Source organism: Pterocles gutturalis, unplaced genomic scaffold (genome assembly GCF_000699245.1).
Source record: "Pterocles gutturalis isolate BGI_N339 unplaced genomic scaffold, ASM69924v1 scaffold35388, whole genome shotgun sequence".
Lineage (NCBI taxonomy): Eukaryota > Metazoa > Chordata > Aves > Pterocliformes > Pteroclidae > Pterocles > Pterocles gutturalis.
The window spans coordinates 1-57,475 of record NW_010119547.1 but is presented as its reverse complement, the minus strand read 5'-3'; the positions used below and the strand labels follow the sequence as shown (position 1 = coordinate 57,475).

Sequence of the window (57,475 nt, the reverse complement as noted above, 5' to 3'; positions counted from 1 at the left end):
AAAGGCCATTGTAAAAAGAAAATCAGGACGTTGGTCGTCTGTTTAAGGGGCTTTCTGCAATAGGCTGCTCTTCTAAAAAGTTAAAATGCATCGAAGTTTTAGATGACTTTCTTTTTTCTTTTTTTTTCCCCTGTATTTCCTTTAAAATACCGCGAAGCATTGAAGCCAAGTTAAAATGCTGTGTGCATGACTTGTTCTGTGCAAGCCCTCTTCTTCAGCCCAGCTAGGCAAAAAGTTCAGGGCGAAGTACTTGCTTGAAGCTTGCTTGCATCTGCCCTTGCTCTGATGGGAAGAGTATTGCCAAGATGCTTGAATGTGTGATCTTTTTAGAGAGCTAAAAGAGAAAGAGGCAGCATGGGTTCTACAATGTCAAGTGGGAAAGCTTATCTTGCAGTGGCAATGGATGATGCTTTAGTCTTGCACCTTTTGCCATTAAAAAAAAAAAAAAGTAGTATGGTCTTATCCTGCACTTCAGAGCCTTGAGTGTGAACTGGGGCTTCTCTGTGCAGGGTGCAAGCGTGGCATTTGCAAACATAAAACAGTGTCAGCGTTTCACAAGCGAAATAATAAGCTGTGTTAGAGATCTCAGAAGAATACTATGGACTTTGGAAAGTGGGATAAGGGATAGGAAGAGGAGAGTAAGTGACTTTTATTTGGAATCTTCTTTTACTGTTTTTGGAATTGACTTTTTCTTATCCTAAACCACACCCCAATAATACTTAAGAGCTGAGGTTAGAGAGTAGGGTAGTGTTAAGGGAAAATAAGTGGGTGGGGGTTGGCGAAAGACGAGGCAAGCGCTTCTAGAATAATTCAGAATATTTTATTACAGCCTGAGTAATGGCTTCAAGTATGTGATGTTTCACTTAGTTACAGCGTTAAAAAGACAAAGCTGTCCTGATTTTTGACCCAGGGTTCGTAGCACTTGGGATGCTGTCTGTCAGCTAGAGTGTCTAATAGCACCAAAGTGTTTATACTGTCTCAGGCAGGCACTAGTTAAGCTTTTTTTTTTTTTTTTTAATCTGAAATACCTTTATAGATAGATATATAAATATCTTTATTTTTAAACCAAATATTAACTCAGCAGGGTGCACAATTGACCTTTGAAGAAATTATTTAACTATAATACAGAAATGGGTGCTGTAACATGATTTTGGAAATTCACTCACAACTATGGTTATGACTTCAAGTTAATTAAATGATTCATGACCCTTTTTATAGAATAAGGGTATTTGCCTTAGTAGAAGCGTATCAAATTGCATTTGATTATTTTGTTACCTCAGCTGAGCATAATGTTTATCTCCTATATTACTGTAAGCAGTGACTGGAGATAGTAGGAGCTAATGTTTTGTTGGGGCTTATTTCGGTAAATCCCCTCAAATGAAAGATACAGCTTTTCATGTCAGCTTCAGCATGGGGAACTCCTGGCATCTTTTATGTTGAAAGAGATGCTGGACTTTATTTGAAACTTGGAATTAAACTCAGTGAAATTGCTGTTCTGTCTCTCCCTTAAAAATTAAAAGACTTGGGTATCTGCATCTGATAAAGTTGAATGGTTTCAGATTACTGTCTGTTAGTGGGCATTTGTGTAAGTTTCTTATTGTACCTGCCCATCAACTGTGCAGCAGACTAAGGCATTGCTTTTACAAAAGAAATATTATTTCCCTTTCTACGAGGTGGCCAGAGTTTTCAAAATGTAGTGCTATCTTTCTAACAGATTGGAGCCCCCACACCTACCTGCCTTGTTGAGATGGTTTCTTCCCATGGTGGAGCACCTCTTGTATCTGTCCTCAGAGCTGAGGGTGTTGAAATAAGCTTGACCAATTCCTTCTAGATTTATATGCTGAAAGTAACCAAACAAAGCACATTCCCTTTAAACTTACCCTTCCAAACACAGATTTAAGATGAAAGCTCTCCTTTTTTTTTTTTTTTTCCAGTAGTAAGGAAGGCTGGATTATAAAGATAGTATATGGGAAGGGAAGGAAGGAAAACATGCTCATGTTCTGTGCTTCCAGGAGAGTAGCACTTAGCCTCCTAATGTTGCTCTTCCAAGTTTTGTAAACAAGAAATGCAAACATCCTTAATACTGACCTTGGTTTTGGTCTTAAAGTTACTTAATGTTATGGCTCTATGTAAGTGGTCTTAACTTCTCAGTGTACTTTTCAAACAAATATAAAGAGAAGTATACCCTTAAAACTGGAAGTGATTTATACACACTAGGTAATAAGCAGAATAAGCAGAGAATGAGCAAAATATTTTTGTTTTCGTGATGTTCTAGAAGGTTAAAAAGCATAGAAATGTGTATGTAACTGTTGTTTGGAAAGTATGGCACTCAAAGTTCACTTATTTGAGTTGAAATTGAGTGATGTGGTAACCCTTAAATGATGAAGCAAAAGAAATTAATGTCAAATTAAAACAATGTCAGTTCTGCTTCTGGGGCAGAAGTGGGACCAGATAATGGAAGGAGAAGACAAGGCTCCTAGAATTATAACAGTAAAAATAAGCCTCCTCCAGCTCCTAAGTTCATTTTCAAAAGCAGTAATAAATGTTAATGGAGTTAGCAAAAAATGTATATATATTGAGTCTGGGGTTCTCTGAACAAGATGCTGAAAGGTGAAGCCCTTTGATCCGGCTCTGTGACACATCGTTTCTTTGTGGATACCCTTCTCTTTGTGGGTTTTTCTTCATCTTTTCATTTTCGGACTACGAAGACTAAAGAGCTCGGCCTTTTTTTTTGTTTTAAATTTGTCGGCAAGGAAGAAAGAAGATTAAAGGAGAAATGTCTTTTTGTTTTTCCACTTGTTTGCACTGTGTGCCGATTGAACAATAGTTGCACTAGCTGCTAATTTTAAATTTTCCTCTCTCCTACTTGAATTGTACAGCGCGAAGTGTGCTTCAAGTAAAAAGTATGGGTCATGAAGACAAGTTAGGGACAGCATTTTCAATAGCACCGTATTGTTAAGGATTGGCTGGTTAGTGTGAATAACTGATTTATCTATATTTAGAAATTGCTAATGGGTTTCTATGTATGTATTTATATAAAACTACAAGTCTGGTATAACTTTTTTTTTTTTTTTCCCCACTCCCCTGTTCCCAGAGTTGGTTCCTTCAATTATGAGTAACATGCTGAATCCGGATGCTATTTTTTCAAACAATGAAATGAGCCTGTCAGACATTGAAATTTATGGTTTTGATTACGACTACACATTGGTCTTTTATTCTAAACATCTGCACACACTGATCTTCAATGCTGCTCGAGATCTTCTTATTAATGAGCATCGGGTAAGTTAAATCAATGGAATAACAATAAACTTATGAATAAAGAGTATAATAAATGTTTTCTAGCTGAGAGGGGCATAACTCATCTTTTCATGCCTCGGTCCTAGCTTGGCTCCCTTGTAACATGTTTTGTACAACAGCTACATATGAACCACGGAAGTCCTGGTTTATTCTCAGCTGTAGTTTTGAGCAGAGCACAGTCTGGCAACTGTTAAGGAATAGAGCTAAAAAACTCAAAATAGTTTTATTTGTTTTATTTTTTTTTATTTGGTGGTGGCTGGGTGTTTTGTGTGGTTTTTTTTTTGTTTTTTTTTTTTTCCCCCTGATTGTCAATTATTTGAGTCACTCTGATAAAGCTGAGAAGTTATCGTTACTCTGTGGTATGCACTGCTGTGAGTGCAGTGGTTAATTTCCACATGGAATATTTTCAGCCTGACTTCTTAGGAGGTTTTTGATTGCACTGCGTGCTTGTGAGGCGCTTTGTCTGCACCAGTATTTCTGCTGAGTTAGCTGAAGGGGCAGCGCATGCAGTGACACTGTAATCAGAGGCTGGATGCAAGAGAGACCCAAGTAAGTGTTCAGCTCAGTAGTCCCTTGAGGGAGCGCTGCCCTGTTGCCTCACCAAGCAACGTGTTTGCCTTGGTGACCAGTCGACATTCAGGCAGCTTGGAGCTGGTTGTTGTGTAGTTTGAGGATGGGAGAAATTACTGTGTTTCAGAAAGCTGGGGGGAGATGGGTGACTTGGGAAACTGAAGGTATTGTGGCGAAAGAGATTGGAGAAAATGTGGACTGAAAGAGGCTAAGTTTGTTGAACTGTGGGACTTGCAGGAAAATAAGAGACAAAAAGTCCACAGAGTAACTTTATTAATAAAACTGCTTGTGTATTTTATGCAATCTAAAACTGAATGGGTGGTGTTATTCTACTTTCATATTTGAATCTAAAGGTTAGGAGCTATATATAAGCATCTATAAATATCCCTGGAAGAACAAACAAAACTTCATGGACGCTACAAGCATACACAATTTGATCCCTCTAAGATTTTGGCATGTATTAGTAGCAATTTCTGTAGAATGTGTAAACACACTGTAATAAAAACTACCTGGTTCTTGCAAAAATCAACATTACTATAGGAGTCAAGATTAATTCTTGTAGACAATAATTAAAATGGTTCGGTATTTACCATTTGAATTAATTCAGGCAGTAATAACTTTCCAGTTTGTCTTGATCAAAATATCTTAAGTTCTAGTAAATGAAGCTGTAATTACTTTTTGAGACAACTTACTGAAATATATCCTCTCCTGTTAGAATTTACAGGGGGACAATAGTTTTTATTAATGCTGTCTCTGTAGCTGCTTATACTGTTAATGTGTTTCTTGCCTTTACCGTTAGAAAAGGGCTCTAGATAGTATTGCCTGTTATCACTGTCATAATCCACCTAAAAGGTGGCCAATTTTGGTCATGACAGTGTAAAGTAATTCATCAGAAATTGCAAAATACAGTGTAGGAAGCCAGGACTTTTGAAGTATGTCCAAGAGAATAAACATCAATTTAATGCTAATCTTGGAGGTGGCAGCAGGTGTTGAATGTAAACTCTTGGTCTTGGGTTTATTTCTCTCCTAATGTGTGAGCCTTGCACCATCTTATCTGGACTGCTCTTTCAGTCCGGATACAGCTATCCCTACCAAGAGAGAGGTGAGCAAACAATGCAATTTTTATCATTATTTTGTTTGGCTTGTAAGGAAGCTTTGATTTGTGTGCCAAGATAGGCTCAATCTTTTTCTGATACTTATTGGCATACACTCAAAAAGACAGCCTTCTAGTTGAATAAATTAAAGTAGGAAAGTCAAGCATGCAGAAATTTGAAAAAGTCAGAAATAAATTTCTGTCTTCATGCTTGATGTGGCTGCTTTGAGGCATGTGCAGTATACTGTAGTTTTTAATTAATCACATTCTGTATCATCATCTGATTTTTTTCCTTGTCTCCTTTTCTGCTTCGTGTTCCCTGGCCAAATCTATGCATCTTCCCAATGCATCTGTAGGCTTTTGATGCTGTTCTTCATTCAGATCAGTAGCCTCCCCTGTGTTTTCTGGAAGTGGTGGTAGGGACGATAGTTCAGAAGTTAGGAGAAAGGACTATTTTCTTTGACTGTAGATGCCTGTGCTCAATACAAGCACAATCTACAGCAGTTGGAGAGCAAGTCCTCTTCAGCGTAGATAAAAAATTTGCAATTTATTTATTTTTTCTAAGAGTACCTAGAGCCTCTCTTGAAGTTGTATAATCTGCTTTTTTCCCCAAAGGCTTCTAAGTGAGCCATGTATGTATGGAGGCTGTTCCTGAGAAGGTGGAGAATGTGCCCGAGATGCATTTGTCAAGTTCTAAGACTGCTGTAACCTGTGGGAGGGAGATGAAAGATCACCTTTCAATTGGTTGATCAAAGAAATTATAGTTTTCTCAGGCCTTGTTAGAAATGACTGAAGCATTTTGCCTTTTAAAAAACAAATGAACATAAACCAAGGCATACGCCCAACGTGTTGTTTTTTTCTTTCCATGGCTAGCCTATACTTGAAACAGGACAAAATTACAATCAACTGAAAATGGGCTTGTACAGAAAAACATTAGAAAACTCTGTAATAGATGGTGTGGGCTATCCATGCTATCTATAAACAACCTGAGGAAATAACACAGACATGTGCATCTCTAAACAACAAGGTGTTACAAATGCTTTCTGGGGTAAATGGGGTTGCATAACTGAGGTGTCCCCCTGAAGTGACTCACCCTGCCGGTGTTTAATGCCCAACTTGCTTTTGGACAACACACTGTACCTTGGGGAAAGTCCCTGTTAGGGGAGCCTGGCTTCCCCAGGTAACATTAGCTGTTGTGAATTCTCTTCTTCCTTCCTTCCCATCAGTGTTTATTTTCAGTGGCTGTATCTTTAAAGAGCTCTGGGGTCTGCATTTCAAACACGATGATCTAGGATCAGGGGTATGATCCACACTTAGGGCATCAAAACAGATAGCTGTCTTCTATCTTGAAAAAAAAGTTTGTTTTTTTTTTCCCCTGTTAATCTTGATGATATTGTATTGATTTCTCTTTCAATAGATGTGAGCGGTAAAGTTCAGGTATCTCTGTAAATCAGGCCAAGTTCTTGGGTTTCTAGCTAGAAGGTTGAGTTGGAAACTGTATAGTCCGTTTCTTGGTGACACTTCACAATGCAAGGTAATTCAACTATTAAATTTTAGGAAGTTAATAAAATTTAGATTGTTTTCAAAGGTGCGTATGTTAAATAACTTTTTGAACAAGAGGCTAATGTTCAAAGGTGGTCACTACCGAGTACCTGGATGTCCAACTTTAGGTACTGTGCTTGATTTAGAATTAAAATACTGACCTTGGATTTTGGAAAAAATGTTTGACTTGTCTTACACTGTACATATGTTCCTGCAAATCTCACCAACCGATCAAAAAGCCTCTTTTAATGAGTAGTGAAGATGAGAAGCATAGAAAACATAGGCTTTTAAAATTCTGCAGAAAAAGTTTTTTATTGCTTCTTGTTATGGATTTAAAATCAAATCATTGCCATCTTTTCTTAGTATCCTGCAGAAATAAGAAAATATGATTATGATCCCAATTTTGCCATCAGAGGACTTCATTATGATGTGCACCGGGTATGTATAAATAACTTTGTGATGAGTTATGTAGTGCTGAGAATCTAGCCAAAGAAAATAAATAGGGCTTTTAAGTCTTCCAACTTTTCATTCTGCATTGGTGTGTAAGGATTTAGTTTCATATTTTTCTCTTTCATGGCAAGCTTAACCTTTTATTTATTTATTTATTTATATATATTTTTTTTAAATAACCTACGTATAAAGTGTTTTGTTCTCATGGTGGGTGGGGGGAGGGAGAGAGACAACTTAAAGTACAACAGAATGAACCGAAGCAGGCGTCTGCTAGTAAAAGATATTTCTTCATGACCGAGCTCAGGTAACTTGACAGTGTTTCCTTGGTGACTTGGCAAGCCCTAGGTAAAAGCCATTGAGAAAATATTTTGGAAGCTGTGAAGGAAGTTGAAGTGAAGGTGCTCAGGCATTCTTGAGATGGAAAGATTATAGATAAAGTTGCTTGGATTTTTATAACTTCATGTCAAATAGCTGACGTGACAAAAACTGGTGTGCTTTTTTTTCCTCTGCAAGGCACTATTAATGAAGATTGATGCTTTTCACTATATTCAGCTGGGAACAGTTTACAGGTAGGTAAATAATTTCCTATTTATAATAAAAATGTATACTCTTGTTTTTTGAAACTCTTAATTGCATTTGTTAGTGTACGTCTTAAGTTCCTATCAGGAGCAGTGCACTGAAAGCACAGGCATGAATGAATATAGCAGTCCTACTGGAGGGGGGTTTCCTTGCACTTCCGTGTGTATGCACAGACACGAGCACGTGTTTACTGACTGATACAGTACAGCTGATTCCCCCGTTCAGAGCTAGCGAAGCTGGCAAGCCGGTTGGTCACATAGTGCTGACTCACTTTGTTTCCGGCTGTTAAATTGTGCTGAAAGACATCTAAAAATATGCTGATGACTTCCCCACTGTTGCTTTCTACGTAAATAATTGTCACAGAGTGCCCGTTAGCATGACTTTAGTGTGGGTGCAGAGACACTTGAGAGGTCCTACTGTACTTGCACAGACCTTTTAAGTTTGGACGTATCATTCTGCAAGTATGATGTGCTTGGAGCACAACTGCTTTGTGTCCACACAGCCTGACACTTTTTCAGTTGACTGGATTGATGTAAAATTGGTGATCTCTATGCCGTGCTTTGTTACATGGTATAGACTTACTGTATGTGATCTTTGACAGGAGAATTTTTAGCATGGCTCAGTTTGCTGTAATTAAGCAGTACGCATTTGACTGACATGAGCACCACACTTGGTACCAGATTTTAAATTAAACTACAAGCCTGAGCACCTTTCTTAATGTCATTGTACAAAAAGTTTTCTTTTGGGGCCAATAGATTATGCAACCTTGAGGTGGTTTACTCTGTGGGGGCCATCATGGAACTGTGTGTTCTAGTATGAAATGATGGTAATGCTCTCATTACTTTTTTTTGTTTGCCAGTTGGGCAGATAGGTAGATGATTAAGCCTTAGGTCATTGATCTGTTCTTTTATGACTTAGTCTGAGATCCCCTTTGGGAGAGGAAGGGAAGAAAAGTGAAAGAGGAAACAAGATGGCAGGGGTCCAGCATTAGGCTCATGCTGTCAACATAGTGGCTGTCTAAATCTGCCAAAACAATGTGTGCTCTGTATGTATCATCAGAATCCAAGTGAAACATCATACCATTTATTTGTGTGTTTTGTACATGCTGATATAGAAGTAATTATCATATATTTCAACTGATAAAATCTGTTTCGGTGTTTTTTGAAGCAATAATTTGTGCAGAGTGAAGGTTGCTAGTTGTAAGATTAATTTAAAAAGGCTGTCGCATTTTTACATTTTTCACTGTGAAAAATGCTAGTTTGCTAAATTAAAGGCTAGGTGAAGTAGTCAAAGATACATTTATCTATGTAGGCATGTAGTAGAAGTATTAGGATTGATATGAATGAGGTATGAACGGAAATGTCTATGTGTGAGAACACCAGAAGAGATGTTGATAGAAGGGACAAAAGGATGGCACGTGTTGGTGGTACCTTGGATCAGCTAGTTATCAAGACGTCATCATATCTGCGTGTTTTTTCTCCAAACACCTGTATGCGGTGGGGAGAGCAAAAAAAGAGGCTGAAGGCTTTGAGAGAAGATGTCAAGAAGAGCAGTGTTATGACTGGAACTGTATAGTGACCTAGAGGAGAAGACGAATGGGTGGTGAGTCCATCAACAGCGTTGCCTTGTGACTCAGAATGGGATAGAATGAAGAGGCAGAAGATCACAGCTGCCATCAGCCTCTAGTACAAAAGGCACTTCTGAAGCCAGCACATGATGACCAATCAAGAAAACTTTAGAGAGGTGTTGAGATTTGTTGAAGAGCTGGTGTCCCTCGTCCTCCGTGTCACCCGAAGTAATTCTGGACAGACTGCTAGGCCACGTCTTAGTACTGGTGAGAGTGTGTGAGGGAGAGGGTCAAAGCTACCATTTCACTCTATACTTTATCTTAATTTTGTTTAAAATAAGATTACCTTTCTCTGCATACCAACACTGAGCTTTGTTGTCAGTTGCTGCATATCTGCATATCTGTCGTTCTTAGTTTTAACCTTCCATGTGCTCTGTGTGTAGTACAGAGCGTGTGTGGGACGATTATGCCACTGAAAGTAGCAGGACTTGCCCAAGTGTGCAGCCTCATTTGCACTGAGAGGTGTGAGCATTTCTGATGTCCCTCTGACAGTGCACATCTCCAAGAGCAGCAATGGGAGCACTGCTGTGGGTGAACTGTGATGCTTTTGGTGCTGTCTGTCCATGCTGTGGGTGGAATAAAATAAACTTTGTAGTTATGCGGCTGGACTGTGAACTGTGTCAAGACTACGGGGTCTTTTGGTAAAACTAATCTACAGCTTTGTCTACACAGTTGTCTCTCCTCTCTAGATTTCATGTATGTCTATTGTCCTCTCTTGATTTGTGCTTTAGTAGCTCCTGATCTACAAGCATTTTTTTTAGCAGTATTCAGATACCACTTGGCATAGCTGTCTGCAGACCAGTCAGTCCTTAATTCTGATTGTATTGCTTGCGTTTAACGTTTTAGTTGCATTTCTTTGCATTTCCTGCTGTGGAGTGGGTGATGCTGAACTCTGTATGTTACAAACTAAATTATTATTTGCCCTGTTGGTGCACAGTTCTGACATGAATGCTGGAGTCCTACCAGCAGTAGCACAGGGCTATTTACAAGTCGATGTAGCACTGAGAAGTGCATTAAAGGAACTAGTTAACCTGGGACTTTACCACAGCAGCCCTGAGGAAGTTAATGTATCATGCTAAACACATAGTACTAAGCTTATTAATTATTTTTTTAATCCCTGACAACACTTCTGGGTAAGACCAAGAAAGGGAGGCACTGAAATAACCGTCTGTTTTACAAGGCTGCAAAACACCGTAAGTAGGCTTGGGAAAAAGGGACCAGATGATTTGTGTTCTTTAATCTTAAGCAAAACCTCAACTCTTTTGTGTCCTCTTCTGAGGATGTTTGGATGCCTGCATGTTTTAGATGCTTTAGTGCAAGATGCTTGATACTGTAAACGTTCAAAACCAAACCACAGCCTTTAATCTCTTAATAGGTGATGTAGAAACTCTGTCGAGAGATGATGTCTCCTTCTTCCCCATTTGTTGTTTTATTTTTATATTTTAATTACTTGACAACAATCCTTCAAGTAATCTTAAATTTTGGGAAACTGGACTGTTGATACAGTTTAAAACAAATTCTTATTTAGTTAAAGATTGTGTATGTTTTTCTTTCCCTTGAATCTTCAAGGTCATGCTGCAGAATAACCTGGTTTAAACACTATCACATCATCAGTGCTGTGTGGAACAAAGGCAGAGTAAGGAATTACTTTGTGTTAAGAAACTAGAAGCTCTAACTACTTTTTACAAACCCTTGAGGCATAGTTTCAATGGAGACTAATTAGCTCTTTTCCCCTAAGAAAGTAAAAAGGACTTAAAATTGGAATGTTTTCTGTGTGCGTCAGCCTGTTAAAATGTTACTTGTTCTACAAGGAAAGATGCTGTATTAACTTACATACTAAAGTATTCCTATGATGTTTTTAGTATTTTAATAAGCTTCAGATCTAAGTGTTAATCTGTCAGACTTTCATTCGGTAATGACTTGAAAATTTTAATCTGACTTTTGAACTAAAGCTGATGTTGTTTTCCAGAGGCCTCACTGTTGTCCCAGATGAAGAAGTCATTGCAATGTATGATGGTTCCCATGTCCCTTTAGAACAAATGAGTGACTTTTATGGAAAGGTAAAACCACAAACTGTTCTTTAAAAAATGATTTTTTTTTTTTTTTGGGTAGGGGTAGTGGTATTTGCATTTTGTTCTTGTTCTTAGTAGCTGTTATATTTTCTCAATACGTGATTGACTTGCAGTGCTGGATGTGAAGTTTGCCCTCTGAAGTGACAAATTTTCTCTCTTCCTCTTGTAGTTTCTTCTTTCACTGTTCCTTTGCCCAGTCATATGGACAGAGAAGCAGAACATTGAAAAATCAAGTAACTTGCTCAGTGTTGCACAGCAAATCTGATAAAAGCTGGGAAGTGACCCATATCTAGTGCCTTACCCTGGCTACGTACTTACTTCTTCCCTGTGGTCTGATAGCTTGGCTGATGTAGCAGCAAGTAAATGTATCGAGGCATCTCTTGCATACAAGCTGGCAGAGTGACAGTAAAAGGATTTGACAAAAGATGAATGATAAAAGATAAAGCTTTTAAGTTTAGGATTTGACTGCATAGGGAAAGTTGTTCTTGCTGGTGGGTTCCTTCCTCTTTCACAAACAAAGAATAGTGCTGACTTTTTAGTAAAAAGCAGGTTTATTTTACCCCTTTTACTTATGGATGTTAGTTCTATGTTGGTGTGAAAGGCCCTTCTTTGTGTTGAGGAGCATTTTGTTGTTCTTATTTTAAGGAGCTGAACCTAGGATTCCAAATCTGGTCTCTGCAGCAGTTCTGAGTATCGCCCTGGCATTCCCTGTGGGGTGCCTTGGTCTCTGTGAGTCTGTGCTTTCTTTGATCTTGGAAAGGACAGTGACAGGACAAGAGGCCATGGGCACAAACTGAAACACAGGAAGTTTCCTCTGAACATCAGGAAATGCTTCCTTTTCTGTGAGGGTGACTGAGCACTGGCATGGGTTGGTTGCCCAGGAAGGAGTCTCCATCCTTGGAGATTCGTAAGCCATCTGGACAAGTTCCTAGTCAACTGGCTCTAGGTGGCCATGCTTGAGGGGGAGGGGGGGGTTGGACAAGGTGACCTCTAGAGGTCCCTTTGAACCTCAACCATTCTGTGTTTCTGTGATCTTGACCAGTGTGCTGTCTTGAGATGGTTGCTTTACCTCTCTTCTTCTTGAGAAGTATTTGGTTTGTATTTGCTCTTGTATAATGAGATTCTCTACTTTTGTGAAACTTTACTATGATTCTTTTTATAGTACTTTTCCTCTTGTTCCTTCACAAGTTATTGTAGATTCTTACAACCTTTAATTATCTCTTTTCAAGGAGGTAAATTGTTTTGCAGTGCTAATCAGTATTCCACTTTAAAAAAAAACCAAACAAAAACCAAACCCCAGACCTCCACCCCCCTATCACAATAACCAGTGTCTCTTATTTATAGAAGTGCAGACTTCCAGTGAAGGTGTCTTAAGTCCTTCTCTTGACTTTTGTCTGAACGCTGTCTTTTATGTGTTTATGAATTAAAATACTGCTCTTAAAATAGTAATGATTCATGATTAATTTTTAAAATAAAGCCAACACTTTTGTTGGAGTTATTTTATTGAAAGTCTATTAGTTCAAAAAGCATCTAAAGCAATGTTAACAGCGATGGCAAAAGCTGAATATCTGCAACTAACCTGAAGTGTTTATACTGAATTAATGAAAGTGTTCTAATCTGAGAAATGCTTGACCTCTTTCTTTTTTTTTTTCTTTTTTCTTCCCACCCCTGCAGAGTTCACAAGGAAATACAATGAAGCAATTCATGGATATATTTTCCTTGCCAGAAATGACACTCCTTTCTTGTGTGAATGAATATTTTCTGAAAAACAACATAGATTATGAGCCTGTTCATCTGTACAAAGATGTCAAGGTACTAGCTTTGAAGATTTAGGTAAACCTCTGCATTTGTGCGTCTTCTCTGGGAGCACTTCAGGAAGCTTCAACCTGTTGTGTCAGCTCCAGTGAAATACTCCAACTTTAGGTTTTGTATGGAGTACTTGTTGCTATACAACCATCAAAACAGAAGTAAAATGAAGGTAGACCTTGGAAAAGAAACATAGAATAATTTGAAAGTTTGTTTTAAATCTGATGCGCTAGGGCTGCTGTTCTTCCTGTAGGTTTGGGGGGTGGATAGGGTGAAAGTGAACAAGCTCTTATACATTGATAAAACTTTATTGGATTATTATTAAAGCTATAGTTTTCTCACTAGCAGGAATTGTAAGAGGCTATAGGGAATTCCAGTTAGGATCTTTCAGTTGTACCGACTCTGTGCCTTTGCTAGTATATGATCATTTGCTGTCTCTTGCTTTTGGCATATCTGTTTTGCCTGTTTTCCTCTCTTCCTCCTCCAAAACAATCTAGTAATAATGTCTAGAGTAATTTGACACTCTTGATTCCTCAGGATGTATCCTGCAGAGGAGGTAATTTTATGTCATGGTTATTTAAGAACAGAAGAGGTCATGTTCAAGTTGATGGTATTTGTCTGCTCAAGCATTCCATCCAAAACCTTTTCCTGGCCCCTTGTTGATATGTATAAAGCTTGTGTAGTTGTTCAGCATAGGTAATGCACCTGAATGTTGATTTTCTCACTTTCCCAAGTAGATCAGATAAGTTTTAAGAAACTTCTGACCTCCAGAGTACTTTTCCCTTCTGCCTATGGTTACATAGAGTCAGAAGGCTACTTCTTGTGGTTTCTGCTGAAGTGTTTATAGAAACTTCTGTACTGCTCAGTGTTACCAACATTTTGGAAGTCCTGTAGTGACATTTTTTGAGGATTTTTAGGACGTACGCCATGTAAGTACCAAAATGGCAGTGCCACTATCCGAAACAAATCAGTGTGGTGCAGAGCTGGCTCAGGAGATCTGCTGAATGCCTTCAGAGCTCCTTATGGGTACTTTGCTTAAGCGTTTAGCCTCTTTCATCTGTTCATAAATTTATTTTTCTTAAATACCAAGGGGATTTGGGAGTGAAATCTAAATCTAAAATCTATCTGATTTAAAGCTTCCCCTGTCAAGAATAAAGGAATGTGTTTTGCTCCAAAGGTCATTAGAAATCTGTGATGACTCTGCTTCTGCAGAGGGCTTTCACCCCACTTCACCCTAGCAAGCGCCCTTTCACAGCTGTTATGTAAAACAACCCCTGTGCTGTACAGTTTTGTACTTCCCACATGCACATAATGAACATTGCATGGTATTTCTGCAAAGTTGAATGTGTAATTCAGAGAAAGGAATGGTTTTAAAAACAAATTACTACTGCTATGCAGTCAGCGCAGTTTTCACACTTGAGAAGATTTTTCAGTTCTTTAGTGTTCTCTTGCTTTCCTGACAGGATTCAATCAGGGATGTCCACATCAAAGGAATAATGTACAGAGCAATTGAAGCAGATATTGGTAAGTACTAAAAAGATCATCTGTCAAAGCTTTTTTCACTGATAGTATAATGATCTTTCTGGCTGCCTTATTTAAGATTACAAATTCTAAATTTTAAAGCTTGAAAGAGTGATTTGCACATATCTAAAGGGCCTTTGTTAAGTATAACCTCATGTTCTGAACCAACCCTTGATAGAATGCAGAGAAAATTCTTGTGAAAAACTTTTTCAATTAATATTGTATTTTCCCCAATCCTTACAGAGAAATACATCTGCTATGCTGAACAAACTCGTGCCGTGTTAGCAAAGCTGGCTGATCATGGCAAGAAGATGTTTCTCATCACAAACAGTCCCAGCAGCTTTGTGTAAGTGAACAGTTCTTTGCTGTTCAACTGTACATTTTTAAAGGATGGGGAGGATGAGGTTCTTTAGTGTAATTCATTATATTGCACAGATAACTGCACTTCTGTTATGCTTCACTGTTAATATCCCGCTGTCCTTTTTTAGGGACAAAGGCATGAAGTTCATAGTTGGCAAGGACTGGAGGGATCTCTTTGATGTGGTCATTGTACAGGCTGATAAGCCAAACTTTTTCAATGATAAGCGAAGGTGGGTATTTAGTCAGTAAAAAATAATTCAAGCAGCTTATTCCATATAAGGTGTAGAGAGCACTTTATGAAATATTTTAATTTGGATGCAATGTGAACTAAAATAATATTTGATAAAATCCTATTTAAGGTCATTACAGAATGCAGCAACACCCAATTCTGAAGTCCAAATATTTACCATTTCTTACCTAAGAAAGTTCCAGTAGCTATTACAGGTCTACTAGACTGAGTTAGAGTCACAGGAGCTATTTTTAATAAGTTGATGACGTGTGTTCCTTTCCCAATAAACCTGAGAAATTTTGGTGCCTTCCAGAATCAGCCCCTTATCTGGAAATATCTTTCATTGCTTCTGGTTTTGTTTAGTCACACATGATATTTAAAGGGCAGACTGGCTGACAGACTGGAGTATTTGGACTAGTTGTTCAATTAAAAAAACACATTTGCAATGCGTATGCACTGCTCTCTTGAAAAAGACCTATTCCTTTATGTGTACTTAGGATTTCGAAGTGCGATAGAGGGAGGTGGAATGTTTATTCTTTTACTTTTTTTCATTTCAATTTAAAAATAACTTTGCTGTACCTCTTTTCCCCAGTCCTCTGCCCCCCTTTTCAGTTGTTCAGTTGTACAAAATGAGATGTTGGGCAAGATTTTTACACATCTTCACTTTTGTCTTCTCTTCTTTCCTTCTTAATGGCAGACAGTTCACATGGTTTCTTCCCCTCTGTCTGGGATCTCTGCCTTCGTTCTCAACAGTTGTTATTAAACTCTGTTATAAATGTCAGGTTTAATGGATAGATACATTGCATTTCCAAGCTGAAGTTTTGGAGCTTTGCTTTTTCTGTATATTACAAAATGGTTAGATGCTAGAGAGCATGTTTTCCTTTTGAAAGATGAATATTTTTAATATTAAAATTTTACCCTCATCGAAAGTGACACAGTTTCTGCAGCAATGTAATGATTATATTAATTCTATTCTAGACCATTTCGGAAGGTGAATGAAAGGGGAGTGTTGCTTTGGGACAAAATTCACAAACTGCAGAAAGGTCAGATTTACAAACAGGTATGCTTTCAATAAACTCTTTCAGTTCAAATTTAATACCCATTTCCTAGAATCCCAAGCTGCTTTAGATATCGTAAAAGCTTCTAAAAAGTAGATACGTTTTTTAAGAGAATTATTTTAATGATTGAAATCATACAAATTCATTGTTGGTATTGTATGTCTGCAGTTTACTTGCCTCTTGAAGTGATAGTATTACTGAAATAACCTGTAAAATTTGGGATTCATAATATATAAACTGAGGACAGGAATCTTGATATGAAAATATTTTTAGGGATGTACTAAATTATTTTTTCATGCAAGTTGCATGCTGCTATGATGTACATGTCATTGTTTCCACAGGGTAACCTGTATGAATTTCTGAAGCTTACTGGCTGGAGGGGCTCTAAAGTTCTCTACTTTGGGGATCATATTTACAGTGACTTGGCAGTAAGTAGTTAACTTTCACAAAATAAGATAAAAGATGAGGCTTTTTGTTAGTTTTCCTCTTTCTTCCCAGTTATTCAATGTAACACACTTTCATTGGGTATTCTAAATACAACAAAATTGGAGTTGATAGTTAAGCCATATTGTTTTTCTTGCAGTGAAGGAAATTGGTGCTGTAAAAGGCTGACCATATTTTCCACCTGACTTGTAGCATTTAACTTGTTTACAAATGGTGCTCAGGAATGTGTGAGTTCGTATTCCTGAGCCAGATACTGATTGTGTCAGATGTAACAGAGAGTTCACACAGATATCCAAACGTACAGGATGTGGCTGATTTAGATGACATTTACTACTAAGTGTAATAAGAGCTGAATGAACTTCTGTTCTGAATGGCAGGAGACAATCTTCCTGTCGCTTTCTTTCTTCCTGAGATCTTGGTAAGGTTTGTAGCCCCACTATCCAGGCATTTTCTTACTACCTGACAAACAAATCTACTGTTAACTGTTACTTTAGAGTAAGTGACCACCACTTAACCTTTTTGTATTTGATTGTGTATTAATGCCTGGGTATGACTTCCCACTGCCAATCTGTGGTAACATGTTTCACCAGCAGATGATGTTAACATTTTTGTCCCAATCTGCTTTTAAAAAGAAAAGTCAGTTTGGTTTCTTCAGAAGGTTGAGGGCCAAAGGAAGGAGGATTCAGCTCTGTTCTCCACTGGCACAGTGGAGGAAAGAGCACAGGTGGCAGATGTCTCATCCTGTACTGGTCAGGAGGAGCTTGAGTAGCTGGGTGACCCAAAAGAACCCTTCTGTCAGCTGAGTGTGTAGGTAAATATCATGAAACCAACACACGGTTTCCTCCAGATACTTGTGACAGCAGCAGAGGTCTCATCTACAAGAGGAATTTCCTACTGTTTCTTTTAAACCTAATGAATTAGTGCTTATTTGCAAGTGCTTATGTGTTCTTTATCTCTCTCTCTCTTTAAAAATGTGGGATTTGAAGCTTAATTTCAATTTAAATTCTATTGCTTATTGGCACAGTTAAGTCCCAATGTTTAGTATTTCTGCTTATACATAAGAAGCAATTAAATTAGTGCCCCTTTGGGATAAACAGTGGTCAAATTCTTCATTTCTTTAAGTAGTTATTTCTAAGACTAATACATGTATTTTGTAATTCTTGGTAAATAGGATTTGACCCTGAAGCATGGCTGGCGCACTGGTGCAATTATTCCAGAGTTACGATCAGAGATTAAAATCATGAACACAGAGAAGTATATTCAAACCATGACCTGGCTGCAAACCTTGACAGGATTACTGGAACACATGCAGGTTTGTTTTGTGTGTGTGTGTAATCGGCTCTGCATAGCAGAAGGGATCCAGCTAAGTTTCTAAATGCTGGATGTTGATGTTGCAAGTGCTTTTTGTTTCATTAGAGTTCACCAGTTTGACTGTAGATAAATAAATGCAATTATTTGTGTGGCTAGCTAATAAGAGTTTTCCCAAAATCTTATCCCCTTCTTCCACTGGTCAGCGTGGATTGCTTCCTGCTTCTGGTTGCTTAAAATGTGTGTGGATCTCTTCTGTATACTAATCTCTGAAGCATGCTCTTGTGCTCTTAGCTAATAGGAGTTTATTAATGGGAAGACTAATTTACGAAGGCTTCCTTAGTTACCTGTCATCCATGCTTTACATTCCAGGTTCACCGTGATCCTGATTCACAGATGATTTTAGAAGAATGGAAGAAGGAAAGAAAGGAACTGAGGTAAGACACGGGAGAAGAATTTGCTTCATGGTAGCCAAGTGTTCTATGTGATGTCCACAGGTTTCTTCAGTATTTCTCTCCATCCCTGATCTATATTCCCTGGTAGTTAACACACCTTCTAAAATTATCTGCATAAAGCAATATTCTACCTGTCCTGGTACAGCTCTTCTTCCCTCTGACCCTTTCCCCTGTTCCCCTTACTTGGAACAGATGTTGGTTTTCTACCTGAAAGGGTAACACCAGATCAAATACTTTTCCTTCTCATCTTGGCTCTCACGTCCCTCTGTGTTCAGCTGTCACTATTGCCATTGATTGCAGAGCTTTACTTCTGCATGATTTAAAATGTGTTTCTGTATCAAGACTTACATAATTTCATAATTTTTTTAGATGATTTCTTCAGATTACACGTAATAGATTTTAGAATATGCAGAAACTGGGCTCTGCACTAGACTGGATTTGGCAGTGGACTCATCACAGAGATAGGTATAGGGCTAAAATTCCTAAAAATCTGCTGTCGTGAAGGAGCAGTCCCTAAATACAGGGTGTGTGAAGTGCACAGTTGGCAAGGCCAGCAGCTGTACCACCAGCAACTTTCCCCAGAAATACTGAAGTAAATGAAATTAGAAAGATACTTGGCAGTGACTAATAACAGAAGTTAATTCCAAGGTGTGTTTAGGCTTCTTGTGTACATTAAGCCAAATCTTTACTTTTTTTAAAAAGTCTTTTATCACTGGAACAGGTGGATGACATTAGGATTAAGATGAAGGCAAAAGTCTTCTTTCACAATCTCTAGAAAGGAAAGCTTGACATACATTTCTGAAGTCAGAAGCAACTTATCACTAGTTTTAGTGGGAGAAGTGTGAAGCTCTTCTGTTCGCTGCTATGATTGCTAGGACTGGGCGATATATGTGCAAGAGGTGCAAAAATTTCTTATGTGGTGCATTTGAGTGGTTTGAAGTGCAATGGCAAGAGGATAGTGCATAGGACAGATTACAGGAACTGCTTGCTTCAGGTTCTGGATGCCAGGTGGTAAAGAGGTATGTGCAGGTATGTTCACTTCATTCTCTTTGTTTTATTTTTTGGGGGCATAGGGAGATGAACAGGAATTTCTTCAACGCACAGTTTGGAAGCTTATTCAGAACTGATGAGAATCCAACTTATTTCCTAAGACGTCTCTCTAGATTTGCGGATATCTACATGGCATCGTTGAGTTGTCTCTTGAACTATGAGCCTGATTACACGTTTTATCCAAGAAGGACTCCTTTGCAGCATGAACTTCCTGGCTGGTCAGACCAACTGTGCACTGGTACATTCAGAATACCTTTCCTACAAGAGACAGTTCAGGTCAAATAAGCACTGGGCTTCTCTCCAAAATGGGCAATTTTTTTTTAATGTACATGTATTTTATTTAAGTCACTTAAATCTGTTATCTCCTTGTTTTAGATGTAATTCGTATTTGTTCTCATAAGTGTTGTACTTATTTTTCCCTCTCCTGCTCAGAGATGTGGAAACTCCTCTTACACATTGAAGAGATGATGGACTGCCAACATAGTAGTGGGCTGGGAGGGAGGGAAAATTGGAGGGGAAGGACTGGTGGTGTTCTGGGGTAGTTGTTTTTGTTTGTTCATTGGAAATTTTGATCTGCAGCCTTGTGGTTTACATGGAAATACTTATACTCTCTGTTCTGGCCTTGTTCAGCACTCCAGCTGGAGCCTGTAATGGATCTTGGCACTGAAAAGCTTAAATCCAGTATTAGTATTTCAGTGATAACACAGTAGCCAGTTTATGGTGGGACTGAGAGGAATGGTGCCTGCAGTTTAACTGTCCTTGCTGCTGTAGCTAGAGCCTTACCTGTGGCTGAACTCCCTGCTGTAGTGTTGGTGTGGCTCTGCTGCAGTGCGGTGGGTACAGCACAGGCAGGCTGGGGCTGAGGGGCTTTGTCTCCAGTCTGTCCAGTTTCTGTTCTTATAACAGCCAAGCACAGAAGTAGGTGGATCTGAGCCTAAAACTGAATGTGGCAGTAACTCGGGCTGCTTCAGTTTCCTTTTGTTAACTTTTAGGCACCTTTCTTTTTAAGTTTCATAACACTTTAAATATCCACTCTCTGATGATAAAGCCATTTCAAAGCTCTGGCATTTTGCATTTCAAAGTGGAGACAGAAGGCTTTAGACTGATCCTAAATGCTGCTTTTAAAAATTTTAAGTGTCTTACAGTGGTATGCAATGTGGTTTTGCTGTTCCCTAGGAGAGAATGTATTTCATATAGCCTTCAGTAATGGACTTTTGCAGTCAAAAGTAAACACGCACAATGGGCAAATGAGTTGAAAGAAAATTAAGAAATAAGAAAATGAAACCCAGAGTTTTCTGATTACATTTTTTTTTTTAGCTCAAGACATGAAAGTTGAATTGGGGGTGGTTGACAGTTTGCGTCAAGCAAAATAATTTTGGCGGTGCAGATTAGAAGTTTTATTGAATTACTGAAATTGCATGAACACAAACTCTGGGTAGCATATATGTTGCAAAGATTTGAGCTGAAAAATGTCTATTTTGCACAAGGAAAACATCTGTTGATGTGTTTCCTCAAACAGGCACTTTATAGAACTGCTGTATAGTTGTTTTTAAATAAGGATGCTTTCCTTTCTCTGCACCCAAAGGAAATGTTTTTTTCAACTGGTGCTTCCCACCCCAGCCATTTTAGAGGGCGTAATATGATTAATATTTTTCAAATTTTAGTTATTAAAGGCTCTGTTTTTAAAAGCATAGAATTAACAAATTATATAGCATTTGGTATTCTTCATTTTGGGATATCACTTGCTTCTTACCATGATTGTCAGGTAAACAAACTTTTGGTGACCAAAAGTTTTCTTGTTTGTTTTTCTTTTTTAACCTGTCTGTATTTTGTGCAAGTACCTATATTGCATTTCATATGCAGTATCTTTTATATTTTTAAAAGCATGTTTGCAAAGTAAGAATGTATTCTATTCTAGCCTGCACAATTTCATAAGTAGTTTTCCTGAAAGCTTGAAATCAGTCTGAAGTCCTCAGAGGTCGCTGTAGATTTTTTTTTTTTCATGTTCATAGTTTTCTTGTGGTCTTGTTTCAGACTTGACGTACAACTCTCCTGAAGTGTGTGTGCATGTATTTGAACAGATGAATATACTTGAAATGAGTAAATTCATCTGACAGTCCTGCTGTTTTGCTGGAAGAAAAATACAAAGTTTTGCAGGAAGTTACTTGGGCTTTATCAGGAGACTTGGTGGGGCTGTATGAGAAATACTTAGCATAACTTGATAATGAAGTGCGGGGATGGAAATATCCCTGATTAGCCTTCAGTTGTTTATCCTAATGCTCAGCTAGAACTGAACATTGGTGTTACATGTGTGTAGCACCTCTCATGCTCTAGAGATTTCAATGCACTGTTTAAAAAAACCCAAACAAACCCCAAAACCACTGTACATTCTCCATCTTACTACCAGCAAATAATAATATTGTGTTACTCAGTTCTGCATTATTGAATTTGTTAATGTTTTGTGAGTTATAACTCTGTGATGCTGCTTCTTTTAAAGCTGGCTAGGAGTCAGTTTGCCTAATTTTCCTGTGTTAAGCAGGAACAGTTTAATTGAGTTGGATGATGTTATCCACAGAATACACATTTTGTTTCAAGATGGTTTCCACCTCTCCCCCTTCCTGTCTCTTAACTTACAAATCAGAGTTCTGTACAAAGCTATGTTACAGCAGCCAGCTGAAGTAAAATCTTGTTTATATTGCATGACTTCTTGAAATAAACAACATTGCATGAAGAAAAAAAATATTGAGGGTTATGTTCCTTTAAAAAAACCCAACTGTATATAACATAAATTTAAGTGAGAATTTTAAAGTGTATTATTTATTTTTCAGTGCTAGAATGCTCTTCTTTAACTTTTAAAAATGTCTTGCATTTTTGTAATGATTTCACCTTGCCGTTCTCTGCATTACTTATTTTAACCTTTTTATGTTACTGACTTCAAAGAGATTTTTTGAGCATGTTTAAAGGGCAGTGTCTCTTTATATTAATTTTGGGAGTATACTTCATTTGAACGCCAAAGCAAGAAAAAATTTTCATTCTGTTCTGTCAAAAACAGGGAAGAGAATAGTCTGTCACTAAAAGAAGTTCAATGAACTGTGGAAATTTTTTGTGATAAAAATATTTAATGATTATTACAAAAATAAATGCTTGGACTTTATCTCTGGTCCCGATGAGCCTTAATATTTTGGGTGACGGGGGAGAAGAAAAGAACATGAATTGTATTAATTGTAAAACTCTGTGGGGAAAACTCCCCTAAATATATGTGTGTGCTGAAGTGCATTTGTGTTCTAAATTTTTGAATATCTTATAGGTAAAAAGGAGCAGACATGTCTGGGGGCAAGGGAAGGAGTTAGGGAAATTACTTCTGTCTGTCTCTTTCGTCCAGGCATATCAGATTCCTTTGGTTGTGCTTGATAGCTGCATCAACAACCCTGGATTTGCCTACATACCTTGTTCGGATAGGATGCATCCTGGGGGTGCTTTCAGAGGTCACTAATGCTTTCCTGCAGTGACACCTTCCTTCCTGTCCCCGATGTGTGGTAGACACCAAGAAGCATGTCATAGGGGAATGTTACTGCTGTCAGCAAGAAAATCTTCCTTTTCTTCGTATTTTGTGTTTTCTATATAGTATTCTCACAGTTTGTTATGATGTTCAGATTTGGAAGGAAGGAAACAAAAGTGAATCAAACTTGAGTTTGATTCACTTATAATAGTATGGTGAAAATTGCAGCTGTTATTGCTATGTGTTGGTTGAGAGGCAACGTTAACGTGCTTGCTAAAAATACGGTATGTACACAAGCGGGTAGCCTCTGCTCCTCTCAGAGCTAAAAAACTGAATGTGGATGTGACATGGCAAGGGTATGTTCATCTTCACTGTCCACTTCTCACAAAAATGACTCAAGTAAAAATGGATTACAATTTGAATGCTCTCATATCACCTGTATTTCTGGGTAAAGCTGCTACAATTACTATTTCCCTTTGTACAGTGAGGTGAGGTGTAAACAAAACACAGTCAAGGTTGAGGAAAGACAAAACAGCTAGAGGAGGCAAGTGGGGCAGACACAATGCTCATGCTTCCTGCTGCTGAAATTCTTACAGGAAAGTATACTAGCAAAAAATCCCTTAAATTTTAAAATACAGGTTTTACACACGTTCTGCTTCACACTTGCTGGTTGTAGTTGTAACTGAGCCAAAATGAAAGCGTGGAGTTGGAGTACTAGCAAGTTAGCATATTTGCCAAGTTAGCAGTGTGTTTGAGGCCATTTTAAAGTCTGTGCAGAAGAATAAACACAGTTGAATAGCAGGCTAGTGAAAGTTGTACTTTTCAGAGAACTGTCTGTTTGCTTCTGGGCAGGTTAGTTGAGAATCAGTTTTGCATTTGGAATTCTTGGTATTGCTTAGAGCCACCGCTTTTGAGGTTGGTAACTCTGTGAACTCTATAGACTGCATCTTAAACAAAGCTGTACTCTTTTGGTTTTTTATTTGTAATGAGATTTTATTCCCTGAAAGGTGTAGGTGCTGTTTTTTCACAGTAAGTGTAAATAGAAATGTGTTTTATAATTGTCTAATGCTAAATTCAGTCTTTAATTCTGATCATGAGGACCACTTATCACAAGCTGCTGGTCATCCGAATCCTATAAACCAGAAGAAAATCAGATTTGAACATTGCATTAAGAATTGAAAGTAACTATTTGTCAACTTTATCCATACAGATGGGAGAGCTTCCACCTGACATTTTTGCACCAAACAAGTCTTTTTACGGGATGCAAAAAGGTTTATTTTGATTTTAGACTCTGCATCTACAAGAGAGTGTTGCTAAACTGGACCATCGAGGCTATTCACATATTCTGGCTTTACTCAGTTCTTCCTCCCCTGGCTTCCCAGCCCACTTCCCTTTGCATTTCAGATTCTTTCTAGAGTGCTGACATGGCACTCAGCTGCATTTGGAGCAGAGAGAAGGGAAAGCAAAATTGGAAGGCTTTTAAAGTTTGTGTAGACATGTCACTGGCCTCCAGCAGCATTTGAATTCCAATTTAATTCAGCTCTGTTTGAAGGTAGACTTCAGATAGAGCTGTAGACAACATCCTCAATTTTGCTACAAGTGAGGCTACTCAGTTTCTAGCAGTGGTGATACCGGAAAGCCAGGAACTTGAATGGTATTTTCCCAAATTAATTTTCCTTTTTTTTCCCAACTAGACATTTTCCTTTCATAAAGTCATTCCCTCTTACCATGATTTTAGTTCTGTTTCAATCTCAAATCAAAATGGACACTTACTGAGAAGAGATCGTAAGCAGGTTCTGGTGGAGTCAGTACAGAAGGACTTTCGTATGAGGGGTTGGTGATATCTGAAGGCTGTGACTTGTCCAGTGGTGTTACGTCAGTGTCATCTTTCGACTACACAAAATCACACAAACCTGCTTAAAATCCATCCTTCTCTCACAGTGCGTTAAGCGGGGCACTTAAGCTCCACTACCAGCTGGTGCCATGTTGTGACTGAACTGGCTTTAGCATCTCAAGCAGTGTGTCTGGGCATGAACTGTGTTCTGGGTTGTGGTATTATCTTGGGTTACTTAACACGACTATCTTTTTTTTTTCTCCCTTATTATTTTTTAAGCCTCAGCAAAGATTGGGAGAAGAAGTGTTGCCCTGACATTGTGCTTAGGGTAAAAGGTACTTGGTTGGTCCTGAGTGCTCTCATTGCAACTATAAAAATACAAATGTTTCCCCTGGCTTGTGGCTCCTGTTTTTTCTTTTCTAGAAGACTATTTGCATTGCATGCAGGCATTAGAATAGGAAGGGATTTCGTGATACTTCTAGGTAGACTTCCTTTTGGATTGATTCTTGTGTATTTTGTAACTTTTTTTTTGTCATCCCCTCATCTCTGTATTGCTTGGCTGTTGCTGGCTGGTTTCAGGTCATCGTTACTACGTGAGGCTAGCAAAGTTAGTTGAGAGAAAGCAACCATGAGAGTGCATCGGTATAAAAATTTGCACTTTTCAATCACAACAGTGATATCAGTTTGCTTGTCTTTTAATCTGGCCTTTTTCCTATCACACATTTCAACCTCCAGAGCAGCAAAATTATTATCAGTGCCATGGAGGAGGGGGAAAAGAATGTGTGCCCTTTCAGTGGTTGTAATTACCTGCTTCCGTAAGGGTGAGCTTTCTGGTGAGGCAAAGGCTCCTGCACTGGTGCTGTGCAGTTGAATAAACATTTGGCCAATCCTTAGTGTTGGAAGGGTCTGTGAGAGCAGGAGCCCGTTGGGCACCCTGGAGGGAGAGGTCTGGGGGAGTAGTAGGCAAATGTCAGCTCATGCCCAAGACAAGTGTGTGAGCTTTCCCCACTTTCTCCTTGTCTTAGTCTGAATGGTTCAAGTGGGAAGCTATCGAGAATGTTTCTAGCTTAATAAAATGCAAGAAAAAATTGGAGGCTGTGAGTTTGGGAGGTGTGGTGGGTCTGGGGTAGTGCTGCCCCCTGCTTCACATTTCTGTCTGCTGCCTACCTTGAAGTGCTGGAAGCCTGTGTTTCTTTTCCTGAACCTGAGGTAAGAATATCCAATAAAAGCCACAATTCCAACAATCAGGCAGATGCCAAAGAATATTCCTGTCCCAGCACTGGCATGGAGAGGAGCCTGGAAGCAAGAGAGACAGTGAGTGAGGTACAGGGTAGGCACTGGTCACCTTCCAGCAACCGAACACATGCCGTAACCCTTTGAGATATGCCCTAGTCCCTGAACTGATTTTGTGCTTGAGTTTCCTGGTACATGTTTGCTAGAGACAATTAAATGTGGCCTTTTATAGTAATTGCAATTTAATTTTTTTTCAGGGTACTGTATGCTGGCTGTAGAACAGCTTCATTGTGTTCACGTTTTTGAAGTTACATAGCATGCCTAAGTGATCTTTTCTGGTCAGGTTTTTCAAAGTAGCAATAGAGGCTATGATGAGGCTGAAAGCTCACTGGCCTGAGGAGAAGTGGGCACCATATTCCCTTAAGCAGCCTTGGAAACCTGTGCCACAAACCCTAGAGGGCTCTGTTTGGGTTCAAGCTTATTCCCCGCCGTTTTGTGCGCTGGGGAGGTGTTGGTTACCACCAGCTATCGGCAGCCATATCATCCTCTGCGCCCTGTTACTAGGGCTTAAACCAAACCACATCGGAGATGAGACCCATCTCCTCACCAGTCAGAGGGACTGCCAGCCCCTGTGGAGGGTGTGCAGGGCTGGGCTCTGCCAGTGACCCAACACCTGCCTTCTGTAGGTCATTTTGCCCCAAAATGTGCAATGCCTTTAACCTGAAATCATTCTTCAGCCAGGCAGGTAAAGTGCCAATCCAAGTAACTGTCTATAATATTTTATAAATATTTTAATGAATATGTAGGTGAAGGACTGAAAGAAATTCACACATGATCTGGATTTAATCTAAAGGGGAGAAATGCCTCCAGTCTGTGACTTTGGTTTGCCTTCTGCAGCTCTGTGGCCTGATGGACTGATATCATGAAGGTGACCCACTCTTTTGGGGGGCTGATAAGTTTGAGGGATCCCAGGGCACACAGCCACTCAAGCTGCAGTCTCCCCAAAACACTGTGCTCTTTGCTGGCAATTTAGGAGGTGAAGAGGCATCTGGAAAGCAGGAGGAGGTTCATATGCTCTTATTCTTGCTTTTCCATGTGATGCCCTAGCTCCATGGCCTCCTGCCTAGAAAACTAATTATTAAACTTACCCTAGCAAAAATAATCACATTGCTGTATTGGTAGATATGCTCTCTTATTTTTTTAGAAAAAAAAAAAGTAATATACATGGCGCAGCTGGACAGCTAAATATTAGAAAACAGTTGCCCTCCAGCATGTGGAAGGTATTATCAAGACGGTAATATCGTGCTGCTGTGAACTGACAGAAATTGTCTATTATTTTGAATGATTTTTGGGCAGTAATTTATGTTTTTACCCAAGTGTGTCATTTCCTACTTGTGAGACTTGTAGGCTGCAAGGTATTTCTGTGAACTGAACTTGTGCAGGCATATTACTGAGCTTCTAGGAACAAGAAGGCTGGTTCATAAAGGGGAAAGGGTTGCTCAGAACAAAATGAAGGTGAGACATAGGGTATTGATAAGATTAATCTTGTGGGCCAAGGAGGCAGCTAGTTAGCCACTTCCAAAATCAGAGCTGGGATGGATGGGCAATAAACGTAAGAGAGGCCCCTCCAGCACATGGTCAGAAGGATCAGAATGAGTTACCCTGATGGAAGGGAAGTTCTTCAGATATTTATAAATAAGTGGTGGGCCTTCATGCAAGGTCAGCTTGAGCCTGTGTTGGGCTGTCACAGGGTACCCTGCGTGGAGCAGAGCTGGGGAGCACTAACGCTGCACAGCTGAACCCTTTTACTTCATTAAGGAAAACATTTTGTACTGAAAAAAGGTGCTTGCTGCACACCTCTCCCAGGGGCAGCAGAGATCACTTTTGTGAAACATCCCAGTTGCGTTGCAGGTTAACACAATGTTCTTCCTCCCTTGCATGCAAAGCAGTAAACTTTGGTGGTGGGAAATAAATAGAATGATGTTCCTGCCTCCCTGCTGCTGGGCCGTGTACCATTTTGATTCCAGCTTGAAGCGGTGCAGCTGCTAATTTGATTTACCTCCATGGAAAGGACAGCACTCCTTTCTGAACTCAGCTGTTCTATCATGCACTGTTTGCTTTGGTCTTTCTAATGGGGGAGATAACTGGGTAACTAGGACCATTGCAGCAATTCATGTAGGCAAAAAATATCTATATTCAAAACACCTTGTTGTTTTGGATAGGAATGAATACAAAGCCAAGAGTAAAAAATTTTCCTTAGAAGCTTGAAAGATCTTTTTGGAGGAACTGAAATGGAGCTTTATAAAACTTCCATTACAAAAATGAGCTCTATTATAAAATGGAGCTTTTATTCATATAAAATAAATGTGGGAAGAACTTGTTCAGAAAGAAACATTTTGAACAAGCTTCACTGGCACCTTGTTCTCAACTTCTAATTTTCTTTCAAAGTGACCTTTTAACCTGAAACTGCATCTATGTGATGGAAACTGGTAATATTTGAATGTAAGCAGTGAGTTTGGGATGACAGAAGCCACAGCCACCTCCCATTACCCAAAAAAAAAAAAGTCACTATGTACTTACAGGTGCGGGTGGAGCCTTTAAAGGCTCTGAAATGATGTGGATTATCCCATTGGAAGCGATTATATCCCACTCAACAATAGCACTTCCATCCACGTATCTTATCTCGCTCTGCCAGGAGAAAGAGCAATGAGAGCTGAACTTTGACTCTCCTCCCTTTGAGACCGAAATAAACCTTGCGACTATTTCCCTACTTCAGTTACTGACACACAGAGAAAAAATGCAATGGGGGCTTACACCTCTGCCTCCCTGGACATTAGAAGCAGCCATCACCATTACCTGCATCTTGTCTTCAGGCTTTTTTTTTAAAAAAACAAAAAAACAACAGAAAAGCTTTTTTGTGATGTTTGTGCAATTGCCAAGCACTGCCTAGAAGTGCTGTTACTCCCGAGTGTCAGGCAGCCTGCAGCCTGCCTCCCTTACAGCTGCTTTCTGTGCTGAGGATGCCACTTGCACTGAGTTTGCTGGCTCGAGAGAGCTGGGTCAGCACTGATGCGGAGCCCCTGCAGTTTATTTGGTGGCTGAGCATCTGTGAGCTGGAAGGTGGTCCCATTTGGCAGCTTATCAGGAAAGGAGAGGGATGGGATCAGTCATTGCCACCCCAACACTCCTCTAAACTCTGCTGATAACGGGAGCCCTTGACTGCTTTGTTCAGCTCCCAAGTCCCTCCAGCCTGTGTTCTGGGGCATCAAACTCTGCTTTAAATTGCATCCTAGCAAAATGGTTTCTCTTCAGTGAGCAGAACCAGGAGCTGCTGCCTGCTCTTGCCCCTGGCATGAGGTGGTATGCCACTGCTGGAGCACACTGTGACTTTCTGTGCCCAGGGATGAAGCAGCTCAGCTGTGGTGGCACTGCAGAATGATGTGGGAGTCACCCCATGTCCTCCTCCCTCTCCCTCACCCCTGCCAGGGTCCTGGGGAAAGCTCATGGGCTCTGACCTGGCATGCTGGGACAGGTGGGTGCTTGGCTGCCTGGAGCATGTGTGGAAAGCAGCTGCCACCTCTCCTTCCCACCCGGGCACTCTGCAGAGCATCACTGCAGCCATGGGAACCAGGGGCTTGCTCAGGTCATCCAGGGAGGAAGAAAAGCTACAAATTTCCAACCAGCTTTGAAGGGTAGGAGCATGACTTGTGTTAATGGGCTCAGAGCCTCCCCTTGGCAGCTTTTGAAGAAAGGAAGTATTTTTTTGTTTTTTTAAAGGAGATTCTCTTCTAACTCAAATATCAGATCAAAGTGAGACAAAAGAGCTCCTGGCATGCTAATGAGTAATATAGGTAAGCCTTGTGCTGGTGCATGTGATTTCTCGTGAGGGTATCCTTTATTAAAGTGATTACTGGGTTTGCAGTATAGGACAGTTTTAAAAATACAAACTTGAGTGCATGGTAACTCTCGTGCTAAAGGAGTTTCTCCTGAAAGGGGAAAGAGGAAGGGAGTAAAGGCAACAGATGAGTAATTTGTGCACCTCTTCCTCTCTTCCTGCAGCATCTATCTTCTTCTTGTTGGTGTCTGTGAAAATCTCCCCCTGCAGTTTGCATGTTGGGCAACTTCCCTTGGGTCTAGCACCATCCTCTAGAACATGTTTTTAACCAGCAAGGCCACTGGTGCTGGGTTTCTTATTTTCATATTCAGCTATACCACATCATCCACAGCAAAGTCCCAGCCTTGGTCTCAAGGGGCTGTTGTCACAGAAGTCACCTGAAACCCCTGGGCACCAAGTATTTTCTTAATAAAAAATGAGAAATTGGGTGTGTTTTCAAATGATGTGTTCCCTTAAAGTGCCAGAGGATACTTTCCATTTGCAAAAAAGAATATGAATTTTTGCCTTTTAAAAAAACCCACTGAAATAACAATAAAATGTGCAAACTTATGTTTTGTCTGTTTTTGCTCTGGGCAAGGCTATGCTGGAGTCTCATCTCTTCCAGAAAGCTACCTTTAAAGTTAACTTTACAAATGCCAGCACCTTTCTTTAATGATAAGCTGCTGCTCTCATCTCTGTTCCTGTTGTACTGCTATCTCCCATAATCCTGCCAGGCTGAGAGAAGGGTTGAATCAAGTCCATATCCCCACCCCGCCATTCCTGCAGGCCACCTGAACAGGTTTCCTTGAGTTTTGCAGGTCAGAGATTGGCCATTTCCAAACCTGTGAATTTGCAGTTTGCCAGCTGCTATCCTGCAGTCACTGGGCAGGAAAGAGCCTTCTGAAGTCAGCCTCTCATTGCTGCCCTTACCGAGTTGCTCTCTGCATCAGTGTGTCATCTGATTACAGGGTATAGCATAAGGAGGGGGGAAAGCACAAAAATGAGAGATTTATTAAAAAGGTACCTGTTCAGCAGTGGCGACTTGATGTTCCTGGCCCCTGGTGTTGGTAATGAGGAGTTTTTCCCCAAGACGAGTTGTAAGAGTGGTTCCATTGGTTAAGTCCTCATAAAACATTATGCTGGCATTAGATAAATGATACTCGATGTCTCGCCCAGAAAGTGTCTGCAAATGAAAGCAAAATACGAAGAGCGTAAACTGATCTCACTAATCCTCTGTATTTACCAGTAGGCTAAGTGCCTATGACCTTTTTCCCTCTTTGCTGTTAATGCTGCAGCAAGTACGATATGGGGTAGAGGCACCTGGGAAATCTGGATGCAAACAGAGTGATCTTCTGCCCCTGCTGGCCTCTGATAGCTGCCTGCAGTGGGCAGTACCTTGATTCTGGCAGGACAAAGGATTTTACTCTTTTGTATCAAGACCTGAAGTGATGAGCCTCAGAAATATTCCAAACAGCTTGAAGATGCAAGCCAGGGCATAAACCCATGTGAATTGTTTGAGACAATGTTTGGTGGAAGGAAGGAAGGAAGGAAGGACGGAAAAAAGGGATAAGCATGGACATGAAGCTAGGAACAGATGCCTTTAATATATTTGTGAGAAATACCAAAGCTGTGCACTGCTTTCTTCAAACAACTGTGCTCGGTGCTAATAAGCCAGAACAGACTTCATCTCAGGCAGACTCCTTCATAACTGGGTGACTAAAATCCCTGACAGGAAGACCTCTGTAGTGACTCGAAGGCTCAATAACCCTGCACTCCTAACTGTGGAAGAGAAATGAAAAATGATGAACTCACCTCTTTTAGAAGCACAGTTTAAACTATGTGGGGTTACACAGAAGTCATGTCATACTAAGATTTTTCTTTTTTTTTTAAGCTTAAATTTCACTGGGATACAGAAACCCATAAAGGCTGTTTAAAAAGTGGTATTAAAATGAGGAAATAAAAAAAGAAAAAAACCCTGACCTCATTTTCCTTTAACCCGCTATCGTTTGGAGCAAAAAGAGTGGCATGCACTGACAGGTCTGTGAGGTACCGCAGGAACTCTCTCCCCTTCCGAGACCTGTTGGAGTAAGCCATGATGTCCTAGGCAGAAACAAAAATCCAGCTTTACCAAAGAGCAACTGTGCGCTCCTGTGCGGGGAGCTGAAAAGATGAGACTGTATAAATAATGACAAAGAAGCTTTCTGTTCTTAGCCATGAAACAGCTCTGGAGTGACATTACAAAATAAGTTTGTATTCAAAACCCAGTTTTAGCTGCTGATTTGAGGAACACACCTCAAACTGACTTGCAGGAGTTGAGCCCTTGTTGTCTGTGAGGCTACTTACACGTATAATGCCTTTCTGAGTAGTGCCAAGAAAGGACCTTTTTAATGTTTTGCCTTTCCCCAGCAGCAATTCAATAAAATTACAAAATGCCACTCCTCACGATGCTTAAAAAGCCAGAGGCAGTCGTGAACAGAATCCTCTTTAAGCTAAAGCTGCAGTAGCATTTCATTCCCAAATGAGTTTTAGAAACCCAAAACCTCTTTGGAACAAGTAATTAAAAAAAATAGTAACTAAGATCTGATTTTGCTGGTGCAGACTTAGACCGCTCCACCTTGCTTTGCTGGGGTGGTGGTGTTACCTGGTAGTAAAGCAAACATTGAGACGCAACCCGGTGGCAGAGCCTGCTTTGGTCCGCTCACCCGACTGAGCAGTGTGCCAGCTGTGGGCCCTACCGAAAAGAAGTTTGTCAGCGTTGGGAAGGACATCAGCACTTGCAGCAAGTTCCCGCTGCAGGACGAGCCATCCCCCACGTAGCCAGCCTTGCAGGTGCAGTTCACCTCTGGAAGGTACAAACACAGCTGTGTGGGCAAACGCCCTTTGCTGGAAGGCTTTAGGCTGTCCTGTGCCTGAAAAACAACTTGCAGCCAACAGATTTTTTTTTTTCCTAAAGTTAAAAAGAGGCAGAGTCCCTTGAAGCGTTATCTAGCAGCCTGGGCACAAAGAAACTGAAATCCCTGCAGCTGCTCCCCTCTGCACAGAGGAATGCAGCAAAGGACTCTTACCTTTCTCCCTGTAGCAGAAGACATCCCACATTTCACTCAGGTTGACTCGTCTCCCATAGTCCACGATGCCGACATGCCCAGAGCCGCAGTTTGGGGAGGAGAAGGCAGTTGGGTAGCCCACTCTTTCGCCATCTAGCCAGCCAGCAGCACACAGGTGGTACCTTGCCTGCAGCCAGCACAGCCGTAAGGGAAAAAAACTGGGAAAGAGCTGGGTGGTGGGGCTGGGGCACTGCAGATGAAATGGACCCCAGGGTGCTCAGGCAGCACCCAACCCAACAGAAAGAGGGTCTGAGGGGGCTCTGTCCATCCATCCACCTGCAGCCTGTCCTGGGCTGAGCTCTGGGCTGAGGGGCTGCGGAGGCAGAGCCCCTCTGAAAGTCAGGGGCTCCTCATACAGGCCCAAGGGGGCCTTTCCTGGGAAAAGCTTCCCCGAGCCCAAAGCCGGTCAGCATCAGAGGTGGGTGTGAAAGCCAAAGACTAGGTCATCTAGCCTAGCTCTGGGGATCCCCTCCCGCAGTGAGGTTACCTCACCTTCTGCGCGTACAGCAGCTGGTTGTACGTAGCGATGGTGGCTGACTCATTGGCACAGGCCTCCTTTGCCTTCTCATACGTCATTCTGTACTGCCCCTGTGGGGACCGCAAGTGGAAAACCCCAACCGTGGTATCTGCAAAGAGAGAGAACCAGCTCTTCCTGAGGGGGTTTCCATGGCTGGATGCGGTGTCAATTGTGCCATACAAATACTTGTGAAACATAGTTAGGACAGATTGATCCCATAGGGTTAACATCCCTACCTGGAATACTCTCATCTGTTGTTCCATAAATCTGGTATCGCAAAGTATGTAAGCACACGTTCTGACTTTAATCTTCTGATTGTTTCAAGGGGACATAGGTAGAGGACTGAGTGAGTTTACAGACAGAAGGATCCTGACCACTGACTTCAGTGCAGAGGCACAGGACAAGGATGTCCTTGTCCCCTGGTGTGCATGGTGTGCCATCCTCACCTTGGAAGTGGAGATCGGCACAGTCAGCGTCGGGGTGGCACTGCCCATTGTCTTGCAGGCAGCGGTCAAGAGGAAGCTGCATCACTGAGCAGTTCAGCCCATCTCCAATGTAGTTATTTTTACATTCACACTTGCGTTTGTCCTGGTCAGAAAGAGAATAAAAAAGGCCAAGCCAAGTACTTAGCTGACACTAAAGCGGTATTTCAAGCAACATTCTGAACTGTTGGAAAAATTTCACTTGATAGAGCCAGGAATGGACAAACAGGAAAGTTGCTACTAACAACTGTGATTCAACAGACCACAGACTCTGATGCTGACATTTATTCTTCTAAGCAAAACATTTACACATGCACTTGGGTGCTTTGCTGAATTAATACCAAAGCATAATTCCATCCACAAAGCTAATAACATGTATTGGAGAATTATATGACACATAATTAACAAATCAGATGGGAAACCTATCAAAATTATATTTAAATGACTGGCCATGTGAGCATGAAAGGAATTCAGCAACCCACTGATAGTAATAAATTGAGAACTATAAACCAAGCAGGAGTTGGTGACATGCAGGGATTGTGATGGTTGGCAGCTGGAACAGATTAGTGGCAAGCCTTTTCTAGATACCTCCTGGAAGACACATCAAGCAAGCCATCAAAATGGAACAGACAGGTGATCCCGAAAGCACCAGGACAAATGCTGGATCAAGTCACCGGCACAAGTTTTCCTCAACAACATTAACTGTGTGGGCCAAGGAATTTCTGTCATGTGGCTGCAGAGCTTTTTAAGCTGAAGCCAGCCAGCCAACAAGTGACATGATTCTTCCAGCTGTCCCTAGGTTTAGCTACCAAAATATATTCCATTTCAGTCCAACAAACTCCTATTGCAAATAGATATATGCAGTTAGGGAGTGCTAAGAAGCAGACAGAAAAATTACACGTGGAAAATATCCCATCTGTTGTAGTACCCCTTTCCCCAGAGGAAAGATTTCAAAGTGTTTCTCACCCCTCAGCTGAAAGGATACCAAAGTGATGTGCAAAGTAGGCTGGAGCTATGTAAAGGTTGTTTTGGAAAACAGGGACTTTGAGAGGTACAGGGTGTAATCCAGCCAGTGAAAACACTTCTGCTCGCACCAGGAAGGAATGCCTCAGGCTTCCCTGCTGGTGACTGAAATAATTCAACTTACAGGTCCTATGACAGTGCAAATGGCATGCTCATGGCAGCCTCCGTTGAACCCGTCGGCGCAAGGATTTATTGGAAGGCATGTAAAGCCATCGCCTTTGTATCCTTTCTGGCAGGTACAGAATACTTTCACCCCAAATTGTGTGCATTCGGCTGCCTTGTGGCACCCGCCGTTGTTTTGTTTGCAGAGGTCTGCAGCTGCACGGGGGAAAAGAAAACAGGTGAGTCAAGTCTGCTTTAAAAGAGGATGTTCTTCACAAAGACAAACCACCTCTAGGTTTTGAAGGCACACTAAAAATACTAGAACACTTATTTGGGGGAAAAAACTGTTGGGAGTTTTCTGAGGCATTCCTTAAGTTATGCAAAGGCTATCCTTTAGGGCTCAAGCCCTCATCAGGATATCCTCGATTTAAGAGACATGGGATCACCTCCCAGAGATTCTGCTTTGACTTTTGGCGGCCCAAGAGAGTTCTTTTTTGGAGGCTCTGCTCTGGCCAGAGTGACTTCAGGGGACATGAGACACTTGGCTCAGAAAGAATGACTGTTTCTGCAGTGATGTCACTGGGGAACTGCCTTGCCTAAGGTCATCAAAGAAAATCCTGTGAGTGAAACACTGCGGAAAACCTTGCTGTCTCCAGAACCTGACTGAAGTGCACTACTCAAAGGGGGCCTATAGGAGAGATGGGGAGGCACTCTTTATCAGGGAGTGTAGTGATAGGATGAGGGGTAATGGTTTTAAGCTGAAAGAGGGTAGATCTAGATCAGATATTAGGATGACATTTTTTACTGTGAGGGTGGTGAGGCACTGGAACAGGTTGCCCAGAGAAGCTGTGGATGCCCCATCCCTGGAGGTGTTCAAGGCCAGGCTGGGTGAGTGGAACGTGTCCCTGCTCATGCCAGGGGGGTTGGAACTAGATGATCTCTAAGGTCCCTTCCAACCCAAACCATTCTATGATTCTATGATTCCTGTTTATACTCCTGCTCAGTAAAGCCTGGTGAAGCCAGGCACTTTCTTCAGAAAAAAATGGATCATTACATACCCTAAATTAGTTTAACTTTCTGTACTGTGGAAGCTTTTTAGTTTGATAGCCAACATTTCATGCCAGACAGTAACTGCAGGCAAGTGCATGTGCAAGAGTGGAGAACCTGTTTTCTTGTAGCAGGCTGTGAAAGAGGGTGCTCACCTGTGCATGTGATCCCATCCCCATTGTAAAACGGCTTGCACTGACACGTGTTGTTCTCCGTGCAGATGGCGTTGGCTGAGCAGCTGGGGGAACACACTGGCTGTAGAGCTGTGAGGAAGGCAGAACATCTGGGATGAAGATGCTATTTATATTATAATGCCCTTGTTTCATGCATAAATAAAAGCCCTCATACCAGTTTTGCTAACTGGAAAACCTGTAAGAATTTTTCTTTGACTGCTCAGGTTTCAGGTGATACCTTCCCTCACGTAGCCCAAAGCCCCTCCACAGGGGAGGTAAATACTATATTCCCATTTCACAAAGGAGGAGACAGGGAGGTAAAGGGATATGTTCAGGGTCCAGAGTAGCATCCCTCAGCCTCCAGTGAGGGCTTCTGCTGTTATTAACCCTTTCTCTCTCTTCTCTATGCAAACCCTCTGTTGAATTGCAAGTGCTATCAACCCATGGCTCCATTTAAGGAGACAGAGACCTAGCTTGGTTTCACACAGCCGGCCAGTCCATCCTGTTTCACAGAAACATCGTCCTGTTCCTGAATATCCTTCGTCACACTGCCCGTTGGTCTTGCATTCACAGGCTGCAAAAGGAACACAGAGAGATCATTTGCAAAGCTGCCTTTAGGTTTTTTTTTCCCTAGAGAAACATCACCAAGGCTGTCAGTTTAGATGCAGTATTATTTAGCAATTATTTAGATAAATTTAACCTCATGTTTTTTCACCACAAGGCTAGTCAAGCAGTGGGCCAGACCATCCAGAGTGGTTATGCAGTTTCCATTCTTGTAGGTTTGCAAACCCCAACAGGACAGACCCTGAACAACCTGGTTTGAACTCAGAGCTGACCCTGCTTTGAGCAGGGGTGGGACTAGAGACTTCCTCAGGTCCCTTCCAACCTGAATTATCCTGTGATCCTATGATTGTATAACTGGCATTCATTCAATGTGCCTCTGAAAATGAAAATGAATATTCATCTGCATTGCGGTAGAGTAGCAAGCTTCTCAAAGAACCGTGGTGGGAAGAAACTAATGGCTGAGCTGAAGATCCAGCCTTATCCTGTCCTAATGTGCAGCAGCTGCTGGTTGTGGTGAAGCCTTTTAGCCAGAGTGAAGTAAGGTGTGCAGAAAGTGTCTTTGGCTGCTGTGTGGCATAAGGTCTCTCTGAGTAAGGAAACCAAATATGAGGTTAGCTACCTTTGCTGTAAAACATAGGTAAACTAGCTGCATTTTTTTTGTTTGTTTTTTAGGTTTTAGATATTTTGATGACTAAAAGCTTCTGAATTCCTTTTGTTCCTTTTGTATATGGGGTGCTACCTCTTGTGGATGGCAAACTGAAGCATGAGTGACTGGTTCAGTCTATAGGTGATGTTTTTTCCCCCCAGTCTTTGGGCTCTGCAATAACTTATATGCTGAGTCCTTCTTGAGGAATTATTGGTGGTTCTCTGTTTTATAATGTAATGAAGTACCATCCTTTCTTGCTTTATTCCTCTTTCTAAAATATTGGTTAAAGATGAAAATGATGTGGGGTTGGGGAAACTGATTCTTTTTTTCTGAAAATGAGTTTCACTCTCTGGTTATCTAATTTTTGGCTGACATAAACATGCATTAAAGAGAAGGGGCTATAAAGCATTTTTTCTGTTAAATACTACAATCTGGGTCAGACTGCCAGCTTACGCAGTTTATGCTGCGTTGTGCTATAAAATTGATAAATTGCAGGTAAGCATATTCTTGAGCATTGGTGTCCAAGCCCAGGGTCTTGTGTCCACCCCAAGGATATCTAGTTTATAAACCCCACCATATGTGCATCATGAGCATGGCTAGGATGGAAGGGTTAACGTTGCAGCTTCCTGTCTGAAGGCTTTATGTTAGGAAAACATTTAAGTTTAAATAGTTATATTGATCATGGTTCCACCTAGCTTACATTTAAAACCACAGCAAAATGGATTATGTGAGCAGTTTCTGAGCTGCTGTCCCTCTTCACAGACTGTGTTCATCTTAGTGTCCTTTTACTTCTCTTCCGCAAAAGCAGTATGTGGCCTTGGTCTCCTGCAATCCTTGAGGACTCGCACTGCTAAAATGCTATCCTGCAGCATTTGCTGCAATGGGGATGGGGGAGAAGGCTGTGCTGTAGTTGACGGATGCTTTGTCTCCATTCCCTGTTACCTATGTACTCTATAAGAATAGGAGGAATCTTGCAGAGAAACCTAAGTAAGCCTCTGCCTTCTCCCCCTCCCTTCTGAGACCCTGTGCCACCCATCCCTGTGAAGAGGCACTCGGGAAAAATGTTGGTGTTGAAAGGGGGAAGCGTTTCTTGGTTTACATAACCCATCACTGACAAAATCATTTAGGTGTGACATGGGCAACAGCATGGAAAGGAAACTTGATCTTACGCCTGCAGCTGGAGCCATATCTGCCTGGCAAGCACAGCTCACACGAAGTCCCATTGAAGCCGCTGTTGCAGTGGCACTCTCCTGTCCCAGTGTAGCCGTCGTCACAGGAGCCGTGGTTATTGCAGGGGCTCTCTGGGCCCCCTGGGCAAGCTGAAAGGTTTTAAAAAAAAAAAAAAAAAAAAAGGCTGTTTAGCTCAAGTGAATGTTCATTGTCACTGTTCATTATTCATTGCTCTGTAAGGATCCTTGAACAGGGAAAGACCTGTAAATGCATCTTTGTTGGGACATGTAAAAGAAGCTGCGACACTTGCAACTGCAAGCCTCATACTGCAGATTCCTGGACACACTTTTACAGCTCCTGTCAGAACAGTATTGTGGACTCTTCTGGCTCTTGGTCTGGCTGCTGTTACCTGGGTACCTTGCTCATTCAGACCCATCTGTGAATAGCACTGCCCAGCCCCTGCCCAAATCCAGCCTTGCTTGTGCACCCCCATGTGCCTGTGTGCTGCTGGGGTGAGTCTAAAGGGCAGCTGAGGCTGGGCTGGCCAAAATTGCTCAGGACCCCTCTGTATCTGTTTGTGAAATCCAGAGAACAGAGTGGGCTGGCAGGGCTATGTGTCCCTGGACCTGTCTGCCAGCAGAAATCCTAACCTGGATCCTGACCCTATGTACCCTGGTGAGAGCCTCAGTGCTGTTCCCATGGGGCTGGCAGGTGAAGGAGCATGCAGTTCATTAGTGTCTGCTAACAACCAGCTGGAGATACAGGTTCTCAAACTGTCTCACATCTGGTAAAGCTACAATTTCTGAGCTCACACCAGTGGTGTGCTTGCAGGTGGCTGAGGAATTGTACACTCTATCTCTGGTGTGTCCTGGTATTGCTGCCACAAAGATGATGTCTGGTTTTGTGTTGAAAGGACTTTCAACTGGTGACTGATTTAGACTCTCTAGGTTTGGTTACAGCAGAGCAGTCTTTAGTCTCTACAGCATTCACTTAGTTTGCTACTACCATGGAATTTACATCTTGCTGTAAATGTGAAGAAGAGATTATATGGAGTGGAAAAGCAATAATGCTTTCTGTGTACTTCAGCTCTTGCAACAGAGTTCCCCCATCTTGCGGATGGTCTCTCCTCGTGCCCCCTGCCCCAGCTCTCACAGCTCAGCCTGCTGGGTGCCATGTGGTTGTGCTCAGAGAGGCCATAGCTGGTGATGGGGAGGGGGGTCCTACCTTGGCAGTCTGGCCCGAAGTAGCCCTTGCAGCACTTGGGCGTGTGGATGACCATGGAGCAGTTCCTACGGCAGCCGTCCCTTCGCAGCCCGTAGAACTCGTATGTGCACCATTGGATCCCTTCCTGGGCATTGCACATTCCAGCGCATAGAGGGGGAAAAACCACAAGAAGATGAGTGCTATGTGGAGGTTTGGGTTTTTTCCCCTCTTTAAATCACAGTTTCTGATGTACATTGAATCCAAATGTGATGTGTGAAGAGTGCAAGTGTGAGGCCCCCACCTTCTCTTTGAATCCCAACTTGCTAAGCACCATTAATGAGGACAGAGGGGCTGCTCCAAAGTCAACCAAAGCACTTGCTAGAGTGGATGCTGCATGAGACCAACAAGCATCCCCCACCACCAGTGTCTGGTTGTTTGCCCAGGTACAGCTTTTTCCTGGTGGCTTTATGCCATCACTTAATAGTGTGGTTTCACTGTTGAAGGTTCTCTTTTTATTTTTTCAAAGCAGCTTATTCTAGTTTGCTTGTGTGAAGTACAGAGAAGAGCAGGTTAGATTGCTTAAAAGCAAGATTTTAATGTATTACCTTTGGTTTTGTCCCCGGAGGGCATTTAGAATTACTGAAACAGCTAACACAATGTCCCTGTTGTAAAAAATGGAAAAGTAAAAAAAAAAAGTATATTAAAATAATGTCAAAAAAAGGCTATCTGAAAAGATCTTTTATGAGAGCAGCAAATATGAGCAGAGTGTAGGCTTATTATGCTTGAAAAAGATTATAAGAACTCTGGAGAAAGAAGAGAGGAGAATGACAACAAAATAGTTGCATTAATTTAGTGCCATGAAATGCAAGAAATTAGTTCTGATACCAGAATATAAGTTCTAGAAGAAGAAACTTTGCTCTGGATTTAAACAATCAGGGAAAAGACAGTGGATATTCTTCAAACAAATATGGACATGGTCTGCATCAGATCTGGATGTCTAATTTGGAGTAGAGGTAAATGGCTACATCTTGGTAAGCACTGACCAGATCTGAGGAAATTTTATTTCATTTAATAAAATCATGAAACAAAACGTACTTGAGCAGATGGGAAACACCGAAGTGTTGGTTTTATAACTGAAATATAAATTCTAATTAGCTTTTTTAAGACTGAGTACCTGAATTTTTTTTATTTTTTTACTTCTTTAGTTCTTTTTCATACATTTGAATTAAACTGAAGTAAATATGGTCTTAAAACCATTTGAAAATGGCTTTCAAAACTTCTTGTTTGTGGGACACATCAAAGTTCATGGACAAAACTTCCTCCATGCTGACAGTGCCTGTTCAGGTGTGCTAAAGGATATTTCTGTGAAAGCAAGAAATGTGAGAGACTGAGAGCCTGGAGGTAGCTCTCTATCTCATGTCCTTTATACCCTGTGCAGTTGGGACAGCAGTGCTGTACCTTTGTAATTGGGAACTTTGTAAATACAGTCTCTCTCACCAAATTCATAGTGAAAATATCTATAAATTTAAAAGCATGCTGGGAAAATACATCTTTGCTCATATTCGTCCTTGGATTTGTAAGGTGCAGTTCTGGTCTGAACAAAATTACTGAAAACAGGTCAGGGCTTGCTAAGCTGCTCTTAACTGAGACCATTTATCCTGTGTGTTGCTTAGTGTGGATGCGGGATTTCTGTTGCATACCTTTAAGGCATTTTACTGCACTTCTTAACCTCAGCTCTAACCAGTGTGGCAGATGAAGCCACTCTGAAGTGGTGGGACTTAATCTCAGTAGTGCCAAAGCTGCTGCAAGTTGCCCTGGTCTCTGAGGACAGAGTTTGGCCCTTGGGCTGTGTCTTTGCCAGAGTGGGGGATCAAAAAAGGGGACTGACCATGAAATCCATGGTGAAGAAGCTGTCGCAGCGTCCTCCCAGGCTGGGGTCTGTCAGCAGGCAGTCGATGCCGTAGGCAATGCCCCCATCAAACTCCAGCTGCCTCTGCACTATCTTGCACTGTTTGTCGTTCAGGAAAAGCGCGCCCTGAGAGATGGGATGGGGAGAGGGCAGTGTGACAAGTAATGAGCCAGCATTCCTTGGGGCCAGGCTGAATCCAGGTCCTGCATGGGTGTTAGGGATAATCCTGCCTTTGCTCTAAACCAATCTGGGGACCTCTCTTCCTATAGCTGAAAGCTATAACATCACAGATGGGTAAATTTTTTTCCTTTCCTGAAGGTGACAGAGCATGCCAACTCAATGTCCACAAGTTTACCTTATGCATATTTAGGTTTAGCTGTGTTTTCAGAGGCAGATGCTTGCCAGGGATTATGTGGGTACGATCCGGTACATTTGCAAAGAAAAACGTGCCATTGTTCTGGTTTAACAGGCTGTGTGCATGCCTGCAATCTTAGTTTGTAAGTGCTTACAAACCAGAGCTTGCATGCAGATGCTACATTCATGGGGCTTCTGCCAAAGCCAGATTTATCTTAATAGTTTTCCATTCAGTATTTCATTGTAGGAGAAGTTAAAATTTGCTGGTATTTCAGTTTTTAGGTAACCGAGAGCTGTTTTGAACAAATAGTGTCTTACAACAGAGAAAATGGCAGCTCCAAAGAGTCTTACAAAGCATGTAGTCTGCTGAATCTGTTGGAGTGGCTTCCCTGGTATTGTGGCTGTTGGCATGGACTGGCAAAGATCAACTGAGTTTTGATGCCACTGACCCTTTCTGGGGGCTGTGCACAGGCACAGTGCATTCTGCATGAGCAGATCCTGCAGCAGGGGCGAGGGGTAAATGTGCTGGGAGGGTGAACACTTACAATCTCCCCATTATCTCCACAGCTGACGCTGAGGTTGGAGCCTTGCAGGGTCTTCAGTGAGGTGGAGCGGGGCAGCTGGTAGGCCAACACCTGAGAAGGAGAGAGGTGAGATGCATGTGTCTGGGCTTCTATGTTAGGCCTTGGCAATGCTCCTAAAAAGCAAGGGCTTACCGCAGCGTCACGGACAATGTGGAATTTGAGGTACTGCACCAGTTTGTCTGTGTTGGACTTCTTGAAGAGGAAGTCCTGCTGCTCCTGTGGCAGCCCACGGATAGCTGTGTCTGTGGGCCAGAAGAGCGTGACGGGTTTGTGAATAGGATCGTTGATCAGCCCAAGCAGGTTGTTTTTCTGCAACGTAACAAAAATTGAGGTGGAGGACATTGTCATGGTGACATTGACCCCATGGGGTGATTGTCTGGTGTAACTGGGATGCAGTGGCTTGTGGGCTGCCTGGTCACCAGCCTGCAAACACCATGACTTTAAAAAAACAGATGCCTGAGTTTAGCTGCCCAAGTTGACTTACATGACTGAATTCTCAGAAGCGCTTCATCACCCAGGGCTGCCCACCAAAAACCAGGCTGATAGCCCAACTTTGGGCTCAAAAAGTCATACTTGGGTCAAACCCTGGCCAAGTAATTTGACATATGGTAGGACAGAGCTGAGTGGGGAGGGGATGCTTGACATCCCCCCCCCTCTGTGGGAGATGGGCCACATGGTGACCAGGGTTGTGTACTGTGCTGTGAGGCCTTTGACTCCACTGAACACCCTCCTGCCAGTGACACCATGTGCCACGTCTGTGCTCTTGGCTCTAAGTATTTAAAACCTTTTCCCAATGGCTGCTGTCTCTTGTGTCCTTACCTCTAGCAAACTGCTGAACAGGATGTATCCATGTTTGGCTGCAACCATTTTAAGGCTTTCCTACAAAGAAAAGCATATTCAGTAATTTATCTAATAAATACATTATATGGGTATTTAAAAAGCAGGTATTGGCTTGCTTTACCCTGTAAGTCACTTTTTGTTATGAAATCAATGCCACTGTAAAAGCCCTGTGCGAATATCCTCTTACACTCTTAGTGTAACTGTAATTCCTGAATGAATTGTAAATATTTAACTTATTAATCAGTGTCAAACGATGTTTGTACAAGGTCTTTTTAGTATCACTGCTTCTTTCATGACTTACATCATTTATATATCTAAAGTAACCATTGAAAAGCCACTGGGTTGAGAACGGCAATAAGCTGCACATACCTTCTTAAGGGGGAAATCCTGCATATGTGATGGGACCAGAATTTGGTTTATGACATGGATCACACCATTTGTGCCAACAGCATCCCTGAGTATAATTTCGGCTTTGTTGTTCAAAACCAGTGAGTTCTGTAAAGGCAACAAGAACAGATTTTCTGTGGAACCTTGAGGGTGGGTGAGGCCAATGCTAAATTTCTTTGATACAGTGAGCCCAGAGTGTCCTTTCTTTGCAGCAAGCAGTAGCTTCAGTTTCAATAAATTGCCCTCTGCTTTTTCAAACTCTCATCATGCTCATAAAGCCAGAGTCTGAGGATAAAATAACTTGTGCCAAAGCAAGGGTTGTATAACTCCTCCCTTTGCATATCAGATAAGTTCTGAACATTTCAGCTGAATGGGCAACCTTCTTTTAATGCTATTTATTTATTTTGTGCATCAGAGGACGAAAGGGAGCCATTCAGGTTTTTAGAAAAAATGGAATGAGAGCAGACTGTTTTATTATCCTGTCTCCTGCCTCTTTATGCTCTGTTACCTGAGAGTAGCTGATGTGTATTTGGTCCCCATGGAGAGAGGTGATGTTGGTGATGGTTGTCATGTCATTGTACAATAGATTGGCACAACCCACCATATGGTACCGGAGGACCTGAGCCATCACTCCTTTAGCCATCCAGTCCTTGACCTGCAGCAGAAGGTGAAAGAGTTGAGAAGCAGTAGAGCAAAGCATCTAAATCCAAAAAACTGATGGGCAGCTCACCAAAATACTTCTGGCCTTCTTACTTACTCGTGGGTCGCTGTTTAGTACATCTGTGCGAGGTACAAACAGAGTGAAAGGGCCAGGGCCTGCAATATCTCTGATAGACAAGGCCTGCCAGATTTAAGAGGACAAAGCAATAATGTGTTAATGTGCATAACATCACACAAAGATGGGGACAACCCTGCTCAGTGGGAAGTGGTGCCTGCGGCCCTATTGCTGTTGCACATTGGGTTCCCTTCCCTGCTGTGCAAGGGTGTGAGAAACTCTTGTATGGTGTGGACTTTCCTTCCCAGCCCCATCTGTCACCACTGCCCATGGGTAGCAAGTGGAAGATTGCGGCTTATAGCCAAGTCTCCTTTTTCTCTGTGACAATGAACAGGAAGAGAAGAGAGGAAGCTCTCGACTGACACTAAGTGTAGGGAGAGTGCAGAAGGGCTGTCCCCTCCTGGACAAGGGAAGATGAATAAACCTTTTCATCTTGAGGTAGTCAAGAGCAGATATATGCATGTGTTTGTACATGCATTTAGCTGATACATGGTTGCTTGTACCTAGGAGCAGATTAGGTACTATTAGAGGGACAAATGGACCTGGGGTATTGCAGGCACTTTGCAATGACCACTGACAAAATAAGAAGAGAGCTCTGCTAAAGTGAGAGGAAGTAATCAAAGCTAGAATCTGAGTCTTTGGACTAGCAGGCCAGTATACAGATCTGTGCTGCCCTGAGGCTTGGGATAAACAGAGAATTACTTCTGCCAGTCTCCAAAAAGCAGTGAGAACTGGCAGTGAGTGCATGCTGGCTGTCTAGCAACACACAGCAGCACGCTGTAACACTTCTGAGGGGCAACTGAAAACAGCATCACAGTTTGGAAATACAGCAGGGGTAGAAGAAGAGTGGTATTTGCACACATCGGGATTCACAAGAGAGGTGCTGGAAGATCTCAGACTGTGAATGGGTGAAAGCTTCTGTTTTATGCCTGGTCTGGGGGACCTTCCTTTCCCTGGGATCTTAGTCTTTATTGTTAATTCTCTAGAGGTTTTAATGACAGTTAATAGTTTAAATTACAGCATCTCTGATATTAGTGGCTGATGATCCAAATCCACTTCCAATTTTTCAATTAAGTTGAAGGATGTTGGTACATGTCAGATTCATGCCTGCTCCCTGCCCCTTTCCTTGAGACAAAAGACACACCCCTCCCCCTCCCCCCCCCCCCCCAAAAAAAAAAAAAAAAAAGGACCTTTTCTTACCTCTAGGTGGAAATAAAACCTAGATGTGTTGGAATCCCTGAGAAGTTCCTGCAATCAAAACCAAGACTGTAACAGTGCTGAAAACATGGGGCAACATCTGTGGAGTACACACAAATGCAGCACTTGGAAAAGAAAGAGAACTTCTGTCTTGGAATAAATGCTGTCCATCTGCATTGCTCCTGTTCTTTTCTTACCTTGATGTATCAAAGGACAGGCTTCTCTGAAATCTAAAAATACCAGTATTAACTCCCTAGTACTGCAGACATAATGATTGTCCATCACTTGGTTTTGGTTGTGCGGTGTGTTTTGGTCTTTTTCTTTTTTTGAGGCAGATGAGGTTACCTTGCATCATCCTGTTCCTATTCCTGGTTTCTTGGATTAGGATTATTTCAGATTCTGGGGTAGATTTACCAATTTGTTCAAGAAAAAAAATTGGCATGTTTCAAAAGACAACCATTTTACTAAATAACTGTCTGAAGAAAAATAAGGTACAGCAAACATGTGGAGCACTTTACCTGGAAGATATTGCCTCGGCACTTAAATCCATCCCCAATGTAGTTATGTTTGCAGGTGCAGGTCCTTTCTGTCAGTTCAGTGTCATTACAGATAGCAAATTCACTGCAGCCTCCATTATTCTTGTAAGATCAAAATTTAAAATATTTAATTCCTTCATTGCCCGGTGTAGAGAACAATACTTTACCACACTTTTCCCCAATGTATATAGCTTAGAAAGACTTCAATCCCAACAGCTTTTTGAAACCAGATCTTACTGGTACTTCTGACATTATATACTTTCTGGCAAACAATAAAGAGAATTTAAGGTTCATAAGAAATAACTCTCCTTTTATGTAGAGGATGTTTTTATTCCCTCCTTATATCCTCAGTTTATGGTGCTATAAGGTTCCAAAGATTTCCAGGCAGGCTTCATTCTGGACCTTGGGGATGAATCTTAGCTGCTCTACCGAGGCAGCATTGATTTACACTGAAGGGAACTATTTATAGCTGTAAATCACTTTTATGGTGCTAGGAGCCTGGATTTCTGGGGGAGCATTACCATAGGACAGTCTACTGTTCTTTGTCTGTCTGATGGCCCAGGCCAGCTGGAATGGGGACCTGCCTTGTGTGCTCTCCTCTAAAACATCTCCTGCCTGCCCCCAGCTGCACTGCCAGAATGACCTACGGCTTGGGGCAGCAATGATGCACCTCACCCACCTGCCTGCCTCCAGGCAGCTCTCTGTGCTAAGGGGAGATGTTCCTCACCCACGAGCAGTGTGCTGGCATTCAGAGCTCTGCCCAGTCAAAAGTGGGTGCTCCCCAGCTGGCACCTCAGCTTGCAAATAAGTTTCTATCTTGGACTTGAAAGCAAATCAGCAAAAACTGAGAAGCCATCTTGTTTTCTTTCCTTGTGCTTGTTTCACAGTGTCCCTTCTGTTGCTGTGGGTCCTTTCCTATGGGCCATGAGTGGGAGCAGAAGCTCCTTTGGGAGCTACCAGTGGGGCCTGACTTGACAGCCCACAGTGAGTCCTGGCTGTAAGTAGCGGGTTTGGGTGCATTTGTGATTTATTTGGCTAGCTTTAGGTGGATTGTTGGCGACCTTGGGCTTATCATAGCTTCCCATGAATCTTTGCTGCACAGAGGTTTGCCAAAATTGAGCCAGATTAGCCTCTGGTCTGCCAGTAACACTTCTCAAGACTATATATTTTTTTATATATATACAATTAGCTGATTGAAGAAAAGTTGCTGGAACAGGGCATAGGAAAAGGCAAAAGTATACAAAATCATAGCAAGCATTAGATCATAACTTTGAGCTCCCCTTCCTCTAGCTTCTGTTTTTGCCCTTGCTCTTTCATCTTTCCAACCTTTCAAGGTTAAAGAAACTCTGCTGACAGGCCAGGCTGGGAGGGTGAGAATTATTGTCACTGTGCTCAGAGCACAAAGGATTGATGTGCACAGGAGAATGGATACGTCCCTGCTGCAGCTTGCCAAGAAGCAAAGCAACGCAGCTGGTGCAGAGGACCATACTGCTTCCAAATATGTGGCTTGCAGTATGTCAGCTAACTCATGTGAAACGAATGTGGCTGATTCTCAGCCTGCAGTGATAAATGAGGGACAAAATGAGGAATGCCATGGGAAGCCCTGCATTACGTGTTGTGGAAGAAAAGAAGGGAAATGATTGGTGTGGTGAATGTTTTTTTTTTTTTTTTTTTTCTTCTTTTAACTTCCCCATCTAGAGAGGCTTCTATTATCCCATCCACCATCTCTCCTCCTCTGTTTCTCTATTTACTAAGCTGCATCTGCTGCAGCTTGTAGTGTTGCTATCCTGTATTACCCATCCACAGGGATGTGTTCGGGATGCAGCCTACGCATGGCCATAGGGGCTATGGGGCTCTGCTCTTTGACTTGCCCCATGGGAGCTCTGCCCTGGGTGAGCTTGAAGGCTGGAACCTCTGCTGGAAACATCTTCTGCAGGGACCCCAGGCTCTTGAGCACCCCTTTGTCCCAATATGGATTTCACAGCAAGGTGAGGACTTGATACTCTGATTAGGCTAGAAAAATTTCAGTCTGAGAAGGGGATGTGTATGCTGACACCTGATCATTTCTCTTGTTCAGTCTGCACAGATGTGGTCCCAAATCACACCAGAGGACTTAATGACAGGAGAACATTAAAAATAAATAGGTGTTTTGGTCTACCATAGACTATTCTCTTTGGTTCCCCATCACCTGGCTCCTAGAACAGCTAGAACTGTCCCCTGAGCAACAACAACCCAAACTGTAGGGGGGTTTTTCTTGTCATTACAGGTAACATGTAGTAGATCACACTTCTCTTTCTTATCATTTGAACCAAGCTTTTTAACTGTCTTGCCTAGAAATTGTTTTTTTTTTAAATAGTAATTGAAATGTTGGTAAGCCCTCTGTGTCCCCAACACAAATTTACATAGTGGCTTTTTATATGAACTCTAGCAATGACAAAAAATTTGCTGAGAAGATAAGCCTTACATTCTACCACTACAGACTAGGGTCTGTTTCTCTAGATCTGATTTGAAGTGTGCTTTTATCAGTGATGAGTCTGGGCCCACTGCATACTTAGTTTCTAAAACAGCAATAGCACTAAAGCATGGATTGAACCAAGCACATTTAAAAATTAGCTAAAGTAACATAAGTTGATTCTGGTCATACCTGTCTTAGTTTTGAATACATACATAATGATTAAAACAAGACCTTAAACACTCTCCTTAAACGGATACTTACTTGTGAACACTGACTGATATATGTGCATTTTTTACCATCTCCAGAGTATCCCTTCAAGCAATTACATACTGCCTGCAAAGCAAAACCAGAACACATGCATAGATGTAAAGATTTTTTTTTCAGCACACTTATATTTAATTTACTTTTTTGCCAGATCATTTCATAGTGATATGGTGTACAATCTATTAAGCTAAAAATACATAATCTCTCCCACAGCAGTTTCCTAGCCAGCATGAGCAACCATAGACTTGAGACTGAGGAATAACAGTTCCCAAGAGGCTCTGTCTGCCCTTTCCCTGCCTATTCACCTCTCATTTCTCCTCTGTAGTCCTGGGCATTTGAAATGACCCCTTTGACATCTGCACATAGTCATCTTGCTGGCAAAACAGGCTAACCCCCTAATTTGTTTCCCTCATTTTATTTGCATAGATTGGTATTCCCCTCTCTTCTCTTCCAGAGAAGGAGACTCCACAACCTCTCTGGGCAGCCTGTTCCAGTGCTCTGTCACCCTCACTGTAAAGAAGTTTTTCCTCATACTCAAGCGGAACCTCCTATGTTCCAGCTTGAACCCATTGCCCCTTGTCCTATCACTAGATGTCACACACTTGCAATTGTGTGCTGATGTTACTAACAGCTTCCCATACAGCAGTAATGCATTTGACGCCTACGTCATGATTATTCTGTTTTGCACTTGCAGTTATCACAAGGATGAAAAGTTAACATGGTTGCAAATGCATGACTTGCCTTCCTTTCCAATTCACTGCTTAATGGTTCTCAATTTAGAATGCACATGTAAATGTGAGAGATTGAAAATTCAAGGAGATTTTTCCAACAGAAATAAAACTGCTAGGCAGTGTAATAGCAGTGTTTTATGTACCTCACAGAATCACAGAATGTTAGAGATTGGAAGGGACCTCGAAAGATCATCTAGTCCAATCCCCCTGCCGGAGCAGGAACACCTGTATGACTGAAAGCCCTACAGAAAGAAGGCACATTCCTGTCCTGTAAGTCTGGCTCTGCAGTGCTGGGATTTTGTAGTGGAGGCTATTATTGCTCAGATATGAACTATAGTTTAATGGGTAAGGAAGAGAGTCCAGAGGAGAGCCACGAAATTGGTCAGAGGGCTGGAGCACCTCCCCTATGAGGACAGGCTGAGAGAACTGGGGTTGTTCAGCCTGGAGAAAATAAGGCTCCGAGGAGAGTTAATAGCAGCCTTCCAGTACCTGAAGGGGGCCTACAGGAGAGATGGGGAGGCACTCTTGATCAGGGAGTGTAGTGAGAGGACAAGGGGTAATGGGTATAAGCTGAAACAGGGTAGATTTAGACTAGACATTAGGAAGAAATTTCTATACAAGAACTATGACTCAGGCCATTTTATTTCCTTGTGAATACCTTTGAGCTATGCTGGGAGAAGGGCTAGGCTGAAATAGAATTTTTCCATGGTTGGTTTCTATAACAGTGAAAGAAACATTATCTGGCAATACTTTCAAGCTGACAAGTTTTCACATCAAAACCTCCCAAAGGAGAGAAACAAGTGCTTGAAATAGCAAAACACTGCTTTCCTCTGCAGTTTTGGATTTTTTTTCACTGAAATTAATTTTTTCATGTTTGTCCATGCTCCCCCTCAAATACCTTTTTGAGGGAAGCATATACTTTTCAGATCTTTTGTTATGAAATCCACTTTTCCATTTAAAAACAAAGTCGAGAGTAGGAAATCTTTCTTTGCCCAACTGTAAATGGTTCACTGTCTTATTTATCTACACTGACAAAGTACTCACTTGATTGGGTCCAGTCTGTGTGCATTCTGCATTTCTATCGCATCCACCATTGCTCTCCAGACAAGGGTTGATTTCTTTATGAAACAGAAATAGTATAATTAAAAAAGAGTGACTTCTGAAAACCCAAAAAGGGAGAATTTTAAGTAAAGCATGCTAGGAATGCAGATTTATGACAACTGTGAATCAGTGAAACTAATTTTCTTAGCTACTGAATACCTCCGTCTAAGTCTTGCAGTTGTCTTGCTGGAGGCTAAAACCCTGCCATCAGTATTTCTAAAATCATACCTGGGGAGGCACGGCACAACAGTGTCTAAAAGTCTTTAAGTTTGCAACCGTCAGAGAAGCTGCTGAAGATGGGCCTCTCCTTGTTAGGAAGCAGATCTTTTTTATTAAGCTTTGCTGTCACACCACACTGCTGTAGTTGCGTGGTTTGCCAAGTACTATTAACCACTTGGCAGGTAGAGATACCTTTGGCATCAAGGTCTATACTATCAGGAAACTGCACTTCTGGGTCACAGTGGAAGAAGCATCTTCCATCTATAGGAAAATCCACTCCTGTAATTTTCCTCCATGTGATACACAAGACACTGCAAATGCTTACCGATACAGACTATTCCATCTCCAGTGTACCCAGCATTGCAGATGCACACTCTGTTGCCAGGCGTTGTTCTTCTGCATTCTGCCTTGGCAGAACAGCCACCATTGCTGGTCTCGCAAGCATCAATAGCTGAGCAGTGACAATGAAACCCAGATTAAGCCAATGTGCTTTACTGGCTTTTTGCTTTTCAGGTTAAGCTCTCTCTATGTTTTAAAGGGATTTGCTAACTTTTTCTGAACACAGAATCTTTTTGATTTAAGAGGCCATAGACTTAATTGGTGACAGATATTTAATACATCTTATTGGTTACAAGAGGGAAAGCTGAGAGCATGCTTCTACTCTGGAAGATTCATCCAGGACTGACTTTCAGTAACTTCCCATCTTCCGATTCTGCCTATTCCAACCAAGCACCAAAAAAGGGACCTTCATGTTCTTCTCTAGATTAAATGGCCATTTGAATCTTTCCCTTAGCTTGCCTTTTTCTGCACACAGACCATATACCTTCTCCTGCAGGAGGTCTAGAATGTAATACCACCCAGCCCTCCTGTGACAAAAAGTCCTGGTTGTTATTGAGATGGATACTCCTGCAGTTTCTCCAACTCTGGATGAGTCAGAGGCTTGCAAACTGAATTTGCTTGGGTTGCCCTGAGAGCAGGGAGGGAGCCCTTTCTGATCTTCACTGTGAATCAAATCAGCCCAAACATTGCTTTGGTTTTTGCCTCATATGATAACAAATTGTTGTTTCAGCAGCCATAGCAGCCAGACCAGGGATATGACTTGTCCTGTAACTGGTTTTGCCCAGGAATCCTGTGTAGGGGAATACGGGTGAGTGCAGAGCCACTATGGGTGACCTGTGTCACCCAGTTCTTCCTGCACTCGGGAATTTCCCACCAGTAGATTAAAATGTATTTGGCTGATTTGTGCCAGAAGAGAAAATGAAAGCAGCCAGAGTAAGAGTGTTAAAATCTTGGATTAGGACCATGCCAGCCATTGTGAGTAGACAAATATGCTTCTGTTCCCAAAAGCACTAGTATTTTAATCAGTTAAGGATTAAGTGAAACAACTGTAAAATTAATGACAATCACTGTAGCCAGAAGCAGTCTATTTTGAAAATCAGTATATCCCAGACTCTTGGAGGGACACCTAGGATAAGATGCTATTGCCCCTTTCTGAGGGTCCCTCAGATCTCTCTGGTCTGAAGAAGTTGATTTTACCACTCCAGAAATCTGTGCAAGTTCAGAAAGCTGAGAGAATGGCAGGGCTAGACAGCTTCCAATAGCTGGAAGTGCTATTGTACTCTGAATCGGCCTCTCTTTGCTGGGCTTTGTTGGGAAAAAGAGTAAAAGTCATAATCCAGGTTTCATTACTGTGCAAACAATGGGGCCTGGGTTGTGCACAGCATGTTCCCTTTTCTCTGGTCTCCCTTAGCACAATGCCTTGCAACTTGGAGATTTTGAGCCCTTTGTTTGCTATGAATCCACACCTGTTGGGCTCTTACTCATTTGGAGCAAACTGGCAGCAATTACTGGGGCATAAGGAAGTGCTCATCTCTCACCAGCTCCACCGTGATCACAGAGTGCTTCAAGCATGTTTTTTTTTCAAAAGAGAAGAAACCGAGTCCACTTGCCTGTGCAGAACGTCCCGTTCCCCTGAAAGCCAGCTGCACACTTGCAATAGGCAGTGCCGTTTGATAGGAGCAGGCAGCTAAAGAAGTAAAAGGAAAGAGATGGCATTTAAAAAAAAAAAAAAAAAAAAGAAAAAAATTACTCAGGTATAGCCCTTCTTTTTCTGTGTTATTCCAAAGGTAACATTGCATAGAAATAACAAGATATTTAACCATACAGTGTGATGTAGTTACAACCATAAAAATGAACATATTCAGACCAAGCTTTCTAAATGTGTTTTGGATGTATTATTTTAAGTACTAAAAATGCATCCTTTGGTCAGCAAGCATCCTATTTTCTCATGCAGAACTCTGGAAGTTGCATGCCTGCTCACCCAAAAACTGTGCACAAATTTTTGTTTCTGTGCGCACAATTTGTTGAGGGATGCAGCAGAACTGATTTGCATGGGTGGGAGCCAGTCGTGTGAGTTCTCTGGGTTCAAGCTTGGGTTTTTTGGACAGTGTGGCCTTCTGTATGCAAGTGTGGGTTTATTGCCCCATGAACTCTGTATAATACAAGAATTGCTCCCTGGTGTTGGGACATCACATCAGAGTCAGCACAACCCCATCCTCACCCCTACTCCTGCCAGAATTGCTCCCTGGTGTTGGGACATCACAGCAGAGTCAGCACAACCCCATCCTCCCCCCTACTCCTGCTATGTCTGCACCTATCCTTGTACCTACAGGGGTACAGCAGTGGATGATTAAGGCTCAAAAGAACAGTTGGCTTTTCCTGTCAGAAACACAGTCTTGATGCCAGCATGTGTGGGATCCCCCTGAGCAAGTCTGAGAGTGGAATTTTGCCAAAAAAGTCTGGTAAAATATCACTGCTGTGACCTGCAATTCATAAACACATGGGGAAGACAATGATCTACATCTGGTTTCTCTGCTCCTACAGAAGAGCTGTGGCTGAAAATGAGGAGTCTTTCCAGCCACCTTTCCTTTTTTTTTTTTTTTTTTTTTTTTTTTTTACTGTCTTCAGTAATGTAAATCTTGTTGTCTGGTCTGTGATGGGGGTGGGTGCACTTCAGTAAATGGCTCAATGGGGGTGACTTGCTCCTTTGAAAACTAGTGTGCCAGTATTGGTGCTGGACTGTGGAGAGCATTTTTTTGTGTGTGTATATTTTGATACGAAGAGGAGAGCTGTTTCTTGTCAAAAGCAGCTCTCTTTGGTGAAGTCCCTAGTGCTGATGGCATTTCTCAGTTGTGTGTGTGTGTGGTGGTAGATGGGGCAAATAGGAGGAGCAAATAAAGCCCACCTCAGAAACCCACCTTTGTGATCAGTCTTGCCCTGACCTCCTGTTCTCTTTAGTGCTGTAGGCTCCATTTCTTTGTATATTGCATTGTAGGATGTCACACATATTTTTCTTTCCTTTTTCTTTCTTTTTCTCCCTTCCCACAAAGTCCCATTTGTTTCCCCCTTTAACATGCACATTTTGAACTTTTTGGCCTTGTCACTGAATATGTTACATTAACATTGCTCCTCATCTCTATGGTGAAAAACATGAGTGTTATCTATGCTGCTGAGAAATCTTCATAAGGAGCAAGACGGACTATTTTTTTGCCTTGCAAGAGATCCCCTTTTTCTCCCCTCTCCTCCAAATAAGAGGATTTCATACATACTTAGCACTGGTATGGCATGAGGCGTTACATGCATTGTCTTTGATTTCTGCAAGAGGAAAAAAAAATGAAACAGGGATCAGAACCTTTTGGGTCAACATCCTTCTAGTTTCCCAGTCTTGTTCCCACCGTGCAGAGCTGGAGTCTGTTCTGAGTTCTGCACCAGACAACTGTGCTCTCAGTCTGAATAGAGACTCCATCTGTATGGATCAGTGGGTACCACTTAAATTCAGTTGTGAGGAAGAGACATGTCAACATTACCAGGAAAACATTTCACCTGTTATCATGTATCTGTTTTTAGTCCGGTGAGTTTTACATGTTATTAATTTAATTATATATGTGTAGGTTTTCTAAAGGAATTGTAATTTCCTCAGATATAGCAACTTTAGCTATAAAATTAATTTCATTACTGTTTTTTCCCTGAGCAAATTTAAAACTGATGTTGAATGCTATTATTAACGTGCTTATACCATTTTTTATTTTATACTATTAAACATAGAGTTCTGAAATAGTTATTGAATACATTTTAATTATGTCTAACTAAAATATAATTTTATTGGATATAGGGGCTGTACTAAACCAACACAAAGTGATTTATTTGCTAATTAAATTTTTATTGTATTAGCAAGAACATAATTTAATACCCAGTTGTATAGCTAAATCGACTTATTGAAGCACCTGAGAGGCTTTTGATCTCAGGATCAAAAGGTGCTGGATAACTCTGCTCTGCAAAACATATAGCCTTAACAAATGGGATATTCTTTTGGGACACATACAGGGTGACACAAATAGAGAATTAGCTAAGTAAAGCATTTAAGTCTCATGAGCAGTATCTCAGCTGTCTCTCTATTGATACGGTAATTAATTGCTATAGCACAGGAATGTCACTTGTATTTCACAGCATGTGGGAAGCTGCTGGATATCTGGTTGTGCACTGGGATCTGGTAGTGCACTGGGATCTGGTAGTGCACTGGGATCTGTCATGGCTGTAGTTCTGGCATTTCCTGAAATGGTTTCTTCTGGCCCCAGAAAAAAAGGAGGGGACACTCACCAGTCTCGCACATCACCCCTCTCCAGCCAACGTCACATTCACAGGAGCCGTCCCCGTCGATCCCACTGCTGCATTTCCCGTGGACACAAGCACACGCTGCAGAGAGAGATGGGAGGAAACCACTGTCCCTGGGCAGGGTAGCAGCATGCACAGCAAGGGAGTGAGGGGAAGGAAGGGCAAGAGGAATGGCCCAGATGTCTTCTGCTGATGGCACCTTCTGATCTAGGCTATTTCAAGAAAGGCGCTGGCTTGTGCCTATTGGCTTCTGCCTACAGAATAAATCTAGAATCAAAATATGCTTCTCTTTCCTCTGTTCCCAAATATTCCCAAATATTCCCCCTTTGATAAATGAGAAAGGAGAACTGGCTTCCTCAGACATGGAAAAAGCTGAGGTACTCAATAAGTGCTTTGCCTCAGTCTTCACTGGCAGTCTGGCTTCTCATGTCTGTCAGGACCCTGAACCTCTAGGTGAAGGTGAGAGAAGCGGAATCCCTCCCACTGTAACAGCAGAACAAGTCCGAGACCGCCTCGTGTCACTGAATGTATACAAGTCTATGGGGCCAGATGATATACATCCCAGGGTTCTGAAAGAGCTGTCTGATGTGGTTGCCGAGCCACTCTCCGTCATATCTGAAAAATCATGGCTGTCGGGCAAAGTCCCCGGTGACTGGAAAAAGGGAAACATTACTCCTATTTTTAAGAAAGGGAGAAAAGAAGACCAGGGGAACTAAAGACTGGTGCGCCTCACCTCTGTGCCTGGGAAGATCATGGAGCAGATCCTCCTTGAAGCCATGTTAAGACAGGCATGAGATCAAGAGGTGATCCAAGACAGCCAACATGGCTTCACCAAAGGCAGATCTTGCCTGACCAATCTGGTGGCCTTCTATGATGGAGTGACAGCATCAGTGGACAAAGGAAGGGTGACGGATGTAATTTACCTGGACTTGTGCAAAGCCTTTGACATGGTCCCTCACCACATCCTCTCTAAATTGGAGAGGTATGGATTTGAACAATGGACTGTTCAATGGATAAAGGATTGGTTGGCTGGTCGCAGCAAAGGGTTGTGGTCAATGGCTCTATGTCTGGATGGAGGCCGGTCACAAGTGGTGTCCCTCAAGGGTCTGTCTTGGGACCGGTGCTCTTCAACATCTTTATCAACGACATAGATGAGGGAATGCTCAGCAAATTAATTTGCAGACAACACCAAGCTGAGTGGTACAGTTGATACAACAGAGGGAAGGGATGCCATCCAGAGGGACCTGGAAAGGCTGGAGAAGTGGGCCCATGAGAACCTAATGAGGTTCAACAAGGCCAAGTGCAAGGTGTTGCACTTGGGCCAGGGCAATCCCAAGTACTTGTATAGACTGGGAGAAGAACTCTTTCAGAGCAGCGCTGCAGAGAAGGACTTGGGGGTTCTGGTGAATGAGAAGCTGGACATGAGCCAGCAGTGTGCGCTTGCAGCCTGGAAGGCCAACTATGTCCTGGGCTGCATTAGAAAAGGGGTGACCAGCAGGGAGAGTGAGGTGATTCTCCCC

At 41.8% G+C, this 57,475-nt stretch overlaps 2 protein-coding genes across 2 annotated transcripts; one reads left to right on the top strand and one right to left on the bottom strand.

Moving 5' to 3' along the window:
- The first annotated feature begins 3,100 nt into the window (after positions 1-3,100).
- NT5DC3 (5'-nucleotidase domain containing 3) lies at positions 3,101-19,746 on the top strand. The gene is made up of 13 exons (XM_010076603.1): positions 3,101-3,279; positions 6,866-6,940; positions 7,466-7,521; positions 11,128-11,218; positions 12,905-13,042; positions 14,500-14,560; positions 14,801-14,903; positions 15,046-15,147; positions 16,125-16,206; positions 16,546-16,632; positions 17,820-17,960; positions 18,329-18,393; positions 19,485-19,746. The coding sequence occupies exons 1-13, from the start codon at positions 3,112-3,114 to the stop codon at positions 19,744-19,746; spliced, it is 1,431 nt and encodes a 476-aa protein (XP_010074905.1). The 5' UTR covers positions 3,101-3,111.
- A 4,295-nt stretch (positions 19,747-24,041) lies between these two features.
- LOC104460653 (stabilin-2-like) lies at positions 24,042-56,036 on the bottom strand (the record flags this gene model as incomplete). The annotated part of the gene is made up of 31 exons (XM_010076604.1): positions 24,042-24,092; positions 24,734-24,853; positions 25,962-26,090; positions 28,608-28,715; positions 30,944-31,084; positions 31,882-32,001; positions 32,637-32,743; positions 32,967-33,132; positions 33,498-33,631; positions 33,969-34,110; positions 35,152-35,345; positions 36,332-36,439; positions 36,819-36,923; positions 38,729-38,878; positions 39,954-40,077; positions 40,538-40,594; positions 41,821-41,967; positions 42,741-42,830; positions 42,912-43,088; positions 43,599-43,658; positions 43,983-44,114; positions 44,515-44,661; positions 44,764-44,847; positions 45,982-46,029; positions 46,497-46,616; positions 49,231-49,302; positions 51,009-51,082; positions 51,610-51,735; positions 53,234-53,310; positions 54,893-54,938; positions 55,941-56,036. Coding segments are annotated over 31 exons (3,452 nt in total), but the record flags the coding sequence as incomplete, so codon positions are not given.
- Between the last annotated feature and the right edge of the window lie 1,439 nt (positions 56,037-57,475).

Excerpts from the sequence above, each read along its gene's own strand:
- NT5DC3 (XM_010076603.1), top strand. The coding sequence starts at position 3,112 with ATGAGTAACATGCTGAATCCGGATGCTATTTTTTCAAACAATGAAATG. Across the intron at positions 13,043-14,499 it reads ATCTGTACAAAGATGTCAAG|GATTCAATCAGGGATGTCCA; the intron begins GTACTAGCTTTG and ends CTTTCCTGACAG. Across the intron at positions 18,394-19,484 it reads AAGGAAAGAAAGGAACTGAG|GGAGATGAACAGGAATTTCT; the intron begins GTAAGACACGGG and ends TTGGGGGCATAG.